Raw genomic sequence first — 66799 nt, forward strand, 5'->3', positions numbered from 1 at the left:
ATCCCCCTCCCGGATGCGAATGAGATTGTAGGCACTCCGCAGGTCCAGTTTGGTGAAGAACTGGGCCCCGCAGAGCTGCTTGAGGGCACCAGCGGGAGAGGGTACCGATACTTCGTGGGGATATATATGAGTCCACGGCAATCATAACAAGGGCGTAATCCTTCCTCCTTGGCAATGAATAAGAAGCCAGCCGGCACAGGGGACGTGGACCTGCAGATGAAACCCTGTTGGAGCACCTCTTGAATGTAGTCCTCCATAGCCTGGGTCTCAGCCACTGACAGAGGGTAGATATGTTTGCGCAGCGGTGTAGCACTGGAAAACAGGTCAAATGGCACAGTCCCAGGGGCAATGAGGAGGAAGACAGGTAGCGCGGGTCTTGGAGAACACCTGCCTTTTCCCGGGGGAGTATCAGGATCTGTTGGGCTAGAGGGCAACCACAGGACTCTCAACCAACGTGGAACCACAAGGGACAGGAAAGCAATTCTTCCGACATTCAGGTGACCAGTCGATGATTCTCATCCTCGACCATGAGATGGTAGGGTTATGGCGTTGAAGCCAAGGTAGGCTGAGAATGATCTTGTAAACTGGTGATGAAGGGGATGTTTTCCTGGTGATTGGGCTCCACAGTGAGGGTGAGTGGTTGGGAGATGTGTGTGATGGTTCCGAATCCTAGAGGCCAACAGTCTAGACCTTGAACCGGAAAAGGAGAGCGTGGTTCTTCGCTAGGTTTTGTCCTAGGTTCTGGACTTTCTAGGGAGTTTCTCCTAGCCACCGTGCTTTTACATCTGCATTGCTTGCTGTTTGGGGTTTTAGGCTGGGTTTCTGTTCAGCACTTTGACATCAGCTGATGTAAGAAGGGCTTTATAAATACATTTGATTGAGAGGAGAGCAGGTAGGTAGTAATATTGAAAGAGGCAAGGGTCTGATCCATAAAGTTCTGTGGCGCCAGAATCCACTAAAGCTGTAGACTCAGGGCATGAGGGACAGTCAGCCAGAGTGATGGGTACCTGAACGAGTCGAACAGGAAGAGCAGTAGATGGAATACTCACTCCTGGTCCAGGTGATGTAACATCACATGACCATCCCTCTGCTCTAGTGGATCCCAGATTCTGAAGTAATGGACACCGCTGGCACTTGTGCCCTCCCTGGCCACAGTACAGACAGAGCCCCAGCTGCGTCGTTCCGCAGTGGGAAGACGTGTGACCCCTACTGCCATGAGTTCAGGCTCTGAGCCCAGACACTTGCCAAAGGAGGGAGCGAAGCGATGTAGATGCCAACGCTCCCGGAGAAGGTTAACCAGACGGCCATCGCAATGAACGTGTCCAGAGTGAGCTTATCATCTCGGCAGGCCAGTTCCGTCTGGACCTCCTCTCGCAGACCTCTTCTAAATAAAGTGCTGAGCACCGGCTCATTCCATCCACCGGAAGCTGCTACTGTCCAGAAGGTAAGCGCATACTCAGCAGCCGTCTGATTCCCCTGCTGGAGCTGAAGCAGAAGCTCACCTCCCTCTCCGCCCGCCGCTGGATGATCGAAAATACAATTAAAACAGAGCCATGAACCCCTCATAAGACTCAAGCTCCCCCTCTCCTAGACGGCCGTAGGCCATTCCAATGCCCGCCCAGTCAGCAGAGAAATAACCGTGGCAACCTTAGACCTCTCGGTGGTGGGAGCTCCCATCTGATGTGCGAAATAGAAGGAGCACTGAAGGAAGAAGCCACGGTATTTGGATGGCATCGCTGACCTGAGCGGGTTGCTGAATGGCCTGACTCGTTGGGTAGACTTGCTCTAGAATATCCTCCACTGTTGAGACGTTGTAGACTGCGGAGAATCTCTTCCATGGCCATCCCCAGTTGATCATGGTGTTGACAAAGAAGGTCGCCTTGTTCATTGATCGTCTGGGTCCGGTTGTCCTGCTGCTTCCATATTTTTAGTTGGTATTCTGTAATGATGCGGCAGTGAAGTCAGAAGCAGGTGAAACGTTTTAATAAAACAACAAAACCAAGAACACGCCACTAACATAAGGCAGACCACAGATACACAAGAACAATACCATCTGGTAAGTGAACCTGGTAGAGTCACATATAAAGGTGAGGAAAAGATGAAGGTAATGAAGTAATGATGAGTTCCAGGACCGGTGGTTAGTACTCTGGCGATGTTGTCTGCCGGAGGGGAGGAGCAGGAGCAGATGTGACAGATTGACTGCTCATATTGATGGTATAGATATTTCCACATTTTGTAGACTTTGTGGTTATAGCTTTATTTGTATATATATATATATATATACACACACTTTCGAAACTTTATAACTTAGCATTAATACATTTATATTTAACTTGATGTTATAGTTTATGCCAACTCCATCTAATGACATTGTTACATTGTTCTTTAGAAGATGCTAGTCAACTGTACACTGGGTATAGGCCTACTGCACACAGAAAATACAGACCAACTGGTCTGTGAGCAGCCATGGGCAGTGTAACAGATACTGTGAGCAGAACACACCCTCCTAGACTTTGACATTTGCTTCCCTCTCATGTTCTCATCCAATGGTGCAATACATAACAAGCTGTATTAGAGAGAATGTCAGCGAGGTTTGAGGGCTGAAATTCACGTAAAACATCAAGCAACATCATGAGGAGCCGTAGTAACTCTGGGGTGAAACTCGACAATTATGCACGGATGGTTACGAAAACAATACTACGTCACCAGGTGAGTGCACTGTGGGCCTATTTATGACAATAAGTTACCCTTGATGTGCTGTATGTGTAGTAGCCTACTTATTTACCCATGTTCAGATCATGTAAAGCAAAAAATAATAATCCCATGACTGACACTTATAGGGAAACTCCTCTAAAAAACGATCTTTTGGTCTTGTTTTTCATTAGTCAACTGTTGATTCAGTCCCAAAATGTGTTTGCATGACAGCAGTCAAGTTTTCAAGATATTGGCCTCATGAGGATGTGATCGATGACACTTTGCTTCTGGAAAGTCCAATGTCTTGAAAACTTGACTGCTGACATGCAAAACATTTTGGGACTGTATCAACAATGGACTAATGAAAAAAAAAAAGAAGATAGTATTTGAGTAGAGCTGTCTTTAAGTCAATCTCAGATCGATTGTCTGGGGTCAAGTTAACCTCCCCTTTCATATAAAAAAGTAATGACCATCATGCTTTTAGGGAAAGAAGATTTTGTAAGTATATTAAATTGCGAGTTTGACCAATTTCAGTCCACTTGCTTAGTGGGTCTGGGGTATTCCCTGGGATCATTTTTATGTAGATGGAATGAGAGGCTCAGTTCTAGGGACTTTTTAAAAGGACTCCAACTCCAAAATGAATTTTTATTGAGGTTCTACACTGATCTAAAAAACGACCTCTCCAGAATCCATATGACGGAAATCTGAGGCCCCGCTAGGCCTAATTACTAACTATCAAACAGAAACTGAAATAACAATTTACAAATATAATTTGTATTTTAAACTGCACTGCTTGCCTGTTGGAACAATTCATAATTTGTCACATCAGTCAACATAAACGGTGGTTACAATTCATTCACTGTGACTGGCTGATTGTGTGTAAATGATAGTGGATTTTGATTTACAATCAATTGAAATCATAGGAAGAAATAAAATGTCAATGATTACTATTAGTTTGATTATTATTATGATTATAATTGCATGTGAATGCTTGCACATGGGTGATATTGTGTGTAAACATTCATGTTAAGTATGCATATGTACACACCATGTATGTATGTATGTATGTATGTATGTATGTATGTATGTATGTATGTATGTATGTATGTATGTATGTATGTATGTATGTATGTATGTATGTATGTATGTATGTATGTATGTATGTATGTATGTATGTATGTATGTATGTATGTATGTATGTATGTATATGTATGTATGTATGTATGTATATGTATGTATGTATGTATGTATGCATGTAATCACCATGTATCTGTGTATGTCCAGTGTTACTGAATGTGATGCTATGTTCCTCTTATGACCAGGATCCGGTGACGGGGCTTCTCCCAGGGGACCCGGAGAACCACCATGCCTGGGTCCGGGACAATGTTTACGGCATCCTGTCTGTGTGGGCCCTCAGCCTGGCCTACCGCAAGAATGCTGACCGAGATGAGGACAAGGCGAAGGCCTACGAGCTGGAACAGGTGGGAGTGCCCTTCCAGTTACCTGTCTGTCTCAAACCAGTATTGTTTTTTAAAAGTTTGAATGGGAGTAACACAAGTATATATTTTCTAATACCTGGCTGACAGTAACCCCTATAATTATCTTCACGTCTGTCCTTGGCATAGGGATTTAGCAGCTGTAAATAGACCTAAATTGGTCCGGCCCATGGTAGGTCAGTGTGTGTGTGTGTTCCCACATGGAAATGCCAGGGGGCAGGCCATTACGCTGGGGACGGGTTTCAGGTTACTCTGATTCTGCTGGCTGATGGGGGAGGTTGAAGGTCATGGTTGAGACTGGGTGCTGACTATCTCTCCCTCTATCTCTCCACAGAATGTCGTTAAACTCATGAGGAGCCTGCTGCAGTGTATGATGAGGCAGGTATGCAGGCAAGGATTGTGCCATTCACAGTTGTAATGTGGGCCATGGAAAAAGTTTAATCACACTTCAGTTTGCATGCTTGCGTGGTTAATTTCTAATCGAGCAAAGGAAATCAAAGGAAAGGTCATTGTTTGAAATAAACATGTCAATAGATCAACATACTGTACACAGATGACAGAACATGACCTGTGGCTTCTCTTTTAGGATTAGCCTACAAACTGCATTTTTTTTTTCTATTGACCTCAAATGAACTGGTCTTAAATCCTGGTGTTTGTGGTTGTTCCATTTTTCTCAGATTGACAAAGTGGAGAAGTTTAAATACAGCATGAACAAATCTGACTGCCTGCACGCCAAGTATGATTCCCAGACAACTGCCATGGTGGTGGGAGACGATGAGTGGGGTCACCTGCAGGTGGATGCCACCTCCATATTCCTGCTCTTCCTGGCCCAGATGACTGCATCAGGTAAACTCATACTCCACTGTGTGGCATCGGCATGATTTTAGCAATGGCGTGGACGCATTTCAGCACAGGGTCTGGGGGTCTTCCCCCCCTCCGGCATTTTCTGCATTTAAAGGCCCAGTGCAGCAACAAACAAAAAAATATCAAATTGTTTCTGGGTAACGATTAAGTACCTTGCTGTCATAGTTTCGCATTAAAATTGTCAAAAAGTTCCAAAAACAGATTTTAGCCCCAAAAACGAATTCAAGCAGTAATTTTGCAAGACTGTCTGGGACTGATCTGAGTGGGGAGGGGTGGGCGCCAAAGCAGTGCATTAACCACAATGTGGATCAATCCACCAACATAGAGGGGCCTAATGGGAGGGATATGTAACCTGGAAATTAGCTGTTATTGGCAGAGAGGTTTCGAACTCTCTTTGTTATTGGTGTATTAACTTATACCACCTGGTGAAGTCACCTGGCAAGCCAAAATTTCACTCATGGAAAACCTGTTGATGCGAAAGTCCTGTGTAGATTGAATTTTCAACCAGCAACCATTACATATCACATAACATTTTCACACTTTTAAAGTGTTAGTTTCTTCAGCTGTTGTATAAATATGATACAAAACACATGAAAAACAGAATTGACTGCACAAAGATCGCCATTTTTCCATTCACTATAATTGTGTATCCTGTTTTCGGCTAACAATGCCTGCAGTATTGCCCGCGGTCGGCCTTGAACTTCTGTTGGTTTCAATACAGGGGGCAGTCATTCTCCCCTGATTTGCATGCAAAGATATTGAAAATGTGTCAGGTTCCTGTCATGCCAAATAGTGTAAGCTGGCAAATAGTGTTCACCCCCTGCGTCACAATGGGCTAAAACAGGGTCACACAGGGTGTTTTTTGGTAGTCTTACAAATCTTCATGGTATCAAAAGTATACACCACACACACACATGGTTTTGGTTCAAATTGAAGAAGGCACCTGTCCCGTGTCAGATATTGAGTTAAATGTGTTTAAGTTTGGGTTTACATCCCAATATTACACTTTATATACAGAAGATTAAGACATTTTTAAAAAACACTTGTTTGTTGTTATTAGGTGTACATGAAGAGGGCTATTCAAAGATGCTCTGTTGGTCAATGTTCCAGTGTTCATTTTGTAGATTTAGTTTAGTCTTAGTCACATTTTTGGCAGTTGAATAATGATTTAGTGTAGTTATTGTCAACATTTCGAAAACAGTGGGCCATTTTAGTCAACGAAATGCCCTTTCGTTTTAGTCACGTTACATTTGTATTGCCTCATTAACCTATAGTAAACATACATCACTGACTTTCATGTGCACAAACATACATAGCCTTGTCCTACCAGCATATTTTTCTACATAACATATCGCATAAAGAAAGGGGGGGTGAGAGAGGGGGGGTAACTCAAAACACATTAGCTAGATCTCTAACACTAAATATATTACCCACTGCTAGTAGTCATGTATTAATCTAACAGTAAATGCAATGTCCTAAAAACAAACAGTTGCAGTTGTAGCCTGCAACTCTATATGCACTTGCAATGGCTGATGCGCAATTGCGCATTTCCTGTCTAAAAGCCATATAACAAATCCCAGTTGTAAAATAGTTGCCATTAAGCTCAATATTAAATCAAACATGTTCCTTTCCTCTCAACAACTAATTAGCTCACATTTGTTTCTCTTTAAATAAATATGAGCTTGCACGTGTTGTAGTATTCTCTCCTCGAGCTGTCCTGTGCTGTGGAGCTTTTGTAAGGACTGTAGCCACTGTCAATTATCATTACAAATGATTCAAGTAGTTTCTTCAAAAGCTATGGATTTCTCCCAATTGCTTTTGAAATGTTCGAGAATCAGAAGCCTTTTTTCTCTCCCGGAGCGCACATCATAAGCCTGCTCATCACAGCAGCAGGGAAACAGGCCCAGGGCCAGGGCAGGACTCATGATGATAATGTAGTTTAATGTTTGACCAAATCATGGTTTTAGCAGCCCCCAAAAATTAGGACGTTTTGAGCGAGGTCACCATGTAATGAATGTTCAGCTCGCACTAATGCGACCAATGGGAAATTTGACTCACACCCAAGTCAAAAGCTAGCAAAATGGGACTAAATGATCGCAGACTGGAGCCCTGCCCCTTGACATACTATAGCTATTGTAATCAAAGTTCTGTCGTAAGTAGTGGTCTGATAGGTTGCAGCAAGCTAACTAAGTAGTCTTATCAATCTGTTATTACCTGAGTGTATATGTTGGAATGATGCGCTTTCAGATGTCTCTTGAGGTTGATAGTATTTTTTTCCCTGTCAACCTTTCTCCCGTAGAAACGTGGCATTTGGTCTTGTTTGAATCAACACAATAAGCAAAGTGGCTCCAAACGTAGCCCATTTTTCTACCGGGAGATTGTGCCACCAGATTGCTGCCAGATTGGAAAACAATTGGAGGACAGAGAGGTGACTGGTGAATGACCTGTGCTGGGTTTCTCAAAAGCGTTATGAGCACTATGATCATCTTAATTCCATTAAAACTAAATGGACGAAAGATGATTTTAGTGCTCCTGCTCTGAGACCAGGTTGCAATGCTACAATGGTTTTGGGAAACCTAGCCCTGGGCATAGTATTGATTTTCTACCCCATTGCAACATTGCAATGAGAAAGCCTTACAACTCTGTTAAGTCAAGCATGCTTTTGATTGGACCCAACAAATAACACTGAAAAGCTCTCAATCTCTAAAAACTATTGTTAGCAGATACGCTAGTTAGCATTAGCTTGCGAAACTACCTCTTAGCTTCCTTCATACTGGACACATAGACATAAAAATGGTTTCCACTAGTTCATCTCTCTGGGAAAATCCCAAAGTATCCCTTTAACAAATCACATAATAAGTTCCATGGACTCATTCTATGTACAATAATAGTGGTTGACATTTTTATAACCACCCCATCTCTACCACACGCATACAATTATCTGTAAGGTGCCTGAATCGAGTAGTGAATTTCAAGCACAGCTTCAAGCACAAAGATCAGGGATGTTTTTCAATGCCTTGGAAAGGAAGGCAATGATTGGTGGTTCTGTAAATAAATGTAAAAAAGCAGATGCTGAATGTTCCTTTGAGCATGATGAAGTTATTAATTTGGATGGTCTATCAATACACCTAGTCACTAGAAAGATACAGGCGTCCTTCCGAGAGGGGTCCAGCTGCAACATCATCTCTCAGAGCCCTTCGGGTCTCTACGCTGCCACCCACTGATATGTAATCTCTCAGGAAAAGTGGGGGTTTCGAGAAGAACCATATAAGGAGAAGTAGGGGTTTCAAAAGGTGCCACTCAAGATGTTGTTTGTTTTAATTGTTGCTAGTTAACGTTAGCTACATTAACTTATTAAAAATTAATTAATTTTACAATGCATTATTTATTATTGAAAATTTGAAATAATAATAATAGAAATATCTAGTCATGGCGGTTCTAGTAGTTATGGAATTTCAGAGCTTCTAGTGTTAAAAGACTACTTTTAAAATGCCCACTTCTCCTTATATGGTTCCTTTTGAAAGCCAACTCATTTAAAAAAAAAAAACTTTTCCTGAGATGCACTGAGATGACATATCAATAGGTGGCAGCATAGAGGCCCTGAGGGATGACTGCTCTGAGAGATGAAGCTATTGGTCCTTCCTAACTCAGTTGCCAGAGAGGAAGGAATCTGCTCAGGGAGTTCACCAAGGCCAATGGAGATTTTAAAACAGTTACAGAGTTTAATGTTGTGATATGAGAAAACTGAGGATCAACAACATTCTAGCTACTCCACAATAAATGACAGAGTGAAAAGAAGGAAGTCTGTATAGAATACAAATATTCCAAAACTTGCATCCTGTCTGCAACAAGGCACTTAAGTAACGCTGCACAAACTTTGGCAAAGCAATTAGCTTTTTGTCCTGAATACGAAGCATTCTGTTCCAACACAAGATATCACTGAGTAACATTGACAGGGCTTAAAGAATTTTCAAAAGAATAATGGACAAATATTGTACCATCCAGGTGTGCAAAGCTCTTAGACTTACCCCCAAAACACTCACAGCTTTAAGGTGTTTCTAACATGTAGGGGAGTAATAAGGGGGGTGATGTCACGTCCTGACCTTAGTTCCTTTTTTATGTCTCTGTTTTAGTTTGGTCAGGGCGTGAGTTGGGGTGGGCATTCTATGTTGTGTATTCTAGGTTTTGTATTTATGTGTTTGGCCTGGTATGGTTCTCAATCAGAGGCAGCTGTCACTCGTAGTCTCTGATTGAGAACCATACTTAGGCAGCCTGTTTCCCACTATGGGTTGTGGGTAGGTATTTTCTGTTTTGTGTTTTTGTTGCACCTTGAAGAACTGTTCGTTTGTCGGTTTGTTGTTTTTGTTCGAGTGTTCATCTTTATTAAAAGTATTATGAATACGTACCACGCTGCACTTTGGTCCTCTTCTCCTTCTCCCAACGACAATCACTACAGGTGAATACTTATCTATAATCAAGATATAAATGCTTTATTTATTTATAAATGTTATAGTTTCATAAACAGTGTCACGCCCTGACCATAGAGAGCCCTCAGGGTTCTCTATGGTGTTTTAGGTCAGGGTGTGACTAGGGGGGGTTTCTAGCTATTATATTTCTATGTTGGTGTGTATGTGTGTGTGTGTGTGTGTGTGTGTGTGTGTGTGTGTGTGTGTGTGTGTGTGTGTGTGTGTATATGGTTCCCAATTGGAGGCAGCTGATGATCGTTACCTCTAATTGGGGATCATACTTAATGTGTCCTTTTTCCCACCTGCCATGTGAGATATTGTTTTGTTTAAGTGCCTATGTGTGCAACGTATTTCACGATCGTTATTGCGTTATTGTTTTTGGAAGTTCCACTACCATTAAAATGTGGAACTCTTCTCAAGCTGCGCCTTGGTCCAATTTTTCATACGAAAAAATATTGAGGGAGGATGTGTCCCCCCCTCTTATATGTCAACTGCTCCTATGGTGTGCCCTCTCCTCTCCTCCAGCATTGCTGCAACCTTAATAGATGCAGTCTGGCATAAGCACGTAACATATGGATGTAACCTATGAAATTATTTTGGAATCTATAGAAATGCATTTATTAATCTCTACATTTTGTTTTTGACAAGTATATTACATTACAAAGACCTGAATGCATATTTTGAAATGATATTATGTGAACTGAAGATAAACATTCAAAAGTTGTTTTTCAATCCTGTCTGCTGTCATTGGCAGGCCTTCACATCGTCTACACTCGGGATGAGGTGGACATCATCCAGAATCTTATGTTCTACATCGAGGCTGCGTATAAAGTGGCAGTATGTAAAAAAAAATTAAAAAAAATTGGACATGATGTTGACGTTCAGTGTATTTGCTGAGTGCCACGGTAGCCACATGTCTTTGATCTAGAAGTATGAACCAGTTGTTAATCAGTTTGATTTGTGTTGATTTTCCCAGGATTTTGGCATGTGGGAACGTGGGGACAAGACAAACCAGGGGATTCCGGAGATCAACGTCAGCTCAATCGGCATGGCAAAAGTAAGTTGTCTTTTACGCAACATGTACTGTATATCAATGTTTGTTGACTTCTTGGAATTATACTTATGGAACGCGGTTGATAGCACAAATCACGGACGCCAATTACACTCAGCCAATTATGTTTGACCTTCCGTCTTTTCATCAACTAGCAACTTATAATAAATGCGACCTTTTACTGTGGGTGATACCAATGGGTATTATTTCAGTGTCATAGTAATGTGTGCACACTGACAAAGGGATTGTCATATTGACAACAGCCATCTATTTTCCCATGTGTGTCTGTAGGCTGCACTTGAGGCCCTGGATGGCCTCAATCTGTTTGGCGCCAAGGGGGGTCATGAATCGGTAGTCCATGCGTTAGCTGACGATATTCAGCGCTGCACGGTAAGCCATAGGATGGCCATAGAGAGAGGACAGGAGCCCAAGCTCCCAGCGACATGTTCACACTCACTTTCTCAAGTCTTTGAAGAAGACATTACCTCCCCCCTTTCTCTCTCCCTTTTTTATATGGTCAGTCTATCCTTAGTTCCATGTTGCCAAGAGCTTCCACATCCAAAGAGGTGGATGCTGGGGTTCTGTCCATTATCTCGTACCCAGCGTTCGCTGTGGAAGACATTAACATCGTTAATATGACCAAGGAGGAAATCATTTCCAAGTTGCAGGTGAGGTTGTCCTCTACCGTTACATGCTGTCCTTGTTTGGAGTTTATCTATTAACCATTTTGTGTTATATATTAGGCTTTTAATAGTCTGGTATTAACTGCCGAGGAGAGTGTGGTGAAACGTGTGGTGTATTGGAATAGGAAGGTGATGACAGGGCTGGTCAGTGCGGTGTGCCGACATTCTCTGTCTGTTAGAGCAGAACACTGTAACGATGACTGTAGCATGAGAGCACAGCCCATATGGTCGATGTGTCACTAGCTGTCTCTCTATCTTTCCTCTTAGGGGAGATATGGATGCTGCAGGTTCCTCAGAGATGGACACAAAACCCCCAAAGAGGTGAAAATGATATTTCACATTTATGTTTTGCCTCTTTTTTGACTGGCCAAGATATCTACCCCCACAGCCTTCTTCCACCATCAACTGATGAACGGATTCCTTTGTGTAATTTTGATATATTCTGTACATGTTCATGTAAACTCCAGGACCCCAGTCGCATATATTATGAGTCATCTGAGCTGAAGCTCTTTGAGAATATTGAATGTGAGTGGCCACTTTTCTGGACTTACCTCATTCTGGATGGGATCTTCATCAACAGCCCTGAGCAGGTCAGTCAGGTGGGATGCGGACATACAATGGCCAGCGGGTAATGGCTCCATTCGGAGACCGCGTCCATTCGGTCTCGTGTGTGGGTTCTATTGTGATCAAGAGTTTGCCCTGTGTCATCAGGTGCAAGAATACAAAGATGCCCTGGAGGCTATTATGATCAAACAGAAGGATGGCCTTAGCCTGGTGCCTGAGCTCTATAGTGTCCCTGCAGACAAGGTGAGGGCCACCCTCATCTACATTCATTATCATAATAACTGAGTCCACTTAGAATATGCAGCAGGTAAAATTAGTACTGTGTGTTTTATACAGGTAGACGAGGAGTATGAGAATCCCCATTCTGTAGAGAGAGTTCCCATGGGCAAGTTACCTCTGATGTGGGGACAGTCTCTGTACATACTGGGAAACCTGATGGCTGATGTAAGTTAATCTATTCACTGCTTTCGGTAACACTTTATTGGGATAGATGCTCTACAGACTATCTACTAACCCTAGCTCTAACCCTAACCTTAACCCTTATTCTAAGCTTAAACTTAACCCTCACCCAAACCCTAGTCCGAAACTTAACCCTTATTCTAAGCCCAACCCTAACTGTAACCTTAGCAAGCAGTTGCTTATCAAGTTGGTTGGAAGTATGTCCATCTGTAGAGCATCTATAGACTAGACTAGACTATCCAAATAAAGTGTGACCCGGCTTTCCTTTTAATTACACTACACAGGGTTAGTCAAGAATGTTAATTATTGTTGAAAATGTATCATTATCTCCTTGAATGGATGAGGTGTTTACAAGTACCCAAACAAAATGTAGAGTGCATTGAAATCTTAATGCCATGAACTACTATGATCAACATTATTATTGTTGCATTATATTGTACGTAATGCCCTTGTGACTCTCAGCGGTTATTTCCTTTCTTTGAGACCAAAGTTTTAATTGTTTAGTTATTTTTGTGTTGGAGGGGTTAATGGTCCATTTCAAATTCAAAGTTTAAAAAACCTGTACCCGTAGGCTGCCAAAAAAAAATGAAAAAAGTGTTTTTAAGAAATATATACAGATTTTAATAATAAATACTAAATTCAGTGTCCCATTCCCCGAACCCCACCCAGCCAATATGTCTCTATCCAACCGCCACCTCCCACTCCCGGAAACCATATTTCGCACCCTTTCCCACCTCCCTAGGGTTGCTTTTTGTCAGATGATGAATGGTACACATTCTCAATTGTCTCAAGGCTTAAAAATCTTTCTTTAACCCGTCTCCTCCCTTTCATCTACACTGATTTGAAGTAGATTTAACAAGTGACATCAATAAGGGGTCACAGCTTTCACCTGGATTCACCTGGTCAGTCTATGTGATGGAAAGAGCAGGTATTTTTAATGTTTTGTACACTCAGTGTCTATACAGTATGTTGTTTGTATGTATGTGTTGGCCTTTGTGGATTGTTTCTTTGTATGGGTTGGGATTTAGCTGAGATTATTATTTACAGTGTCAAGTATATTTGTCCAGGCCTCAGTTGTTCCTTGACGAGCACCATTCATTCGCTCTGTTGATAATTCTGATGTTAGAGCTTCTAATAGTAACTGTATCCACTGGTGAATTGGGAGAGAGTGAGGTGATTACCATCTAAGAGCCAAAGTTTTTCACAGCTGTGCTGCCTACCAGCAGTAATCGTCTCTGATTGACTGAGAGATTCAAGAAGCTATCATTGTTAAGTAACATAATAGATGCAAAGCATTGAATATTTATATTCATACACTTCAAAAGTAATTTAGTAACTTTGCCCCAGAAGCATTCAACTGCAGGTCACTCCCACGTCATATGGAGGAATGTGCCTTATTTAGGGGACAAAGTGAACAGTTGGGGCCAATCTCATCGTAAAATGTTTCCTTGCTGTTAAATACAGTCTGTGAACAAATGTTAATGTATTTTTTGATAATGTATTTATAAAGCCTATTCGGTAGTTGGGTTTCCCAAGGGACTCCATAGCCCAGCATAGCTGATCTATGTTGTAAATACAGGAAAAAGAATTTGCCTGGTAATGTGTTTGTGTCTTTCAAATCTTGGAATTTTCTCAGGCCATTACTGTCCATGATATCGGTAAGGGTACATATTCCACATTTGGACCACTGGGGGGGGTGCAAATCAAACAATAAATGTATTTATTAAGCCCTTTTGACATCAGCCGATGTCACAAAGTGCTATACAGAAACCCAGCCTAAAATCTCAAACAGCAAGCAATGCAGATGTAGAAGCACGGTGGCTAGGAAAAACTCCCTAGAAAGGCAGGAACCTAGGAAGAAACCTAGAGAGGAACCAGGCTCTGAGGATTGATCAGTTCTCTTTTGGCTGTGACGGGTGGAGATTATAACAGTACATGGCCAAGATGTTCTAACCTTCATAGATGACCAGCATGGTCAAATAAAAGTAATCGCAGTGGTTGTAGAGGGTGCAACAGGGCAGCACCTCAGCAGTAAATGTCAGTTGGCTTTTTATAGCCGATCATTCAGAGTTAGAGACAGCAGGTGCGGTGTAGAGAGAGGGAGTCGAAAACAGCAAGTCTGGGACAAGGCAGCACGTCCAGTGAACAGGTCAGGGCTCCATAGCCGCAGGCAGAACAGTTGTAAATGGAGCAGCAGCACGACCAGGTGGACTGGGGACCTCAAAGAGTCGGGCCAGGTAGTCCCGAGGCATGGTCCAAGGGCTCAGGTCCTCCGAGAGAAAGAGAGAGAATTAGAGGGAGTCTACTTAAATTCACACAGGACACCGGATAAGACAGGAGAAATACTCCAGATATAACAGACTGACCCTAGCCCCCTGACACAAACTATTGCAGCATAATTATTGGCGTCTGAGACATGAGGGGTCGGGAGACACTGTGACGCCGTCCGACTATACCCAGACAGGGCCAACCAGGCAAGATATAAGCCCACCCACTTTGCCAAAGCACAGCCCCCACACCACTAGAGAGATATCTTCAACCACCAACTTACCATCCTGAGACAAGGCGGAGTATAGCCCACGAAGATCTTCCCCACAGCACAAACCCAAGGGGGGCGCCAACCAGGTCTTATTGTGGAATATTGGAGTATGAGCATGCCATTTTGATTGGGGTGAAATGCTAGTGCCTGGAAATACACGTTCAAGTTTGGTACGGATAGTCCTATTATGTCTTTCCTTGTTTGTTAATTTTATTCAGGCTCGCTTACCTTGCTACATACATTTTGAAATAGCACTATGGATTTTTTCCCAAAAGCCAGAAGGGAGAGTATTTGGTTATTTCGGATAAATGTATACAATGGAAACTGACAAATTCTCAGTTGATTTCCATGTCCTTTTTTTTAGGGTTTTTTAGCCCCAGGAGAGATTGATCCTCTGAACAGACGGTTGTCCACTGTATCCAAGCCTGATGTTGTGGTTCAAGGTAAGATGATTACATCAGGCAGTCTGGAAGAAGAGAAGATATTGACCTCAGCAGGAGAATACACATATTTGTATTCATGTGTACAGTAGGTGACTGTGATAAATTGCAGTACAAAAGATGCCATTTGGAAGAGATTGTGCCTAACTGAGTCTCATAAATCTGCTACAGTGATTGAAATAATACATTCTCTTGGTGTTAATTGTTTTAAATGACTTATATCATACACTAGAGACTCCTTTAGCTCTTGAGGTTCCTTCAAACTAGACAAAATTGAAGTGTTCTTGTCTGATTTGCTTTCAGTGTCCATCTTAGCTGGGACGGACCACATCAAACATCTGTTGATGAAACAAGGGATAGATGCTGATACCTTGGAGGACATCCATCCTATCAGAGTCCAACCCTCCAGGGTGTTGAGCCACATCTATGCAAGGCTAGGTGAACTGAACACTACACCTAGAGATGAATTAAAAGGATAAAGATACAGCCTAATACTTGTGCTAATAGCTTTTGTTGTTTATGATGTTAATTTGACTCCTTGGCTTTAAGAGCCCATTTATGTGATGTGTAAGCCAGGTTTAGAAATATAATGTATGCCATGATTGTCCCAAAAACTATTCATCGTGTTGGCCATGCAGGTCGCAACCAGAGACTGGGCCTCACTGGGAGACCATACAGACGCATTGGCACTCTGGGGACATCAAAATTCTACATCATCCGTGACACTGTCTTCTCCTTCACCCCTCAGGTGAGATGAAGCCCTGTCAGGACATGTTGTGTGTTAGCTACCAGCTGTTGATTACACTCAACACGGACATCTCCCTGTCTCTCTTGTTATGTCCAGTTCATTGATCATCAGGAATTCTACTTGGCGTTGGACAACCACATGATATTGGAGATGCTGCGCAATGACCTTTCCTACCTGGCTTCCCGCTGGAGAATTACCGGCTGTCCCACGGTCTCCTTCCCCATCTCATCCAATATGCTCAGTAAGTCATTTGACCTGACCACCGTCCCATCATGACTCTGCAGCCTAATCAAATAGTATACCGTACGTAACGTCCTCCTGACAATCCACTCTCTGGAACTCTATTTCAGCTGATGACCACAAAGAGCTGGACCCTGCAGTACTAGCCGTTCTGAGAAAACTGCAGGATGGTTACTACGGCGGAGCAAGGTGAGGTGTTCCTGATAGAAGAATGGCTAATTAGATCGTGGGATTGAGTTCCACCGACTGGCCTATTAGAATGATCAACGTCAGTGTCAAAACCAGAAAAGGACATTTCCTAAAGGGAAATGTGTGGTCTGGAGGTATTTAATGGTTGTGAAACAGTATTAGTGACGGCAGAAAATAGTGGTGTAGGGATTAGTAGTAATAGGGCTTTCGTAGGCTATGTGTATGTTATAGTGAGTTATTTTAGGGTGGTTGGTAAGTGTGGAGTTATTATAGTGAGCTAGTATAGTCGGCTAGAGTGAGTACTCTGAACAATGTTTTAGTTTGAATTATTCTGATAGTTCTGTGGACATGATTTCAGTTTAGAATGTTGAAGCCTTTATTCCGCCATTGAAATAAATGGCGACGCAACAAGCTTTACAGGTTATGAAGTGTGTGTTAAAGCAAAAAGCTGTAGTGGAGCAATCTAAGTTGAGTCGGTCTGCACATTTCAACATTGGGTTGGTGTTTGTCGTTGAAACGGATCAAGAGCAGTGGGGAATCTAACATTTACCTTTGAAGTCTACGGAGCTTTTACGCAAGTGTTGAATGGATATAGTTTAAAAAGCACAAATAATATCAACAATACTTTGATAAGCAATATAAATTGGGTCAATATGTTGGTTTGGAGTATGCAGCATAAATGGTTCAAGAGCAGGGGAAAATCACAATCCATCCATTTGTTAGCCTATGGAGAGTTTATACTAATATAAAATGGTTGTAGTTGAAAAAGTATAATCAGTATAAAAATTATTTTGACAAACAATCAATTGGGATTAATTCAGCACAGTTTAACATTGTTCTTGAACTGTTTATGGTTAAAAACACTAAACTAATTCTAAAATATGCAGACTTAAACAACTTACATTGCTTGTCAAAAGTGTGTTGATACTACTGTATGTATACTTTTTGAACTATAACCATTTTACATTTGCATAAAAGCTCCATAGACTTCAATGGTAAATGTGGACACGACGCCGGCAAATCAAAATATTTTCCATTGAAGCCTATGAAGCTTTTATGCTAATTTAAAATGGTTATAGTTCAAAAAGTATACATACAAAGCTGAATACAAGCACCCTATTCCAGTTTTCAAGTTTGAATGGCGTTTGTAGCTTAAACGGTTAAAGACCAGTTACGACCGGAATTTTTACGATTCGAACCAATGAACATTGAAATCCATTGAGAGTTATGCAAATATGGTTGTCGTGTGAAAACTGTAAGTAGCATCAAAAAGTTGTTTTCAAGCACACTGAAGCCAGTCAGCCTGCACACTGAAGCCAGTCAGCCTGCAGACTTTAATGTTGTTTTGGTGTTGGTAGCTTTTACAGTTTTGGCACTACACGTGGCAGCGGAAAGCAAATAATAATAAGAGTAATTGTCGAATTTTCAAAGTTGTTCTTGCTTTCAGCAAGCACACCTAATGACGTTGGTTGCTCTTCCTCTCCTCATGCAGGGTTCAGACAGGGAAACTGTCCAAGTTCATGAATACTTCCTGTTGCTCTCAACTGTCCTTCATGGACGATGGTGAGCAGGGTGGTGACTACAGTGGTCACCATGACAACAGTGTCTGTGTGGTTACAATGCTGTTGAAGCTGTGCATGGCCTGATAGTGTAATGATGTTAGGGAGATGGGCTAGAGTGGGTAAAAGCCTAGGAAAATGACTTTTGTCTCAGGCAAAACATCGCAGGATCCTAAAGTTCATCTCTAGCAAAAAAAATGTCAGAAAAAAATAGGTTTACCTATTTTCACATTGCCGTAAACCCTTGTCAATACAACAACAACGCCTGTTTTGATTGTTACTTCCTTACCCTGTTGTCAATTCCCACACAACTAACCATCTTAAAATCTCCCTACCATCTCGTAAAGGAAACTGAATTCCTGGTTGTCTGTGACCTTTTTTTCTTACATTTGACATTTCTTCTGTATATTACTGGAGTCTTCGTAGCTGACTGATAACAAGTCAGCTAACTGACAGTGTACTGGCTGGCTGCACGTGTCGCTCATTTTGTAAGCATGCTTATAGATTCCTTGAAAGATCATTTACCTGTGCGTGTGTCCCACTCTTTTCAGAGGTGGATGACCTGGCTCAGTATCTGGACCAGTTGCTGTCTATACCGAAACACAGCGAAAAGATCAGCTCCCATAAAGGCGGTCTGAACCGCTTCCGGGCGTTGGCCAGAAAGACCTGTGAGATGGTCTCACTGGTGCACAAAGCACGGGAGCTTGACATCCACAGTGAGCCGCGTGCCTTCTACTCTATACTATCTGTCGTTTTGTGGAGGACTTTTTGTTGCTATTTTCTTGAAATGTATTTCAGATAAACCACACACACACACACACACACACACACACACACACACACACACACACACACACACACACACACACACACACACACACACACACACACACACACACACACACACACACACACACACACACACACACGGTCACCATCTGGGTATCATGACAATGTTCCTCTGACCTCTCCCTCCACAGACGTGCACATGTACCTCCCAACCAAACTGTTTCGCTCCCGTCAGCCAAACCTCCACCTGGTGGATGTGGATGGCAGGGTATGGCATTGTACCTTGTGAATGTCATGTCTGCGGATTGTTAACCAGTATGATGTTGTATCCACACAACACTGAGTTGTGCACCGTGTCTCTGTCTCCAGGGCTCCAATGCCACACCTCCAGCCCAGATGAATCTGCCCAGGGACACGACTGGAGCTATAGACTACCAGGCCCTGGTGCAGGTGCTGAAGCAGACCCAGAACCTTCAGGATCAGGCCGACATCCTCTACATTTTCTTCAAAGACAAGTAAGGACCCATTCTAAACCACAAATTCCCTATACCCAATGAGTGGTTGGTTTTGCTGGTTCATACTAGCTAGGTAGATTTTGTAGAGATGGGCTGATTTGTGTTTGTCTGTGTGTGCGTGTGTGTCAGGGGTATGGACTGGGACACTAAGCTGCACGGTAAAGGCTCCACTGTTAGACGGCTGCTGAGCAGTCTGTACGACAAGGCTGGGAACCTGAAACACTGGGGCCTCGTCCGCATGATCTCTGGCATGCTCCGGAAGAAAGTGGAGGAGCTGGATGAGGTATCTATCCACTCACTGCCCATCTCACTGTCACACCACACCATTGATAGGACTGGTTTACACTTGAACTTGGTGTCGGAAATTAGCCGCAGAACCAAATCAAATCAAATTTATTTATATAGCCCTTCGTACATCAGCTGATATCTCAAAGTGCTGTACAAAAACCCAGCCTAAAACCCCAAACAGCAAGCAATGCAGGTGTAGAAGCACGGTGGCTAGGAAAAACTCCCTAGAAAGGCCAAAACCTAGGAAGAAACCTAGAGAGGAACCAGGCTATGTGGGGTGGCCGTCCTCTTCTGGCTGTGCCGGGTGGAGATTATAACAGAACATGGCCAAGATGTTCAAATGTTCATAAATGACCAGCATGGTCGTATAATAATAAGGCAGAACAGTTGAAACTGGAGCAGCAGCACGGTCATATGGACTGGGGACAGCAGGAGTCATCATGTCAGGTAGTCCTGGGGCATGGTCCTAGGGCTCAGGTCAGTTGAAACTGGAGCAGCAGCACGGCCAGGTGGACTGGGGACAGCAAGGAGTCATCATGTCAGGTAGTCCTGGGGCATGGTCCTAGGGCTCAGGTCCTCCGAGAGAGAGAAAGAAAGAGAGAAGGAGAGAATTAGAGAACGCACACTTAGATTCACACAGGACACCGAATAGGACAGGAGAAGTACTCCAGATATAACAAATTGACCCTAGACCCCCGACACACAAACTACTGCAGCATAAATACTGGAGGCTGAGACAGGAGGGGTCAGGAGACACTGTGGCCCCATCCGAGGACACCCCCAGACAGGGCCAGACAGGAAGGATATAACCCCACCCACTTTGCCAAAGCACAGCCCCCACACCACTAGAGGGATATCTTCAACCACCAACTTACCATCCTGAGACAAGGCTGAGTATAGCCCACAAAGATCTCTGCCATGGCACAACCCAAGGGGGGGCGCCAACCCAGACAGGATGACCACATCAGTGAATCAACCCACTCAGGTGACGCACCCCTTCCAGGGACGGCATGAGAGAGCCCCAGTAAGCCAGTGACTCAGCCCCTGTAATAGGGTTAGAGGCAGAGAATCCCAGTGGAAAGAGGGGAACCGGCCAGGCAGAGACAGCAAGGGCGGTTCGTTGCTCCAGAGCCTTTCCGTTCACCTTTCCACTCCTGGGCCAGACTACACTCAATAATATGACCCACTGAAGAGATGAGTCTTCAGTAAAGACTTAAAGGTTGAGACCGAGTTTGCGTCTCTGACATGGGTAGGCAGACCGTTCCATAAAAATGGAACTCTATAGGAGAAAGCCCTGCCTCCAGCTGTTTGCTTAGAAATTCTAGGGACAATTAGGAGGCCTGCGTCTTGTGACCGTAGCGTACGTGTAGGTATGTACGGCAGGACCAAATCAGAGAGATAGGTAGGAGCAAGCCCATGTAATGCTTTGTAGGTTAGCAGTAAAACCTTGAAATCAGCCCTTGCTTTGACAGGAAGCCAGTGTAGAGAGGCTAGCACTGGAGTAAAATGATCAAATTTTTTGGTTCTAGTCAGGATTCTAGCAGCCGTATTTAGCACCAACTGAAGTTTATTTAGTGCTTTATCCGGGTAGCCGGAAAGTAGAGCATTGCAGTAGTCTAACCTAGAAGTGACAAAAGCATGGATTAATTTTTCTGCATCATTTTTGGACAGAAAGTTTCTGATTTTTGCAATGTTACGTAGATGGAAAAAAGCTGTCCTTGAAATGGTCTTGATATGTTCTTCAAAAGAGAGATCAGGGTCCAGAGTAACGCCGAGGTCCTTTACAGTTTTATTTGAGACGACTGTACAACCATTAAGATTAATTGTCAGATTCAACAGAAGATCTCTTTGTTTCTTGGGACCTAGAACAAGCATCTCTGTTTTGTCTGAGTTTAAAAGCAGAAAGTTTGCAGCCATCCACTTCCTTATGTCTGAAACACATGCTTCTAGCAAGGGCAATTTGCCAAGAGGTAAAATATATAGTGAAAACAATAGTGGTCCTAAAACGGAACCTTGAGGAACACCGAAATTTACAGTTGATTTGTCAGAGGACAAACCATTCACAGAGACAAACTGATATCTTTCCGACAGATAAGATCTAAACCAGGCCAGAACTTGTCCGTGTAGACCAATTTGGGTTTCCAATCTCTCCAAAAGAATGTGGTGATCGATGGTATCAAAAGCAGCACTAAGATCTAGGAGCACGAGGACAGATGCAGAGCCTCGGTCCGATGCCATTAAAATGTCATTTACCACCTTCACAAGTGCCGTCTCAGTGCTATGATGGGGTCTAAAACCAGACTGAAGCATTTTGTATACATTGTTTGTTTTCAGGGAGGCAGTAAGTTGCTGTGCAACAGCCTTTTCTAAAAATTTTGAGAGGAATGGAAGATTCGATATAGGCCGATAGTTTTTTATATTTTCTGGGTCAAGGTTTGGTTTTTTCAAGAGAGGCTTTATTACTGCCACTTTTAGTGAGTTTGATACACATCCGGTGGATAGAGAGCCGTTTATTATGTTCAACATAGGAGGGCCAAGCACAGGAAGCGGCTCTTTCAGTAGTTTAGTTGGAATAGGGTCCAGTATGCAGCTTGAAGGTTTAGAGGCCATGATTATTTTCATCATTGTGTCAAGAGATATAGTACTAAAACACTTGAGCGTCTCTCTTGATCCTAGGTCCTGGGAGAGTTGTGCAGACTCAGGACAACTGAGCTTTGAAGGAATATGCAGATTTAAAGAGGAGTCCGTAATTTGCTTTCTAATAATCATAATCTTTTCCTCAAAGAAGTTCATGAATTTATCACTGCTAAAGTGAAAGTCATCCTCTCTTGGGGAATGCTGCTTTTTAGTTAGCTTTGCGACAGTATCAAAAAGGAATTTCGGATTGTTCTTATTTTCCTCAATTAAGTTAGAAAAATAGAATGATCGAGCAGCAGTAAGGGCTCTTCGGTACTGCACGGTACTGTCTTTCCAAGCTAGTCGGAAGACTTCCAGTTTGGTGTGGCGCCATATCCGTTCCAATTTTCTGGAAGCTTGCTTCAGAGCTCGGGTATTTTCTGTGTACCAGGGAGCTAGTTTCTTATGAGAAATGTTTTTAGTTTTTAGGGGTGCAACTGCATCTAGGGTATTGCGCAAGATTAAATTGAGTTCCTCAGTTAGGTGGTTAACTGATTTTTGTCCTCTGGTGTCCTTGGGTAGACAGAGGGAATCTGGAAGGACATCAAGGAATCTCTGTCTGTGAATTTATAGCACGACTTTTGATGTTTCTTGGTTGGGGTCTGAGCAGATTATTTGTTGCAATTGCAAACGTAATAAAATGGTGGTCCGATAGTCCAGGATTATGAGGAAAAACATTAAGATCCACAACATTTAGTCTTTGGGACAAAACTAGGTCCAGCGTATGACTGTGACAGTGAGTGGGTCCAGAGACATGTTGGACAAAACCCACTGAGTCGATGATGGCTCCGAAAGCCTTTTGGAGTGGGTCTGTGGACTTTTCCATGTGAATATTAAAGTCACCAAAGATTTGAATATTATCTGCTATGACTACAAGGTCCGATAGGAATTCAGGGAACTCAGTGAGGAACGCTGTATATGGCCCAGGAGGCCTGTAAACAGTAGCTATAAAAAGTGATTGAGTAGGCTGCATAGATTTCATGACTAGAAGCTCAAAAGACGAAAACGTCATTTTTTTGTTTTGTAAATATGAAATTTGCTATCGTAAATGTTAGCAACACCTCCGCCTTTGCGGGATGCATGGGGATATGGTCTCTAGTGTAGCCAGGAGGTGAGGCCTCATTTAACACAGTAAATTCATCAGGCTTAAGCCATGTTTCAGTCAGGCCAATCACATCAAGATTATGATCAGTGATTAGTTCATTGACTATAATTGCCTTTGAAGTAAGGGATCTAACATTAAGTAGCCCTATTTTGAGATGTGAGGTATCATGATCTCTTTCAATAATGACAGGAATGGAGGTGGTCTTTATCCTAGTGAGATTGCTAAGGCGAACACCGCCATGTTTAGTTTTGCCCAACCTAGGTCGAGGCACAGACACGGTCTCAATGGTGATAGCTGAGCTGACTACACTGACTGTGCTAGTAGCAGACTCCACTATGCTGGCAGGCTGGCTAACAGCCTGCTGCCTGGCCTGCACCCTATTTCATTGTGGAGCTAGAGGAGTTAGAGCCCTGTCTATGTTGGTAGATAAGATGAGAGCACCCCTCCAGCTAGGATGGAGTCCGTCACTCCTCAGCAGGTCAGGCTTGGTCCTGTTTGTGGGTGAGTCCCAGAAAGAGGGCCAATTATCTACAAATTCTATCTTTTGGGAGGGGCAGAAAACAGTTTTCAACCAGCGATTGAGTTGTGAGACTCTGCTGTAGAGCTCATCACTCCCCCTAACTGTGAGGGGGCCAGAGACAATTACTCGATGCCGACACATCTTTCTAGCTGATTTACACGCAGAAGCTATGTTGCGCTTGGTGATCTCTGACTGTTTCATCCTAACATCGTTGGTGCCGACATGGATAACAATATCTCTATACTCGCCAGTTTTAGCTTTAGCCAGCACCATCTTCAGATTAGCCTTAACGTCGGTAGCCCTGCCCCCTGGTAAACAGTGTATGATCGCTGGATGATTCGTTTTAAGTCTAATACTGCGGGTAATGGAGTCGCCAATGACTGGAGTTTTCAATTTGTCAGAGCTAATGGTGGGAAGCTTCGGCGTCTCAGACCCCGTAACGAGAGGAGTAGAGACCAGAGAAGACTCGGCCTCTGACTCCGACTCGCTGCTTAATGGGGAAAACCGGTTGAAAGTTTCTGTCGGCTGAAAGAGCGACACCGGTTGAGTGTTCCTACAGCATTTCCTTCCATACTACTATCTGTACTTAGTGGTGGCACAGACGCTGTTTCATCCTTTCCTACACTGAAATTACCCTTGCTTAACGATTGCGTCTGAAGCTGGGCTTGTAGCACAGCTATCCTCGCCGTAAGGCGAGTACAGCGACTGTAATTAGAAGGCATCATGTTAATGTTACTACTTAGCTTCGGCCGTTGGAGGTCCTGACGAATCGTGTCCAGATAAAGCGTCCGGAGTGAAAAGGTTGAGGAAAAAAATATATATATATATATATAAACGGTAATTAAAAAGTAAAAACCGTAAAGTTGTCAGGTAGCAAAATAGGTTGGCAACAAAATGCACAGCAACTCGAAAACAAGTCTGCAAGTTGTGACCGGAAAACCACAGACACATTTCAAATCCATTCATAACGGTTTATCATCCTTACTCATTTTGATTCATGCACTGTTATTTAGGTTAGCCAACATACATGGTTGATCAAATCCAAAGTTCTTAAATGACAGGAAGGTAGTGCCACGTCTCAGGTGATCAGATATACCATTCCAATGTTTTTTTGACCTCTGAACTTTTAGGTGTTTTTTTACTTTGTTGACAGGCCTGTTCAGATCTGCTGGCCCACCAGAAGCACCTGACAGTGGGTCTCCCCCCTGAGCCAAGGGAGAAGACCATTTCAGCGTGAGCTCACCGTCCTCAATCCTTCACACACCTGGCACCCTCATGACAGTATTCAGCATATATTTTTAGAAAGAGACCAAATGGAGACAAGACAGAAACAAGCTCTGCTTTGTGAGTGATGTTGTCATTGTATCCACATAGCCCCATGCCCCCTGACAAGCTGGCAAAGCTAATTGATGTGGCCAGTGAAAATAATCTGACCATCGCCATTCTCACTCAGGTAAGGACGATATGACCGTGGCTCAGATATTCAAATTATAATTCTGAATGTAATGGTTACTACTAGTCCCAGCGGTATGTTAAGTATTGATTTGTGCCTCAACGTGCTGTAAGCTGGTGTTTGTGTTCCCGCTGCAGGAGATTATGGTGTTTCTGGCAATGTGTATCCGCACCCAGCCAAAACTCTTCAGTGAGATGTTCCGTCTCAGGATCGGACTGATCATCCAGGTCATGGCTACTGAGCTGGCCCAGTCTCTCAACTGCTCTGGTGCGCTGACATAGCACTAATGCTAGGGTCAGATGTTACAACCTTCAGATTGATCTTAGTGATGGTTCCTTCCATTATGTTATACAGTATACGATGCCATCACTACATTAGACGTTTGCAGACAGTCGGGCACATTTTTAAAGCAACCATTTCTATCATTTATATGTGATGTGTCTCTTTGAGATGTAAGGTCAGTGGAGGGAACATGTAGAAATAAGTGTGAATTCTCTGTGCGTGTTCCAGGCGAGGAGGCCACGGAGTGCCTGATGAACATGAGCCCTTCAGAGCTAAAGAACCTCCTGCACCACATTCTCAGTGGGAAAGAGTTTGGGCTGATGAAGAGTGGTGAGTGACAATGGCTTCGATCATTGTTGATGTTAGTAGCTTACTGGAGAGCTGCTCAAAAACAGCACGTCCGTTTTCTCCGTTTCATCTTACTTGTATTTTGTCAAGTAGCCATTTTGTCTGTGGTGTTCTTTATTTTAAGTGGATAATTGTTCCCACTGTATATTTGCAGTGCGTTCGGGTGCAACCGGTACAGACTCCATTGCCATCCAGGATATTTCGCCTAACTCTAAGAGTGTGGGCGGGAGCAAACATCAGAGTAAAGTGAGGAAGCTGGTAAGGACACTATACTGTGTTATGTATGACTGCATACAGAAACAGTATACATGACAGAGACCCAACAGCCTCCAACTGCATGGTGATCTATGTAATCAATACAGACATACCATTGAAGACGTACTAATGTGTCCGCTGATCGATTTGCCTTTTTACCTTGTGTTTTTTGCAGTCCTTATCCGTGCATTCCCTTGACATCGAAAACATTGAATCAGGGGTGAGTGGCTTGGGTCAGTGAGTACAGAAAGTAGAGATTGAGCATGCACATGTACACGTGTGCATATACACGGAGTGTACAAAACATTAGGAACACCTGCTCTTTCCGTGACAGACTGACCAGGTGAGTCCAGGTGAAAGCTGTCATCCCTTACTGATGTCACCTGTTCAATCCACTTCAAATCAGTGTAGATGCCGTGAGACCATTGCGACATGAATTGTGCACGTGTGCCATTCAGAGGGTGAATGTTTAAGTGCCTTTGAACGGGGTATGGCAGTAGATGCCAGGTCCCAAATGATTGCCACCCTTTAGAAAGATGCTCAAAAAAAGACTAAATTATACAATACAAATACTGAGCTATATTGTATGTAAAAAATAATATATATTATTTTATACTAATACAATTGCTCAGGGAAAGAGATTTTGTTTTCAATACTCCAGCACCCTCCCCTTGCGAGGATGATGGCACGTTGGGAGGATAGAACACGTTTGGAGGGATCTTGGATTATTCCTCCATACATAATCTTTCCAGATCCTTGATATCCTTCGCCTGCACTTATGGACTTGCCCTCTTCGAGTCAAATCACAGGGTTGAATGTTTTACATAAGCAAAAGCAAAAGCCAACTTAACATTTACATACATTGATGACATCACACTTGCTCAGACCCACATCTTCCGACAGTATCCACACCCAATGATCATCAAATCAAATGTATTTATATAGCCCTTCTTACATAGCGCTTCTTACAGCTGATATCTCAAAGTGCTGTACAGAAACCCAGCCTAAAACCCCAAACAGCAAAGCAATGCAGGTGTAGAAACACGGTGGCTAGGAAAAACTCCCTACAAAGGCCGAAACCTAGAGAGGAACCAGGCTATGAGGGGTGGCCAGTCCTCTTCTGGCTGTCCCGGGTGGAGATTATAACAGAACATGGCCAGGATGTTCAAATGTTCATAAATGACCAGCATGGTCAAATAATAATAATCACAGTAGTTGTCGAGGGTGCAGCAAGTCAGCACCTCAGGAGTAAATGTCAGTTGGCTTTTCATAGCCAATCATTAAGAGTATCTCTACCGCTCCTGCTGTCTCTAGAGAGTTGAAAACAGCAGGACTGGGACAGGAAGCACGTCCGGTGAACAGATCAGTGTTCCATAGCCGCAGACAGAACAGTTGAAACTGGAGCAGCAGCACGGCCAGGTGGACTGGGGACAGCAAGGAGTCATCATGCCAGGTAGTCCTAAGGCATGGTCCTAGGACTCAGGTCCTCCGAGAGAGAGAATTAGAGAGAGCATACTTAAATTCACACAGGACACTGGATAAGACAGGAGAAGTACTCCAGATATAACAAACTGACCCTAGCCCCTCGACACAAACTACTGCAGCATAAATGCTGGAGGCTGAGACAGAAGGGGCCAGGAGACACTGTGGCCCCATCCGATGATACCCCCGAACAGGGCCAAACAGGAAGGATTATAACCCCACCCACTTTGCCAAAGCACAGCCCCCACACCACTAGAGGGATATCTTCAACCACCAACTTACCATCCTAAGACAAGGCCGAGTATAGCCCACAAAGATCTCCGCCACGGCACAACCCAAGGGTGGGGGCGCCAACCCAGACAGGAAGATCACGTTAGTGACTCAACCCACTCAAGTGACACACCCCTGCTAGGGACGGCATGAAAGAGCACCAGTAAAGGCAGTGACTCAGCCCCTGTAATAGGGTTAGAGGCAGAGAATCCCAGTGGAGAGAGGGGAACCGGCCAGGCAGAGACAGCAAAGGCGGTTCGTTGCTCCAGAGCCTTTCCGTTCACCTTCACACTCCTGGGCCAGACTACACTCAATCATATGACCCACTGAAGAGATGAGTCTTCAGTAAAGATTTAAAGGTTGAGACCGAGTCTGCGTCTCTCACATGGGTAGGCAGACCATTCCATAAAATGGAGCTCTATAGGAGAAAGCCCTGCCTCCAGCTGTTTTCTTAGAAATTCTAGGGACAATTAGGAGGCCTGCATCTTGTGACCGTAGCGTGTAGGTATCATTTATATGATACATGTACGTGTAGGTATGTACGGCAGGACCAAATCAGAAAGATAGGTAGGAGCAAGCCCATGTAAAATGCTTTGTAGGTTAGCAGTAAAACCTTGAAATCAGCCCTTGCCTTAACAGGAAGCCTGATGTTTCTAATGCTTGTAAGACTCTGCCCCATCTAACTTCAGATCATGTTGTTTGTCTTTTTCTGTCTGAATTTTTTCTATATTTTAATAATAAATAAAATAATTTGACCCTTCCATTCTCTTAACGTAAACCAGAGGTTTTCAATGGGCTTCAAGTCCGGAGACAGATGGCAATTGCAAAATGTTGATTTTTGTGGTCGAAGGATGTCAAGGATCTGGAAAGATTCTAAATGGAGGAATGGTCTGAGATCCCTCCCAATGTGTTCTCCAATCTCAAAACATTTTAGAAAAATACTTTATCTTTATCCTCACGAAGCGGGTTCATTCTATAATACTCAAAACAGGGGTGACAATAATTTGGACCCATTTTTTTTAACCTGTTGAACAGAATCTCTTTCTCTGAGGTATTATGTTAGTATAAAATAATATAATTTCCCTTTTTCTAACAAGCAATATAGCTCAGTATTTGTATTATTTATTGTATACAGTTTTTGCTCATCTTTATCAAGGGTGCCAATATTTTGTACCTTACTGTATATATGTACAGTACTTCAAATCATGCCGTTTGTCTTTTTCTGTCTATATTTTTTCAATATTTCAATAATAAAGCATTTGATCCTTCCATTCTCAGTCAAAGGTTTGGACACACCTTCTCATTCATGTCAATGGCGTGCGTACTGGGAGCAGATTCGGGTGCAGGAGAGCAGAGAGTTGTGAACAGGCGCACACTTTTTTGAGGCAGGAGAAACCAACAGACGGACGTCACTGCGTCAACCTCCAGCCAATGCAAAAGTGAAAACACGCAAACAGTCACAGTAATACTGTATAAACACAATGACATACCTCGTGAAATAGAACACGGAATAAACGCATACCAGTAAAAGCGCGTCAACAAAGACACGTAACACAAAACAATCGCGCACAAAGACATGAGGGGGAACAGAGGAATAAATACATGTAGTGTGATTGGGGAATGAAAACCAGGTGTGCAGGGAACAAGACAAAACAAATGGATAAATGAAAAATGGAGTGAATATGGCTAGAAAGCCGGTGACGTCGCCCACCCGTACAAAGAGAGGGGCCGACTTCGGCGGGAGTCGTGACAATTCAAGGGTTTTTCTTTATCTTTACATTGCAGAATAATAGTGAGGACATCAAACCTATGAAATAACACATATGGAATCATGTAATAACCCATGAAACAAATCAAAATATATTTGAGATTCTTCAAAGTAGCCACCCTTTGCCTTGACAGCTTTGCACACTCTTGGCATTCTCTCAACCAGCTTCATGAGGTAGTCACCTGGAATGCATTTCAATTAACAGGTGTGCCTTGTTAAAAGTTCATTTGTGGAATTTCTTTCCTTAATGTGTTTGAGACAATCAGATGTGTTGTGACATGGTAAGGGTGGCTATTTGGTAACCGACCAAGTCCATATTATGGCAAGAACAGCTCAAATAAGCAAAGAGTAATGACAGTCCATCATTACCTTAAGACATGAAGTTCAGTCAATCAGGAAAATTTCAAGAACTTTGACAGTTTCTTCAACTGCAGTCGCAAAAACCGTCAAGCGCTATGATGAAACTGGCTCTCATGAGGACTGCCACAGGAAAGGAAGACCCAGAGTTACCTCTGCTGCAGAGGATAAGTTCATCCGTTAAAAGCCTCAGCATTTGCAGCCCAAAAAAATGCTTCACAGACTTCAAGTAACAGACACATCTCAACATCAACTGTTCAGAGGAGACTGCGTGAATCAGGCCTTCATGGTTGCTTGCCTTGCTGAAAAGAAACCACTACTAAAGGACACCAATAATAATAAGAGACTTGATTTGGCCAAGAAACACACACAATGGACATTAGACCAGTGGAAATCTGTCCTTTGGTCTGACGAGTCCAAATGTGCAATTTTTGGTTCCAACCGCCATGAGACACAGAGTAGGTGAATGGATGATCTCCGCATGTGTGGTTCCCACCGTGAAGCATGGAGGAGGGGGTGTGGGGGTGCTTTGCTGGCAACACTGTCTGTGATTTATTTAGAATTCAAGGCACACTTAACCAGCATGGCTACCACAGCATTCTGCAGCGATACACCATCCCATCTGGTTTGCACTTTGTGGGACTATCATTTATTTTTCAACAGAACAATGACCCAACACACCTCCAGGCTGTGAAAGGGCTATTTGACCAAGAAGGAGAGTGATGGAGTGCTGCATCAGATGACCTGGCCTCCACAATCACCTCACATTTCATAGCTTTGATGTCTTCACTATTATTCTACAATGTAGAAAATAGTAAAGAAAAAAAAATATATATATATATAATTAAAAACTTGATTGAGTAGGTGTGTCCAAACTTTTGACTGGTACTGTACATAACTTCTGGGAATACAATACCACATATGTATTATGTGATAAACTCAAGTGGTTTTATACGATCTAACAATGAAGAGAAAGCTTAACTATAAGTGTTTGTTTTCCCCTGGTGTGCTCCAGCGGTACAGACTCCCATCCATCGAGTCGTTGCAGAGCGCAACAGAAAAGATGGCGGTGAGAGACAGCCGCCATGGCCAGTGGTTACGTAGGAGACGTCTAGATGGAGCCCTCAACAGAGTCCCTGTTGGCTTCTACCAGAAGGTCTGGTCCATCCTCCAGAAGGTGAGATGCTGTGGGCGACGGGTGCTGGTACTCTTTGCACAGTAGTCCAAACACTTTGTTCTAGCTGGTACATGTATAATTAGCATCCGTGAAACTTGTTTCTACCTGGTTCATAGATGTAATTGCCCTACTTTATTTTTCAGTGTGACGGTCTATCTATTGTGGGGTGCATTCTCCCAGCGTCAACCACAAGAGAGGTACGCCCTAAAAGATCTCCAGGCTGAGCCACATCAACTTCACGTTACTCCTTCATCTAAATGATTTCACCTTCCTGTACTCATTCAAGCACATGCTCACCTCTGAACCAGATTTGTTCAATATCACACTACATGATGCACTATCTATTTCCTATCCACCTCCCCTGGGGGGGGTTGTGGATCACAGATGACCCCCGGTGAGATCAAGTTTGCGGTGCACGTGGAGACGGTGCTGAATCGCGTGCCCCGGCCAGAGTACCGCCAGCTGCTGGTGGAGGCCATACTGGTGCTCACCCTGTTGGCCGAGGTGGAGCTGGAGAGCATCGGCAGTGTCGTCCATGTAGATAAGATAGTCCACATGGCCAGTGAAATGTTCTACCACGACCAGGTCAGTCAGTACGGTAGTCTCACCTCTGCTGGCGAAACAGACCGCTGTTCTTTCAGCATTGATTTTCACAGTGGAACATGTTTATTTTACATTGTTTATTGTGCTTGTTATTCAGTTATTTACTATTCATGTATTTACTACTATTCAGTTACATTTCCTGTAAACCCCCACATGTTAAAGGACATTAAATAGCACATTGTCTTTGCAATGTCATTCTTACATTGTGTCCATATTCCCCTCTTCTGCAGAAAGTGCTGGGGGCTGACGACACCCTTCTGGAGAAAGATCACTCCAATGGGATCTGCAGGCTGCTGTATGACAGCGCCCCTAGTGGCCGCTACGGCACTATGACCTACCTCTGCAAAGCTGTGTGCACCTACGCCCAGGACTTCTTGCCAAGCGGTGCATGTGCCATCCAATGAGCTTCTATTAGTCTGTGCCCTCCAATTAGCTAACAGCAACACATACTGTAGTAGGGCTCAGAACCTGAGAAAGGCTGATTTTTATCTAGTCACCCAACCTTTTCATCATGGAGCTTAATTTGTTTTGATATATCCCAGCAAGCCTGTGCCTGACATGAACAATCGCTATGAGGGGTCCCAGTATTTAAAATACTAACTTCCTCTGATATGGCAGATTATTCTCAGAAAAATGAATGAAGCTAGGTTTCCATTCACAGCAGGTAGATATTTCTTACCATAAAGATGGTGCACTGTGATTCTATGTCAGAGTGAGTGGTTGTCGCAACACTAGTGGTAGTGCTGCTTTTGAAAATTATAATTTTCCTATTGTGATGTGACAGGTGTACTGTATGGATCTTTGATTAATACAGTATAGTGGCAATCTTCATCTTGCACACTTTGTGAGTGACAGTGCTTCAAGGCCCTCTCATAGCCAACTCGTATGATGCAATCTGACAATTATTCATGAGTATGAATGATGCTTTAACCTGCCGATATTCGCTGTCAAGGTGATTACCTGTATATCCAGTAGAAACATGCATTGCACATCTACCAACAAGCGGTCACTGATGAAAGGTACAATGAGCAGGAAGATGAGGACCGCTGCAAAATAACGACATAACCTGAGCAACATTTGACATTTTATTCAATTGTCTTCCAAAAACAACAACCTCTGCATTTAAAAGAAAACCAATTGTTTATAACAATGTAATTTAGCATTGACAATACAGTGTATTGTGTTATCAATCCATTTGATGTACTCAAAAAAAAAAAAAAAAAAGGTATGGAGCCTCAGTTCCAAAAACAGGACATCCTGGACAATGCTTCGTTTCATCACAAGAAAAAAAGATTTCAGATGGGCAATATGGAGTAGAACACAGTAACCAACAGATAGGTATACTGTGCTCATATTGTTAAATATGCATAAATGTACATTATACATCGCCAGAGTACATTGGGCAAAAAGTGACAATGCACGTTGACATCTTTCAGTGGCTAAAAGATCAGGGAGCGAGATTTTCCACTGCAAGCGCAAAGGAAGATGACCAATATTGGCAGAGAATGACATGATCCAATGGAAGAGGGACAAGACTGAACATACTTGGAAGAAAAGAAAAAGAGCAAGCGCTCAAATGTATTGAAAATAGCAACGTTTCAACAAGGAGGGGTTTACAAGACTTGAATGTCTAGCTAGCTAGGTGATGCATAGCATTTATATTCATGTTTCACAAAATGTGTGGTCTCGTAACTGAATAGGTATTTAAATTGCATTTCAAATGCAAAAAAAAAAAAAGACAGTTATATCTGGTGGGACACACACATTTATGAACGCTAATGTAAAAGAGGCAAGTCAAAATCTCATGGAGAAATTCCTAAACATTTGCAAACACACCGGTAAGTGAAATTTCACATATGATCATGCTCTTTACCGGGCACACAAGTCAATAGAAAAAGACAACACTAATCATGCAAGAAGAGACTTGTCGCTGAAATCAAATTCCTCCAAATTGGATATCAGCAATGTGACCGCGGAGAAAAAGCTGCGCTTGATGACTTTGGTGCAAAATGTTCCTGTTACGGAGAGGACAGTGTCCACTGCCACAATGAAGACACTCTTGGTAGACCAGTTGTGATACTGTTGAACCTAACACCCCCCCAATCAAGATATACACAAACATCACAGACGTACACCCCATGACACCGCCAAGCACAATGACCCGCAACCACAGACACGGCAATAAACAACCCCCGTCTCCCAATGGGGCTATCACTTACAGAGAGAGCACATGTCAAAAAACATACAAGGTTACATACAGAGGACAGCGTAACAGTCAGAATTGGTCTATGGGACAGCGTGAACTTGCATAAAAGCATTCAATTGACACAGGTGACATTGAGACAGAATTACGTTTCAAAGAACATCTACAAAATGTAAGCCGGTCACAGGGCATCGGAATGCGGTAGTCTTGACAGAGCCCATGATTAGCAGAATGAGAGGCTCTATAGCAAATCTAACAGACGACCGACTTGTATTGAGACACGTTACGACACTCGACTACTCATGGCTAAATAGACACTACCAGATGGCCTGGATGGCTTCAGTGACCCCCACTGACCTCGGAGGACCAGAAGCTGGGAGGCCTCGTTGAGGAACACTACCCTGTTTATCTCACTGGGAAGGGCATGGACATATAGAAACACAATAAATAGAAAAACAAGGATTTCCCCCAGCCCCTTTGACTGTACATCCCAGCAATGGTTTCAGTTTTGTGCAGTAAAACGCTCGCCCCCCTCCAGGGTTTGTGCTATATATGTCGTCTGTCTGTCACGGTTTACACACACCGGGGAGTTTCTGGACAGACATGACCCTCGATCACATTTACAGATCTCTCTACTTTCCTCCTCGCTTGTCCTCTGCCCTCCGGCAAACAAAAAAAATGTCCAGGACAGCAAGCTAGGGCTCTCTCTGGGGCTGGAGTTGGAGCGTGGCAGATAGTTGCTGACTTACTGGAGCGATTGTCAGTTTCACTGTCTCGCGAAGCAGTCTCTCAGAAACGAGCTCCTCAACAACATTCTCCAAGGGTTGGTGGGGAGCTACACCGCAACACACTGCCACTCAGAAACACAACAATGACACATGCGACAACTCATTGGGCATCGACCTGGAGCGATACGAGAAGAAACACAAAGAACACTCTCCCAACGTTTACTCACTGACATGGGGGGGCAGGACCGTTACAAGGACAGTGTATCGGTTTCAAAGAGCAGAAGCAAAATCCGATGGCGGGAAGTTCCATGCTCCGTTGTGGTAGCTAAAGGAACATGGATCACGTATTTTTTAAAAACAACCTCAAATAGCACCGAGCAGAATGAACAACGGGTGGCACGGCAGAGGCAGAACGTGTCATGACCTACGACGGTTCCGTATGAAATGAGTGGGCCGCCTTCATTTCTTTCATAGGAATACACCGTAGGTCTATGTTGGCATGGAGCACACCATTTAAAAACAGAGTACAGTGGGCAGCCCTCGCCACGCAGATCATGGCTTTCACAGGAACCGAAGAAAACATGACACAATAGTGGTTGTACATTTAGATCAGAGTGCACCGCAGATGAACACAGACAGATATACTGTACATGCACACGCGTACACAAACCATGTGTCTCCAAGCCATTTATCCAATACTATAACTGGTTGTGAAACAACAACAAAAAATGGAATGAATACGGAGTCGACTCCAAAATGTTTGGTGAACATCGATTGAAACGCATGAAAACGGTAGCTTCCGCAACTCTGACATGAACATTGGGGAGAAAAGGAGGAGTAGGAGTGTTATAGTGGTTTGTATGAGATCCTAATTGGACAATGAGTATGTACACCCGTGGCAAAGTTCACATTTGATTAAAGTGCGTGCAAACTATCAGAGAAAGAGATGTCCATTGACACTGACGGATTGTTGTCTAGAATTCACTGCAAAGGGGCCAAGCTCCAAACTGGAATGCAGCTGTCGTCATAGCATGGGTTCAAACAGGTGGGAATGATACCCATTCAAATGAGCAAATCAAATACAGAATGAATGTGAGCTGTGACTTGTCAAAGGATTTGGATGGGACTCTTATATCAGCCATGATGCAGAATGTAACAGAGGTTCCATCCCACAGGGAGGCCACTGAAAGAGCACCGACACCAGCACATCACCGGTCTGTCTCCACCACTGTCTTCTGCTCCTTTCTCTCTTCCACCTCGCATTGCATTTGGTTCTGGATTGGTTCGTCTCTCTGCTTTTACTGTCATGGTAAGATGCTCCCAGTCCTACATGAAGTGCATCTGCATAGGAAAATAAGCCTGTTACGGTTTAATAATATCCGTCTAGTTTTAAAAAGGCTCGAGACTGGATTATAAATATCTCAGTAAAATAAAAAATAAAAACAGGTACTGTAATACCAAAGGTTTCATAGTAACAAGATCTTAAATAATTCCAGAACCTAGTGGTAAACAAACAGTAGTTAGCATTGACAAATTAAGTATTAAACAGTTAACATTATAAAGCAGCAAAGACCGCATTACAATTATGATTAACATACTTAGGAACTGATGCCTTGAATCATGATTCACATGCCAGAAGTGGTTGGGGAGTGGACAGTGGGATTACCTGGGCTCCTGGCATGGGAGCGAATGGATTGGTGTGCCGAAGGACAGGTTGGTTGTACATCATATGCTGTGGTGCCATCATAGGGACTCCACCCATCTGCCCCATTTGATGAGAAGGCATCTCCAACAGGGAGAGAGAGAGATTAAATGTAAACTGGGTATCAATGGTCTTGGTGTACAGATCCCCCCTCCCCCCCTTAGATCCGACCTTATATTGGAATTGTGATTTTATATTGTGTGACGTTTTATTCGATTTCTTCCTTGAGTTTATTCAGTAAATGTTTTCTTAACTCTATTTCTTGGTTAAGGGCTTCAGGGCGTGTAAGTAAGCATTTCAGGGTTTGACGCGTGACGACAAATACAATTTGATTTCACTGTTAGACCTGGGTACTGTACCACAGGTGCAGATCATTCCTTACCATTCCATAAACAGGCACTTGAGGTGTCGTCATAGGAAAAGCCACTGGAGCTGGAGCCTTACGGAGAGAAAGGGCGGAACGTAAAAATGAAAGACTAGTAGAGCACACTGAGAAATGGACTTGTGGAAGAATGCAGCGACTCCCTCTACAGAGTCACGTACTTACATAGCCAGTATAGATCATTCCATTCTGCAGCAGGGTTGAGGAAACGAGGAGGCGGGAACGAGGCAAATGGAGATAGGAATGGATGGTGGATAATTCAGTGGGAATTTTTCAAGAGAAGACAGATGAAACACGAAATGAGAAGAGGAGAGACAAATAATTAGAGTGCAAACAAATTCAAATAGACAAGAGGGCAAATGTGAATCACCAGCGCCTCTGTGGAAGAGCCGCAATAACCCCTTCCAATTTTCGAAGATGTGATTTTCAGACAATCATATAGTTTTCTAAAGAAAAAGTACACTACCTTCTGCATTGCTGGCTTGTTCTCTGTATTATATTTGGTGAGCGTGACCAGGCGTGTATGTCTCACCATTTGTGGTATGGGCATAGGTTGAGGAGCCATGGGGGCATGATGGTTCCAGTTGGGGCTGGTGCACAAGGTTTTGGACTGCCAGTGAGTCCCTCCTGTGGGCTTCTTCTCTACCAGCTGGGCCCACTGGGGCTCTGGCCTGATGGACAAACACAGGGTTCAAATACACCCACAGCATTAGAGCAAGACAGATTAGATCAGGATTCATAAATGCTCAGATGAATAGCTACATCCAAATATATTACTCTAGGTGCTCTCAGATCCTTTTAAAATATCATATACTCACTTTTTGGCTGGTGTTCCTCCGAACTGCAAGTCTGGCAAATGAGCGATTAAGATATGTTACATGTTCAGATGCGGTTACAGAGCATTACTGTGTATGACCATTTTATGACTACTGAAAAATGTATAATATGCAAAGCTACATGTAAAATAGGGGGGGGAAAAAAAAGACTCACTGCCAACAAGGTTGGCTAAGGAGGAGTCCAGGTCAGTGGGCATCATCTTCCCCCCAGATTGCAGTTGTATTCCAGGGCTGTGGATGTGTGTGGGCTGAGCTGGCTTCAACAGGTCCCCTGGGAGCCCAAAACCTGAGGACAGAGACATACAGGGAGCGAGAGTCAGGCTCCGGGTCTCACAGGGAGAGAGAGTCAGGCTCCGGGTAATGCGGAGTGATTAGTGCTTTTTGAGGTCGGTTCGGTTTCGGTTTGATTATTTAAAAAAGGAATCAAGGAAATGAAATAATGACAAAAATTATTTTAGAGCTTTTGACTGGAAATTCCAAACCCCAAAATAGTGAACATTCAATTGCCAAAACATTGAAAATATCCCATAGTCTCTGGCATGTCCACATTGGGTAGGCATCAATAGAAAAATTGCTATGAAATAATACAATATTTCGGTTCTGTATATTACTTCATTTTCATGACTAATATTTTTTTATTCTGAACATCATCTCAGCTTAGGAAGTAGCAGCCAGCCCATCTAACACAGTGGTATTCAAAGTAGGGGTCACGACCCCAGCTGCAGTGGGGTAGCCAAAATTAGGAACAAAAAAATTAAGAGTACAGATTATTGTATGGGACGATATACAAATGTTTTTGAGGAAGATCATTTGAAAGATATAATTGTATTGAGTAAATGTCTTGATTGGTTTTATTTTCTTTTGACGAGAAAATTAAATTGATTGAAGGTCATTTGTTGATTTCAAAATCTAAATGTATCGATTTTAAGGTTGCATCATCGGATGTGGGGTGACTTCGAGTTGCAAGAAATTATTGGGGTGGGGGGGAAAATAGGATCTCCGCTGAAAAGGCTTGAATACCACTGATCTAACGCCATCTCTGTGCTCCCCATACTGTACTGTCTTTAGTCATCCTATTTAGCTAGGCTAGCCTGCCTAAGTATGCTGCAGAGCTGTCTGACTAAATCACTTGACTAGTTATTCAAGGTAGATAACGCATACTTTCACGAACTGTCTCTATTCCTCTCTGTCGTTGTGTTGTGTACGTTCCTCTCTCATGCGGTTTGTGTGAATCTTAATTTACCAGGCGGAAAAGTGTATCAGTCTCTGTCTGAGCCGGAAACGACAGGCGCAATGGATTATGGCAATTGTCGTTAATTACCACACTTTGGCGCTGAAATAAATGGAATATTTGCTTCGTGAAAACTACAACTCCCTTCATCGCACGTAGTTCTTGACATTATTTCTCTCGGGAATGATTTGATTTCTCTCTAGAGAAACTGCGCACTGGGCTCACAAATAAAACACAACTCAATGGAATTCAAGTAATAGTACTGACATCGGTCAATTAGTTGTTTAACAGACCTGCCAACCCTGTCCAACTTTTTAGAGTACCAGACGCGTGCGGCAAATTGGAGATTCAACTTGTAATTCTAGTGCAAGTGCATTTTTAAAAGCATTGCCTCTATAGCTAATAGCGGCACTCATTGGGTAGGCATCATCTCGCAGTCTTCTAAACTGCCGACTCCATTAAATTTATTTTTGATTATACTTTTATAATGCATTTTGTGACGTGGATCATAATTACAGTCTACCCGATTGCGTGATCCTCGTAATGTTGTGGAAAATACAACTAACGGGGACGCAGAATTAAAATGTATATCACACTCGCACAAAATGCGACCATGTATTTTGTCGTATTTGTATTGATTTTCTTTCACTAGCAAATGCGAGTGAACTGCTAGCACTTTAGAGCCCACTAAATGTCCATCTTATGTTCGCTAACTTTAGCTTGAAACAATTAGTGTTTACCTTTCCACAACACATGGAATCAAAAAGGGATTTGGTCATGTGTTTACCTACAGCTGACAGTCGGCAAACTCAGCATCACAACAAACAGGAGAGGCAGACACGGGGTAGCTATGACGAATAAGGATGTATTAATCTCCATGTCCGTTGACACAAACTCTGTACATGTACAGTGCCTTGCTAAAGTATTCGGCCCCCTTGAACTTTGCGACCTTCTGCCACATTTCAGGCTTCAAACAAAGATATAAAACTGTGTGCCCCAGGCGTTGTGTGGTCAGGGTGATGAGCTGTGTTGCTTTTACGCCAAACATAACGTTTTGCATTGTTGCCAAAAAGATCAATTTTGGTTTCATCTGACCAGAGCACCTTCTTCCACATGTTTGGTGTGTCTCCCAGGTGGCTTGTGGCAAACTTTAAACGACACTTTTTATGGATATCTTTAAGAAATGGCTTTCTTCTTGCCACTCTTCCATAAAGGCCAGATTTGTGCAATATACGACTGATTGTTGTCCTATGGACAGTGTCTCCCACCTCAGCTGTAGATCTCTGCAGTTCATCCAGAGTGATCATGGGCCTCTTGGCTGCATCTCTGATCAGTCTTCTCCTTGTATGAGCTGAAAGTTTAGAGGGATGGCCAGGTCTTGGTAGATTTGCAGTGGTCTGATACTCCTTCCATTTCAATATTATCGCTTGCACAGTGCTCCTTGGGATGTTTAAAGGGACTTGGGAAATCTTTTTGTATCCAAATCCAGCTTTAAACTTCTTCTGCAACAGATCTCGGACCTGCCTGGTGTTTCCTTGTTCTTCATGATGCTCTCTGCGCTTTTAACGGACCTCTGAGACTATCAAAGTGCAGGTGCATTTATACAGAGACTTGATTACACAGGTGGATTGTATTTATCATCATTAGTCATTTAGGTCAAAAAATTGGATCATTCAGAGATCCTCACTGAACTTCTGCTGAGAGCAAAAGTTTGCTGCACTGAAAGTAAAGGGGCTGAATAATTTTGCACGCCCAATTTTTCAGTTTTTGATTTGTAAAAAAGTTTGAAATATCCAATAAATGTCGTTCCACTTCATGATTGTGTCCCACTTGTTGTTGATTCTTCACAAAAAAATACAGTTTTATATCTTTATGTTTGAAGCCTGAAATGTGGCAAAAGGTCGCAAAGTTCAAGAGGGCCGAATACTTTCGCAAGGCACTGTATGTGTGTTGCAGCTCGAGAATCGGGATGTTAGATTTACGTTTTTATTCAAATATAAATATATATTTTTTAAAATCAAGCCCTATTCATTTCTGCATACTTTTCACTCGGATCTCATGGACAGAGAATTGCTTAGTTGGTACGCTAAATGCTTGCAGGTCTGGTTAATAACCCCAACGAACAAACATAAATGGTTAATCGCTCAGCACTCCCTGGGTCACACAGGGAGAGAGAGTCAAAGTCAGTCTCAGGTCACAGAGAGACAGGCTGCAGGTTACACAGGGAGAGAGCGAATCAGGCTACAGGCAATAACCCTAGCCCCAGGCATATTGTAATGCTATTTCAGTCCTGTCAGCTGTCCAGTAGAGTGATTACAAGCCATATTGACACATATTGAGAGAGAGAGAGAGAATCCAGCAGGGATAGGTATCGTAGCAGGGAAGAGGAGAGGAAAAAATTGCATTGGGGACACAACTGGACATTTAATTTCTTCTAATAAAGGTTGGGGTTGACATCAATTAATATCTTATTTATGTCCTGCAGTGACTGATTTCTGTCCATCACAATATGCTCAATGTATCTGCCTTCATTTTAAATACAATACTAGTCTTCAAGTGTATACAGTGTGTGTGTGCGCATGTGTCAGTATGTGTTTTTTGTGTCCCTCACCTCCCCAGGCGTTGTTGTTAGACGGCACAGTGTGTGTGGTCTGGATATTCGGGTTGAAGGTGGGCTGGAGGTTGAACAAGTCACTGGTGAGATTTGGCACGCTGGGGAAACAAGAGCAGAGAGAGACAGATAAAAATCATAGCAGAGCAGACCCCTTCAGGCCACAGGGCAGAGAGGAAGAGAGTTACAGCGGCCAGGACCAACCACTTGGAACACTGCCATTCAGCCATCCATTTTAACGTGGCTCACAGATCCTTTCCACTAATAACCCAACTAATATACCGTGAAGTGATTTAACCACCTGCCATTTTAAAATAAGATACATACAGGTTATAATATACAAACTGAACAACCTGTGTGAAATATACCCATATGTATTAACTCAAGCACAAGGATTATCAGACCGTAGGGTCTGCCTTACTTATTTGTAACGGATACAACAGATGAGTTGGAGAAGAGGTCTGTGACCCCACTGCTGCCGTTGGCACTGCCCATTGACTGGGAGCTGGGAGAGACGGTCGGCGTCTGCACGTCAATCACCTTGGCTCCCTCGTCCTGCCCGGGACAAACACATCAAGTCAAGCCGCAAAAAAGTGACAGTACAACAGGGTTGAGAAAATAATATATATTCAGACTCATTCATACAGTAGCGCATCGACATTGTAATGAGAAGTTGCTGAACAGTGACCCTGTCTGACCTTCAGCCTGTTCTCGTCCTCCTTCTCGTCCATGCGGCTGAGGGAGATTCCAGTGCTGGACAGTGACGACACAGCACTGGACAAGGTGTTAGCTCTGGAGAGACCACACAGCGCTTATCAGTGACCACCACGTACACTTCACTGTCACACAAGGCCATTCTGGGACAGACCACTGATGATTTTTTTTTTTTTTTTTTTTTTTTTTTTTTTTTGGAGAACGTTTCTGACTCTTGCGTGCCGTAATTGTCATATAGTAGACAGGTCTGACACACAAACACATTAAAACACTCCCAAATCCAGGATAAATGAGGCCGCATTGCCGTTGTAGTCCAGATGACATACTAGCTAAGGGTGGAACACTGGCACAGCATAATTTGCACATTCGTCCTCATACCTATCACAGCTTTAGTGAGTGACAAATGTTCTGAAATGCCTGCTTCATTCTAAATGCCTCTTTCAGACACAAAGCCTGAAACATTAGCATCTGTGTGTGTGCGCGTGTGTCTGTTTGGTTACCTGGTGGCTGTGGAGAGCTCCTTGATTTTCCTCCCCTCCAGAGAGGCCAAATGCTGCTCCAAAGCTTCCAGGAGGCTGCTAGGGGCCTGAGGGGGGGGGGGGCATGGGGAAACATTAATGCACCAAGTGAGGATAGCACTGTGTAGAACAATTGGGAAAACAATCACGCGTGCGCACACACACTGCATTTGCATACACTCGCGTACAGGCACACAGACATTTGGCACCGGCGCAAGCGCACAGACACAAGCGAGCACACACACACACAGCGGCACATTGTCCTAAGCTTTATTCATGTTCAGTCTAGTCTCCATATTTGCAGGTATTTTACGTAAGACAATACATCTGGTATAATTAGGTTTGGCTCCAAGCCAGACATGCACAGATCAGTCCTCTCTCATGCAAGCAAGTACACAGGCCTGGGAGGTCATTTGTACAGTGTGTCGGCTCCTGTGGGGTTCAGAACACATCACATCGTCTGTTGGCATATGGAAAGGAGCTTAGAAGCCCATTCACAGGTGTGTATAAATGCTCTCACACACATCCCAGTGCATAAATTGTGAGTTAACCAATGGATTCCGTTTCCTATAATCATTTGGGTAACTATTCATTCATGAATATCAAATTTCATAAATGTATTTTACAGGTTAGAGTAGAAATTCTACTAGCAGACGGTCAAATTTGGTCATTAGCTTTAGTGTCTAGTTCAAAAAGGTTTGGAAGCCGAACGAGTGAACTCACAGAAAGGCAAAACGTCTGATGAAAATGAGATACACGCACTTGGGAAATGAACTTTGTATTTTATAAAGACATACAAAATGGTTAAATAAACCAAGGATCAGTGAATTCAATTCCCCACACGTGATACCCATGTTTCAACCCAACATTTGCATTTCATTACAGAATGCAATCTTAACACGTGCAGTAACTTGCAAAAATAAGAATTTCCATATACTTATTTTGGGGGAATAAGAGAGAATAATGAGAATTCTGGATATCCTTCTTCTGAGAAATCTAGAATATACTAAAAGTTTCAAATAAGCAGAAAAAAAAAATCTACAGCTCAGTAAAGACATGGGTTACTATTTAGTTGAACAGGGATACAGAAGATCTTCATAAGCACTGCAAACATGACATAATTGACAGAAACCTTTGTTCATGTTTATTGTGGAGGGAAACACCATTAGTGTCATTGAAGAAAGCTTCAACCAGTGTTTGTAGCATCACGTCAGATGTTACGCAAGTGCTTAGGATTGCATTATGTATACCATTCAAGTAATATTTGCAGAAACCTATTTGGTAGAAACCATTCACTGCTCTCCCCACAGCTATTTTGATGGGACATCTATCCCGGGAAAAAAGATATACAAATAGTGTTCATTTTGAAGCAACGCAAAGTTAAACTGCGAGAGAAATCAAGAGCTTGAACTCTATCAAGAGATGTCATCCCTTAACGTACAAAAGGCTTATATGGGCCTGACACAAGCACCATACGCCCATATTCGTTAGGACAGAGGCTGAAGAGGTGCCTGACTTTTCAGCGCCATTTCAAAATCAAACAAACAAAAAAAATATGTTTTTTGTGGGTTAACTTTCAAAAACTGCGACTCAACTATACAAAAAACTCAAGTCTAAGTAAAGACATAAAGGATCGGTCTACCTAAAAATCTGCCGAAAGACATAAGATGGTGTTTTGCACAATCTCCAAAATGAGGAAACGAAATATGGGGCAGCAGAATCCAAGGTTCACATATTAGGAACCCATTTTTTGGAAGTAGGCCCTCTCTACCCTAGAGCTCAGAGAGAGGGAGGTAAAATCAGGTAGAAAAGGAGGGGGCGGTTGGAAGCCTGTAGGGTGAGTAGGGAATGGGAGCGTTCAGAATGGAGCTACATGGGAGATATTGAGATGAAATGCACCACTGACCTGTGTGAGATCGGGGATGTCACCCTGATCAATTCCAACTTGCTGTGTCACAAAAAAGGGGGGCAAACAAAAACCAAACATAATAAACAAACGAACACAACCACAGAATAAAAAAAAAGGGGGGAGGGGTAGGTGTGTGGAGGAGGGAGAAAGAAGAATCAAACCAAAGAATCCATTACTCCATGCAGTGACTAGAAACAAAACAACAAAAAGACAACAGGCAGGGGAATTGGCATGCCCACACACGCACTGACACACATACATACGCACAGGATCTGAAGACTTGGGTTTGAAATGAATGTTTACACACTGAAATGCCACTGACAGGTGTGCCGGGTACATTGGGCTGTAATACTCATGTGACTGCAAGGTGAGAAACATCCAAAACAACAGCAACACACAACTAATGTTGACTTTGAACAACAACAAAAAAAGGCTGGGGAACAAATGACAAACACATTGTTAGACGAGTAAATGAAATGGGCCCTTAAAGTCAACGTTAGTCCGTTTTTGGATAGAAACACACCCCCATCACCCCAAACCTTCCTCCAAATAGTTACCAAATCAGTAAAGACAGCAAGAACGCCTTTCAATAAAAGAATGCACGAGAAATGAGAAAACTACAGAGAGATACGTATTATCTTTGCAATAGGGCCTTGTGAATTGCGAGTAGTACTTTACGTGGATAACAGCAGACATTCATCATTGAAAAAGAGAGAAAGGGAAGGGAAGAGTAAGGGGGGCCTCTTGCTAAGACATGCAACGCAGGCATCAGAACAGGCAGCACATGGAGGGGCCTTCACCTTGAGCTTTTCAGGCTCACTAATAGGCTAACCTCTGCATTCATGACCAGCATTAGCTTCCACCACACGGCAACAGAGAGAGCGAGAGAGAGAAAGGGGGAGAGGAGCAGAGGTCCGGGAGAAGAGCCCCACCTTCTTGCTGGATCTATCTGACACCTTCCTTTCCTCAAAACAATTGGAAAAGGGAAAACATTACCTCTGCAACTTTGAGAAACTCTGACAGCTTGGTCATTCTGTTCAGAAACGTCTTGTAAATCTCCAGGGCGTCTTTGCATTGGTTCTTCTTCATATCAAAATATTTCTCTTTAGGGTACAAAAAAAAGAAGATAGGTTAACTGAAAAAAAGAAAAGAAAAAAGGACTTGGGCTATTTATTTTATATAGCGTACACTTACAAACAGCATAGTGGCATCATAGCAGCACCATAGTTACCTAACAGATATAGAGTGTACTTACCCAGCATGTTGATGACTCCTTCATTGTACGCAGCAAAGAGGCGGATGGAGTCTTTGAAGAGCAGCATGAAGGCGCTGTTGATGACGCCATTGGTCAGTTCGTTAGAGTTAGCCTGGGAAAACAACAGATCGAGAGACCACACATTGAAAGTTCATGCAGACAGCTCACGGTCATCACGTTGCCCGTGTTCATTTAAGGACCACCAACGCCAAGACCATGAACCCCTGCAGCCTACCTGAAAGTCCAGCAGTGCATCCAGCTGATTCTGAATGATCGGTAGAGTCTTGATCAGCTTCTCAACCGTCATGGTGCGCATCACACCGTCAACCCTGTCGACAAGAGGCACGGAGGACCGCTTTAACAGGGCAAGCGACGGACAAAACACGAACAGATAAAGCATCTCTGTGTCAATCATGCTGAAACTCAATATAAAAGGCACACCATTTCCAAAGTGGCTGCTGAAATGAGTTGGCCAGTTGAGCGGAGTTACCGTGACACTATTTAAGACCCGCCTCCACTGATGTAGCTTACTGATGCATCTTAGTGTGACACAGGGGAGGTGTTCCACGCTAGCCACAAACAGGACATCCTTACCCTCTCTTCATCTTGGTGAAGTCCACAGCCACCAGTCTGTAGGACATGGCCTTCTCATTCAGATACCTGCTGTAGCGTCTGATGAACGTTGACATGTCATAACCTGGCAGAGAGGGAGCACTTGTATTACAATGAGTGTAAGTTCTAGCTGGTGGCTTACAGAGCCAAACCTCTGCAACGCGTTCAGAATGACGGTTTGAGCTTTTGAACTGGGGCATTTTTTGTTCATGCATTGCACGTTTCTATATGTTGTTTTGTACCTGTGACTTATGTACAGTGTGGCGTGGAATTGCTTCCACGGACAAATTCCCAACAGTACCTTGTAATGCTCCCTTATCCAAGAAGTTGTTCAGGTTAAAAAGTGTGTTTCTGGACGCCAGATACTGGATTAATCGCTGGTGAAACAAAGAGAGAGAGAGCGGCAGCGTGGTCATAACCAGTAAGAAGAAAGATTAAAATCAGTGAATAACATCTAATAATACACTGCAACCCATTTAACAAATTATGTTATCCAAAGTGACTTAGTCGTGCGTGCATACATTTTCTTTGTACGGGTGGTCCCGTGAATTGAACCCACTGTTCTGGCGCTACGAGCGCCATGCTCTGCTAGCTGAGCGACAAGAGGAAGCCAGTGAAGCCAGTCTGTCAGTGGGCGACTCACCTCGTTGCCGTACATCATGAGGTGGTGCGTGGTGACGAGGGCCTTGAACACCACCACCCAGCTGTTGTTAGCCGTCCTCTCAAACAACGTGTCAGCCAGGTGGGGGACACTCACATTCAGCTCGTTGGTGCAGTGGATCAGGTCTGCCGACGACACAGAATGGGTGACATTGGAAAATGTGATAGTGCTTAAGAAGTGCTGTACTCTACTATACACTGAGGCTGATCAACTCGCACACAGTGCCCGCTTCACTGAAGACGACGTGGGCGATGAAACTACGGGAAACCATTCATTCCCAATGGAAGCGAAGTGGGCGGAGGCCCATTTTGACAACGCGAGCATGGGCGACAGACGTGAACAGGGTGGGACCAGAGTCGGGGAAGCTGAACTTCATGCAAACACTCTGCGACGTCGATGATCTAGACCAATCGAGGCTCACTATGGCTTGCCTGCCTGCCTGCCTGCCTGCCCCCCCCCGGATAGGCTGCTGATACCTAGCACTACCCAGCTTGCTTGCACCCACACAAGGGCAAAGCTGGCGTGGCGAGGCTGAATACAAGTGTTAGTGAAAACATATTGTCATGCTGAAAATTCCTAGCAGCAGTTGGAATCTCTGCTCGGCCCCCTCACACCCTTCAAAAAGAGACATTCTTTTACTAGTGAATTAACTCTCATTTATTATGCCTTAAATTACAGCGACTAAGCCTGCAATTAACATTTCAAATTGGAAATCTGATTGTAAATAAAACAGTCATAAACAAAATAAACCTCACATGATTTGTCTTCAGTGCTTCAAGACATGTCACTGTAGGAGAAGTCTAAGCTTATGCTAAACCTTAAAAGGGAACATAAAGGAAACATAAACGGAATATCAAGGCATCCGGGATAATCCAGAGGAATTACACTCTTTAAATAACTAAATTGCAGTCGGGTACCACATTTTTAAATCACATTTGAAAGTCTTCCCAAATGCCACTCAGAGAAATGGCAGTTTTATATGGACTACAAGATTTTAGCTTATGTAATTCCACTCTGCGTGACTCTAAAGTGACTAAAATGTTCACAATTGGATTACTTTGGATAAAGGTTGGGCAAAGAATTGTACAATTAAAACATTCCTTCCCCAGAAAATAATCAAACTGGCAGCCCATGATGAGACCTGGGACCCAACAAGCCTACCTTGTTTCACTGAACCAATAACCCTCTGGGTCTATGGCATTTGTTGCAGCCCAGAACCAGACTGATTGATCTTAATTGATTGACTGGACACAATGTTGACTGTGTCATGTCATCATTTGGGTATAAAGCCAAAGCAGTGTCATAAACCATCAGTAGTTAAACGTGGAGAAAACACTTTCGACCCAATAATTGCTCCAGTTCCACATTCCCACACACAGATCAACACACATGTTGAGATCAAGATGGTCTATGACACTGCTGCCACTGAACAAATATGAATGACCTATGGACACCAGCTCATCACAAACTGAAGTAGCTGAGCAAACTCAAAGGCTACATACACCACAATATACTAAGGTATTAATCCTAAATTAAACACATTTTCATCTAGAACTCAGTAGGAAATTAAGAAATGGTTTGCAATAAGGTAGACTGACTCCAATTGTGCTTCTTTAAACCTACGCTGCCATGAACATTTTCATAGCCTATAAAAAGGGAAATTTACAAAATTATTACTGCATACAATGATGAACAAAGTGTAGTAGGCTATGTGGGTATTTGTATCTGATTTGCTTGCTGTTTGGGGTTTTAGGATGGGTCTCTCTCTGTACAGCACTTTCTGACATCTGCTGATATAAAAAAGGGCTTTATAAATACATTTGATTGATTGATTTTCTTGTATGACACTCAGTAATAACAATATTTGTCTCGTCGTGTTCAGGCTACAACACGATCGACTACCGTAGGATAATGACACTGTATGATAATGATTGACTACTGAGCTGCTGAAGCCTATGATGCGCAATTATTCATAGCCCAATATAATCATTTCGATAAACCCTTGGCCATACCAAACATGAAGTACATATCGACAAATAAAAGGTCGTCTTGAATATTCAATGTAAACCAATGTTTTTGTCGCTAACATGTAGCAACGGCGGTGCACTGGTGGTGTACTTAACCTACAGTCAAGGTGTTTCTTCTTGGGTCCGCTGACTTCATGCGTCGTGGCCTTGCAGACGGCTTTGCTTATAGCGGATCCGGTCATGCTGTGCTGAGCCGCAGCGATCCGGTCCGTGATAGACTGTCCAGACATATTCCAGAAGCAGTGATTGGGGAATCAGAAATCAAATTGTCTTCAGCTGTGATAGAGAGGGTGCCCTCTAAACAAACTGCCCGTCTGAAAACAAAAACGTACACTGACGCGAATCCGATGGGAGAATTCATACGGCGGCCAAATAAAATTGACGGCTACATTCAGTCAACGAAATGGCAATCCAATTGTCCTCACAAATACACATACAAAAACCTAAAACCAACGACCCACACCAATATCAGCTCAGAATGTTTCGTTCGGAGGTCGCGATGCTACAATATATCCGCGTAATAGCTTTCCAATGGTGATTCCGGTTAGAGTGTACAGCCGCAACAGTAGCCTGCATGAATACAATTGAGCATCAGGAGAGAGACAATCATTGATTAGTTAGCCTACCAATCCTCGGCCGGTGATCACGCGACGTTCTCTCTGGTTATGATTGGGGCTAGACTAATTTTGAAGACGTTACAAAATAGCATATGAATGTATTTTCTCTCAAGCTCCCCTCTGTTCGTATCGAGGTCTTGTAGCAGTGACTCCTCCTAGTTTTTCCATGTCCTTTAATTGACGTGCTCCATATGGTTTATTCTGAATGCATTTAATCTTTTTACAAACATTTTTTTGTTAGGTAGTCGATTATTCATTTTTTTTCTCACTTAAACTTCATGTGTAAAATGGCAGTGTAGCCTATGAATCAGGTGACTTAGAAAGGGGTTGATTGGGCAACACAGAAAGGGTCCGGGGAGGGCATCTTAAAGCGGAACACCGCAACTGAATATTAGGCAGCTGCTTCTTGATTTGAAGTGGATGGAATCTGTCCGAATCTGCAGTACTGTCCAATCAGATCCAGACACATCTGAAGACAACCCCCTGGGTTAGTATGCTGTTGATGTTAATACCATTGTCATTGGACTATAACAACAAACTTTCACAAAGCACCAGCTTCTCAGTTTCCTGCAGCTCTCTATAGGAATGTAGGACATACAGTACATGTAATGTCTAGGCATATTGTCCCAAATGTGACTCTACTCGGCCTGCAAGTGAGGTAAAATATGAGTCAGACTTGGCATTGAGATGTCTTCCTCTATTTTACAAATGCCTTACAGGATGTATATGCCTTTTTATAGGCTACCAACTGTATGAAAAGGTTTGAAATTCACTGGTTCTCCTCCCTTTCTGGTCCTGGGATCAACTCATGGTGGAGGATGCAGATTAGGATGAGAGGAGAACTGACATCAATGCTATCCTTTTATACCTGTGTAGGAATAATATAATGACATAGTAACAATGTTGCATTAACATGCTATGTTGGACAACTGACATGGTCAAAATAGGCTACAAAAATGGACAACTCTGCTGAACCCCACATCAAAGCCATTTTAATGAAGTTAAAGCTATAGGCCTACACTGCATGTACATTATAGGTACACCAAGGCACTGTGGCAGTGTTGTCCCTCTCCTATAAACAGAAACACCCCTTTTGTATCAGTCTGATGTCAATCAAACGACATCTTTATATCACACGGTCATACATCCTTGGTTATACAACTATAGACGTCATAATGTGTGTCATCTCGTTGCTGATATTCTCTGCTTTTGTCATTTAGTTGTCTGAGGGACTGAAATGAGGGGGAGCCCTGCTTTCACAATGTAGAGAGGTGGTTCACACCAAGAAGTTACAATAATGTATTTCTTGTGAAAAGAAAAATGTTCCACTCATTATATTACTATTTTACAATTACTCACACAAACATGATCATAAATCCACATAGAGAAATACACCACATCTCTCTCATAACATATTTTTTCCCATGGCCCCTCTCAGCTTCTCTTGAAGATGTTCTTTAATTGGACTGGTCCGACAGACTACAGAGAGACACGTACAGACCCTTGAAGATCTTCCTCTTTCTCCATTCTCTTTGATGGGTCAGAATTTGCTACATGATCCACAGCGAACTCTTTCTTTAACACTGCTGTTGAACCCAGGCAGAACCTGCACATCTGGGTCTGAATCCAAGACTGTACTCTCTTCATTGGCCAGGATATGTTCAACCAGACATCTCGCTGCCGCTTCAATGTTAGTGCTCTCCTACAAGATGAAACAGAAGACACAATAACGTACAGCTAAATGGCAAATATAGACCTTAGAATGATCTCAGATGGGAAGTATTCCCTGGCCAGATCTGCTCAGGATTCAAAATCCTCTTACCTCAGGCAGAAGGATGTTGCTAATCTTCCATCATTATTATAGGGCGGCAGGGTAGCCTAGTGGTCAGAGCGTTGGAATAGTAACCGGAAGGTTGCAAGTACAAACCCCTGAGCTGACAAGGTACAAATCTGTCGTTCTGCCCCTGAACAGGCAGTTAACCCACTGTTCCTAGGTTGTCATTGAAAATGAGCATTTGTTCTTACCTGACTTGCCTAAATAAATAAAGGTAAAATAATAAAAATAAATTAATGTAAGCTACCAGTTGGGTAGGCCCCAGTGACATATTCACCCAATCAGCCTTCACACCCAACTGAGTAACTCATTAGAGAGTGGCTGTGAGTGTCCCCTTCCTCTCAGGTTCAGTCTGTGAGAAGGGAACACACCTTTCACAGCCTTCTGGACCATTTCACACGTTCCTGTTCACATTCCCCTCGGCTAATTAGCCTGTAGTCCTTATACCCCAGGGTATGCTAACATTTCATTCCAACTGATCTCATGTATTTATCAGCCGAGTGTGATTGCATTTCATTGAACACTTTAAAGTAACCCAAGCTGACAATCAAAGGCTGTTGTCAAACGTATGCTCTTTATAATTTCATTTGTTTTATTATTATTTAACCTTTATTTAACTAGGCAAGTCAGTTAGTAACAAATTCTTATTTACAATGATGGCCTACCCCGGCCAAACCCGGGCGATGCTGGGCAAATTTTGCACCGCCCAATCACGGCCGGATATGATGCAACCTGGATTCAAACCAGGGACCTCTTGCACTGAGATGCAGTGCCCTAGACTGCTGCGCCACTCGGGAGCCCCAAAAATTAGAGATACCATACTACATAGTGATCTTCCATAGGGGCAAGACTGACAAATGTTAGCAGCCAAAAAATTACCCAGCAGGAGTCGGTGGAATGTATTTAGAATCATTGAGATTGTGAGGCTTGTCGGTCACATGCACACACACACTCCAAGTGATCAGACATGATGTCTTTTAGGGCAACCCTAGACTTTCTAGCCAGCCATGAAGCAGCCCACATGCGTCAGTTGGGAAAAGCTATGACTACAGTACACAAGCTTCAGTATCTTTCTTCCTCACCTTGGCTGAGGTCTCAAACCATCCCACAAATCCATTTTCCCGACAGAATGTGTCCAGTCTGGGCTGCTGGGAGCAGACTTGATCGGACTTGTTGGCCAGCAGCACAGCTGGGACAGGTTTGCCATGACTCAGGGTGACCTTAGAGTCTAGATCGTCCTTCCACTTGAGCACGGCATCAAATGTGGAGGCGCGGGTCACGTCGAACACCACCAGAGCTCCCACGGCCTCCCGATAATACACACGAGTCATATTTCCATAGCGTTCTTGTCCTGGGACAAACAAATACAAGAACAGCACACATCAGAGGCACACAGCACTGGTCTATCTATACTTGAATTATCTCTATTTAACTATCTAATTATATTGCATTATGACTTGGCATGATCCAAAAACTGGTCAGGTTTTTCATATTACACAGAGAGAGAGAAAGAGAGAGAGATTCCTGGCAATAACTGCAGTGCTCATGTGACTCTCTAATATGAGCATGACACCAGCTGAGCCCAACACAAGACAACATTCCTCCACAGTGCACATGAAATACCATAGGGATAAATACTATACACTATTCATTAGGATGATTAATGTAACATTGGCTATCTATGGATAAAACTAAATATAAGTCTCATAAAAGTGTGTTAATTCATTGATAAGCCTGTTGAGTTGTTGAAAACATCAATATGATTTTACGCAAAATGCTAAACATGATCAAGTCTGACGAATCGTCCAAACCACTGGTATTACAATGAATGGATATATAACGTCAAATATCAAAGTCAAATGGACTGGTTAAGACATACCGGCAATATCCCAAAGCTGTAGTCGTATAACGGTGTCACTGTCCCAGTGCAGAACTTTGAGCGCAAAATCGACACCAATAGTTGCGCGATAATGTTGAGAAAAGATCTGATGGACATAACGCTTGATGATTGACGTTTTCCCGACCCCAAGGTCGCCTATAACGAGAACTTTGAACAAATGCTCCTGCGGCATGGTCTGACTTTGTACAACAGCCCATTCAAAACGCACCACCACAGGATTCACTATTTGCCAGTGATTGATGGCTTTCTAAAAGACAGATTATGATTTAATACTAATTCCGTTCCAACTACAGCCTACATTATTTCAAGTGTTTCCATATAGAACATTGAATGTTGACTGTAGGTTTATGTCACCGTGCACCCATACGAAATTATGCCTTCATATCCAAAGGATGAAGTCAAGCAAATTATGTAATCCAATTTGATTCCATCCACCGTAGCCAACACGAAATGTTAACTTTTAATCTTATAATATTTTCAGCATAGGCCAACTTTCTCCTCAAAAGAAAGTCTACTCCATAGCTCTAACACCCCCGCAATGAGTTTCTCTCCCTTCAGTCGCTTCGAGGCCAGTTTGCTATACGATGTCATGATACCAAAACATTTGAAAGCTGCCAAGACTCAGCCACACCCATTATCTTCTACCCTGCAATAGCCTACTGTAGGTCTACTTCAGAGCAGGATTCGCGCACAAGCTATTTAATCATTCGGGGACATTAGGCTACACAGTAGTCCACAAAGATAACCCGAATCTAATCTATGAAAAAAAAACTACATTTAAATGTCCCTTTATAGCACCCGGTGTAGCACCCTCTATGGAGAGCAGCGCGTAATTGCAGAGACATATTTTTCTGCGTTGCTGTCTGGGTTCTTACGGTAATGGTGCTGATGAGGGATGAGTCGCGCTATGTGATGCTGTTGTTACTGCCATTTCATCAGCGGATTTTCAAAAAAGATCTCTCCATCTTTAAACATGGAATTACCATAAAATGAAACCATCGACAAGTTTTAAGGACGGCCATTAGCCTATTTCACATGAAACTCGCCAGTATAGTAACCAATCTCAGTGTAGAATAAAATAAAATGATAGCCTAGGACAAGGCCTATTTGCGGATTACTCCTTGGTGTTTGACTAGGCCTCCTGGGATCACTGTTTCAGAGAGCATCTTCGAGAGAAAATATTTCTCAAGATCATGGGGTTTGCTATTGCCAGGCGTTGATCGCCCATCCAACAAGGTAATTTAACATAAGGTTGTAGACCTACATGCCGATGATGTGTTTATTATGGATTAATATGGCATTGCCATAGAGAAGACCGTTGTAACTCGATCTATGAAGGGCGGAAAGAAGATCAGTTGAATGTGTTTTAAATTAAGATGGCTTATTGTAAAATGTCAGACTTATGTAGCCCAGACCTAACACGTTTCCAAATTTTGACACGGGTGAAATGAGTATTCAATATGTAGCCTATTGTTTGTCTATAAAAATGTGCATAACTGCCCTTTTAATTTAGTTTGTAATTAAAAAATCTATGTTATTGCACTTGATTGGCTTTGCACCAACGGTGTTTCTATGAGAGCTGAATATACGAGTTAAGAACCAACGGTGTTTCTATGGGAGCTGAATACACAAGTGTTATTTTGCAAGAGCTGTCTGTGCATTTACACTGGAAAGAGGAGCGGCCTTTCCCTCATTGTAATGTAGGCTAGGGCAGGCAGACTACTGTTTTTCAAGAATACGCAATTAGTCTACATTTAATAGTTCTTAGCACCACTCATGTCGATTTTGGATGTTGCGCACACATCATCACGAATAGGCCGCGAAAAAATTGTCAGGCCCATCACAGAACTACATTAAAAAATAGGCAATGTTTACAAAAATTGGAGTCAAACAAAACATTGGAGTAAAACAACCCACTGGACACACACTGGTGAATCAACGTTGTTTCCACGTCATTTCAACGAATATACGTTGAATTGACGTCTGTGATCAGTGGAAGCTTACACCAGTTGAACTAAGCTCATGATAAATATACTGTTTAAGTGATATTCTTCAAGAATCAGTGGGTATATAGGCGATCATTAATGAATGTACTGTAGATACGAAGGAGTCTAGATTTAAGCTAGTCTACTTGATTATAGGTTGATTATAGGCCATTTTACTATTCGTTTTTTTTTGTGCCATAGATTCTGTGAGATATGGAAGCGATATGGCTGTACCAGTTTCGACTCATCGTCATTGGGGACTCGACAGTAGGAAAGTCGTGCCTGATCCGGCGATTCACCGAGGGACGCTTTGCGCAGGTGTCCGACCCCACAGTCGGTGTAGACTTCTTCTCAAGGCTAGTGGAGATAGAGCCAGGGAAACGTATTAAACTTCAAATCTGGGACACTGCTGGACAAGAGCGATTCAGGTTACGTTTTTAGATTGTATTTTCCTTTTTTAAATCTTCCATTGTAAAGACGAAATCATTTGTCTTTCAATAAATCACGTTTTTTGTTGTTGTTGATAGTCATCTGTCAATATTATTGTTATAACAATATAGTATTTAGATCTCTGTATTATTCATCTCAGAACCTCACCACTTCCCTTTCACATCCTTTGTTTTTCCATTTCCCCACATCTCAATAAGTATATTTACAATTTCTTTCAATTCTCTCTCTCTTCTTTGCTTAACCCCCTCAACCCTCTCTAGGTCTATTACCAGGGCGTACTACCGCAACTCTGTTGGTGGGCTACTGCTGTTTGACATCACCAACCGTCGCTCCTTCCAGAATGTGCATGAGTGGCTGGAGGAGGCCCGCAGTCATGTCCAACCTCACAGTATCGTCTTCCTGTTGGTGGGTCACAAGTGTGACCTGGAGTCCCAGAGGCAGGTGAGCCAGCAGGAGGCTGAGAAGCTGGCAGGTGCCTATGGCATGCGCTATGTGGAGACATCGGCTCGCGACGCCATCAACGTGGAAAAGGCCTTCACTGAGCTAACGCAGGACATCTTTGAGCTTGTGAAGAGCGGTGACATCAACATCCAGGAGGGTTGGGAGGGGGTGAAGAGTGGCTTTGTGCCCAATGTGGTGCACTCCTCAGAAGAGGTCACCAAGAGTGACCGCCGGTGCCTCTGCTGAATGTCCTGTCTGTCTAGTTGGCTTTACCCACCCCTCGCTCAGCCCATGTATTCCTGTAAAATTATGACCCATTAGCTCCCTTACTTATCACCTGGCATTTATTTGGCTCTCTCACTCCTATCCTGAATACTGGAAGGCCATATCAGCTCTAGTCTACCACTGGAGCAAAAATGGACAAAGCGATTTGGGTCGTTCCATGAAAAGAGTGCCTTTTGTGTCCCTTGGATATTTTAAGTAGAAATTGTGGACCAATATTGAATTTGAATAGCTTGTTGCATTTTGACATGTCCTTCTCTCAACCCCGTGTCTCTTCTAGGAGGATCCCACTTAATCCCAACATTTCTCAAAGTAACATTTTTTTGTTGCTTTGCCAAAGTTATTTCTGAAGATTATTATTCATTTCATGTGATTAGTGTTTATGTCTGTCTCTCATTTTAAGGTCAACTGAACTCCCGTTTTAATATGGTGAAGCTATTCCTTTTAAAATATATATATATTTCTTTTAAAGAAACATTGAACATCCTAATAGCGAAATCATAGAGTAAAAGCAGGTGAGCTGGTTCTACAATTTTGGGCCATTTTCTGGTGTTTTGTGGTGGAAAACTGAGCGGGTCGAGCACAACACATCAACCTTGTCACCCATAGATAGACAGGCTAGAAATAAATAAAAAATTGGGGGGGGTGAAGCTTCAATTGCCAATCCCTGTGCACACAACAAGTTTCCATTGCCCCTTCACAAGGGGATTGATGGCTGATTTCAGATGAAATCGTCAACCCTGTTATGGTCAACCCTATTTGGCACTTAATAGGCCATTGCTATAGTAATGGGAAAACTCTTTTTTTAATGAAGTTGAACATGTGCTGTCACATTATGACAGAATGTTAAAATTAGGTGAACCCCCCCCTCCCCCAAAAATGTACCAAGTTACACTTCTAAAAGGGCACCGAATTGGTGGAACGACCCAATTGCCAAAGTAACCTTCCTCGCCTCTGTCTTACCTGTTAAATGCACTTGAAAGAAAAGAAATGCCCTGCTTTATGGTGAGATTTTCCTCTCTGTAGTTATGCCTTATCTTGTGCCCTTTACGGAAGGAACACACCTCAAACTTTACAAGTCTGTCCTGTAGTCTGGAGCGCTCACACAACTTTCGGGAGGACACCTAACCTCCCTAGTCTGTTGCTGGCTGGTGTGTGCAATACAAGGGGACACCAAATCTAGCTCTGCTCTTTAAACCCTCTCTATGGAAAGATCCAATTCACACAGGGAAGCATGTGTTGTATTAGCACTGCGTGAGCATGCGGGGAATGGCACACTGCTGTGTGCAATGCCTCCTCTGCTTTAGTTCGTGAGACTGATGGCACCACCAGACAAATAAACAACCTGAGAACACATCATTGCCATCATCCCTTTGATCATAGATAAGATGGAACCAAAGTTTGTGTGTACCGATTCAGTTGCCAACTGTGTTTCTATATGAGTATCCACAGGGAATTTGTACCGTTGAGTGTGGGTATGCACTGTGAAATGCCTAACATCAATGTTTTTATTGCGGTTTGCGTCCTCGTTGCTCATATTAAATGCACAGTTGGTGACAGAAGGTAGATGTACAACATATCACCCCTTTTAGCTTCCCTGTCCATCGATCATAATCATTACAGAGAATGTGTCTCATGAGAAAGCCGTTTTATGGACTCCGTTGGCTTAAACTGTACGCCCACCTCTTAAACATTGACATCTACCCATATGCCTCCTGATGAACACTGAAGCTTTAAATAGGGTCTGCTGCACTAGGGTTGTTTGCCTTCAGTGTCTTAAGACCTCCATACTGTATGGTCGTATGCTTGTAGTTTTAACACGATTATAAGCAACATTCTGCATAACGCAACATGTCTGATATTTCTTCCCGCCCTACACTGTAAAAAAAATATATATATATTTAAAAAGGACTTTTTTGGATCAACCTAAAAAAAATTACTCCAACTGGTTACAAGTAACTAAGTTAGTGTTTCTCAATTGAAAAACAACACATTTGTTGAAACCAAATACAGTCATATGAAAAAGTTTGGGCACCCCTGACAATTTCCATTTATAAATCATTTGGGTGTTTGGATCAGCAATTTCATTTTGATCTATCAAATAACTGAAGGACACAGTAATATTTCAGTAGTGAAATGAGGTTTATTGGATTAACAGAAAATGTGCAATATGCATCAAAACAAAATTAGACAGGTGCATAAATTTGGGCACCCCAATAGAAAAATCACATTCATATTTAGTAGAGCCTCCTTTTGCTAAAATAACAGCCTCTAGACGCTTCCCATAGCCTCTAATGAGTGTATGGATTCTGGATGAAGGTATTATGGACCATTCCTCTTTACAAAACATCTCCAGTTCAGTTAGGTTTGATGGTTGCCGAGCATGGACAGCCCGCTTCAAATCATCCCACAGATTCTCAATGATATTCGGGTCTGGGGACTGGGATGGCCTTTCCAGAACATTGTACTTGTTCCTCTGCATAAATGCCCTGGTAGATTGTGAGCAGTGTTTTGGGTCGTTGTCTTGTTGAAATATCTAGTCCCGGCGTAACTTCAACTTTGTGACTGATTCTTCAATATTATTCCCAAGAATCTGCTGATATTGAGTGGAATCCATGCGACCCTCAACTTTAACAAGATTCCCAGTACCGACACTGGCCACAGCCCCACAGCATGATGGAACCACCACCAAATTTTTACTGTGGGTGGCAAGTGTTTTTCTTGGAACGCTGTGTTCGTTTGCCGCCATGCATAACGTCCCTTGTTATGACCAAATAAATCAATCTTTGTTTCATCAGTCCACAGCACCAAAATGAAGCTGGCTTGTCCAAATGTGCGTTTGCATACCTCATGAGACTCTGTTTGTGGCGTGTGCAGAAAAGGCTTCTTCCGCATCACTCTCCCATACAGCTTCTCCTTGTGCAAAGTGCACTGAATTGTTGAACGATGCACAGTGACACCATCTGCAGCAAGATGATGTTGTAGGTCTTTGGAGGTGGTCTGTGGGTTGTTTTTGACCGTTCTCACCATCCTTCGCCTTTGCCTCTCCGATATTTTACTTGGCCTGCCACTTCTGGCCTTAACAAGAACTGTGCCTGTGGTCTTCCATTTCCTCACTATGTTCCTCACAGTGGACACTGACAGCTTAAATCTCTGCGATAGCTTTTTTTTAGCCTTCCTCTAAACCATAATGTTGAACAATCTTTGTTTTCAGGTCATTTGAGAGTTGTTTTGAGGCCCCCATGTTGCCACTCTTCAGAGGAGAGTCAAAGAGAACAACAACTTGCAATTGGCCACCTTAAATACCTTTTCTCATGATTGGATGCACTTGTCTATGAAATTCAAGGCTTAATCAGCTCACCAAACCAATTGTGTGTTCCAATTAATCAGTGCTAAGTAGTTACAGGTATTCAAATCAACAGAATGAGAAGGGTGCCCACATTTTTGCTTAGCCTATTTTTCACATCTGATTTAATTTCATACAACTTAATATTGCTACACTAAAAATCTTTGTCTGGACAATACCCCAGTACTCAGCTTTTATTAGAAAATGAATGGCATGCCACTGTGATCATTTTCTGTGACGACAGAGTAAATTATTATGCAGCCTCAGAGGGGTGCCCAAACTTTTTCATACAACTGTATATGATTCAATGACGACAGTTTTATTTAATTATTACCAAACCTATATTTGAAGTTGCAATGTATTTTTTTTTAAACTCAACTTACTTTCCCTCTTTCGGTTAAACCTAATAAATAACAAATACAAACTCATATTTCATGTAAATGTAACCAATTTTTTTCATATTGTTCCAAGTTCACTTTTTAATTTGGAATTACCTATCCAAATCCAATTAAATCAATTCCCTGTAAATCAAGAAATTAAGTTGGTTCGATAACTTGAAATAATGTTTCCAAACATATTCTTTATACATTTAGTAGCCACAATATCATAACCAAGAATTAGCTACCTTAACATAGAAACCTTAACAGGCTCTTTAGTACCATATGCACTCATGCAAGTATCATTACAGATGCTGTCAGTGTACGAGTTTGAGTTTGAATAACAGATACAATAGACCACATTAACAGGAACAACATTTACTCTCACAGGTGGGCAAAAATAACTAACTGAAAGCCACGCCCCCCAATAAGCTATACCTCCAGCGCTTTTGATAGGCTGCAGCCGCTACATTGCCCCACCGCTATTCAATGCACATGCGCATGAGGTGTTGAAAGCAATTTAGAACTTTCATTCAAAAAAAAAATTGATTTGTCAAATTTGTTATTTGATTTCAGGGAAATTTTATAGAATAGGTTGAATGAACCAAAGTGTAATTTGTTATCATTCCAATCAGTAAATGCACTGCAGAACAACAGCATCTTCCCATTTATTTATTTTTTTTACAGTGTATTAGACTCAGCCATGTGCTTTATCTAACCATTAAGACTTCCAACCTCAATCCTTAGTACCTCCTAAGAAGTTTTCTTCCTCAATGCCAGTTTCCACCCACCTTATTAAAACTTTTCGGTAAGCTATGAACCTCTTTGCTTCAAGGGCCCCCATGTCCATATTTCTGCAAGCAGACCATGTCTGAGAGCAATAATCAGGAGCCTCCTGGGTTCAAAGTATCTATGCACCGAGAAACTAACCATTTGCTCTAAAAGAAAGCTACAACATGCATTCATTCATTTTTACCGTCCTCCAAACCCTCACAATGTGTTGAACAAGAGGGTTGTCCATTGCCGCACGTGTATAGTTGCATTTCACCCATTTTACATTTGATTTTCCAAAGAATTACAAGTGTCTTAATGGATTTCTGATATAACATATTGTAAATAGCCAGGGTGTACTGGGTGTATTTATTTCTAGAACATGAAGGGTAATATTGGCGTGATAGAATTCCAGTTTTACTTTCTCACGATATGGGGAGAAAATGCCATATGTTTCAATATTTGTAGGATGTATCATACAGTAACTGGAGTGGAAAGGGAGAATCCTTTGAATGGGTGTTGCTCTGTTCAGGGTATTAAGAGAGTTTTGGTTTCCCCCACTTTCACTGAAGTCGTACCCATTTATCATATGAAAGGAGATATATGAGAAATGAACGTCCGCAACCTTCATATTGTCATCCGGAACCTAAATACCCTACATGCTTATTGAGCCTACATGTGCCAGACCCATTGTAGTCCGTTGTTGAATGGACTCCTGTCTCCATTCTCTGCTTAAGCCAGGTACCAGATCAGCTGCTCATTTTACAATCACAGCACTGGCGCCAAACAACCGTTGTCTTTCTTTCTAAACCACTGACTGACTGTAATATAAGTATGTCGAGAGAACATTCACACAGACGGCTCTCCGTAGTTCATGATCTCTGCTAGACACCGGAGGCTCTGGATGACACAGCTTACCTGCACAACGTCACGTGGCCGTTTGAAATGGCGACATATAACCTCTAGTCAAAGCAAAGATGGATTTCCAATTAATTTATGTGACTTGTAAATGTTATTTGAAACAAACATAAAGCCATGTTCCTTTAGCGTTGTATAGGTTTGGGGTGCATAGAAGGGGCAGGTTTGATGTCTCATGCTTGTAAGGAATAAACATTTAATCTCAGCAAAGGCACGGTCAATATTACCAATGCTCTATGATGCCCATACAAAATACATGTGTCCAGTGTTAGTTACCTCTGCATGCACACTTATAACCCCAATGACTTAGATATTCCCCCAGCGTGGAAAAAACATACTGTTTCTTCAACAAGCAGTTGAAAGAATTTGATATTCCGTAAGTGAAACTGGATATACAAGCAGGTCAAACACATGGAGACTAAATTAATGTAATGTCGGTGATGTATCTATTTGTACCACAAAGATACTATGAACTAACTCCCTATTAAATTGTGAACACTTGATACGAAAACATCAGTTTTTAGTATCCATTAGTGTAATGCTGCAATGCCATGTACAAACACAAGAGGGCAGCACACACTAAAGAGTTGGCCTTGTAAATGGTTAGACGGTAACAATCACAAGGCGCAACATTAAAAGTTAAAGACACATATGGTTCAAATACAGGGTGACAAAAACATGGGATTCTACTGTGGATCTAGAAAGAATTCCAATTGAATGTGTATATAATGTAATCTTAATCATCATCGCCCATACACACAGCGAAGCAGCACCATGTAGCCATGTCCAGCTGCATCCAGCGGTGGATAAAGTACCCAATTGTAAAATTAAAGATGGAGTACCCAATTGTAAAATTAAAGATGGAAAATTACTCAAGTAAAAGTGAGTTACCCAGTAAAATACTACTTGAGTGTGTTCGGGAAAAGTATACAGACCCCTTGACTTTTTCCATATCTTATCACAGCCTTATTCTGAAATTGATTTAAAAAAAAATAATAGATCACTCTACACAATACCCCATAATGAAAAAGCAAAAAGTTTTTTAAATACATTTTTGCAAATGTATTAAGAATAAAAAAAGGGAAATATTAAATGTACACAAGTATTCAGACCCTTTACACAGCACTTTGTTGAAGCACCTTTGGCAGCGATTACAGCCTCGAGTCTTCTTGGGTATGACGCTACAAGCTTGGTACACCTATTTGGGGAGTTTCTCCAATTGTTCTCTGCAGATCCTCTCAAGCTTTGTAAGGTTGGATGGGGAGCATCGCTGCACAGGTATTTTCAGATCTCTCCAGGGATGTTAGATCGGGTTCAAGTCCGGGCTCTGGCTGGGCTACTCAAGGACATTGACTTTCCCGAAGCCACTGCTGCGTTGTCAAGGCTGCGTGCTTAGGGTCGTTGTCATGTTGGAAGGTAAAACCTTCGCCCCAGTCTGAGGTCCTCAGTGCTCTGGAGAAGGTTTTCATCAAGGATCTCTCTGCATATTGCTCTGTTCATCTTTCCCTCAATCCTGACTAGTCTCCCAGTCCCTGCCACTGAAAAACATCCCCACAGCATGATTCTGCCACCACCATGCTTCACCGTAGGGATGGTGCCAGGTTTCCTCCAGTCATGACACTTGGCATTCATGATAAAGAGTTCAATCTTGGTTTCATCAGACCAGAGAATCTTGTTTCTCATGGTCTGAGTCTAGGTTTCTTTTGGCAAACTCCAAGCAAGCCGTCATTTGCCTTTTACTGAGGAGTGGCATCTGTCTGGCCACTCTACCATAAATGCCTGTTTGGTGCAGAGTGCTACAGAGATGGTTGTCCTTCTGGTACCCTTCCCCATATCTGTGCCTTGACACAATCCTGTCTCGGAGCTCTACGGACAATTCCGTAGACCTCATAGCTTGCTTTTTGCTCTGACAACTGTGGGACCTTAAATAGACAGGTGTATGCCTTTCCAAATAATGTCCAATCATTTGAATTTACCACCAGTGGACTCCAATCAAGTTGTAGAAACAAGGATAATCCATGGAAACAGGATGCACCTGAGCTCAATTTCGAGTCTCATAGCAAAGGGTCTGAATACTTAAATACGTTTATTTTGTATTTTTAAGTTGAATAAATTTGCAAAATGTGTAAAACCCTTTTTTCTCTCACTTTGTCATTATGGGGTAGTGTGTGTAGATTTCTGAGGAAAAAAGATTTAATACATTTTAGAATACAGCTATAACATATCAAAATGTGGGGGGGGGGAAATCAAGAGGTCTGAATTACTTTCCAAAGGTACTGTAAAAGTATAAGGAATTTGAAGTTATTTATACTTTTACAGTACCTTTGGAAAGTATTCAGATCTCTTGATTTAAGCAAACCAGACAGCACCATTTTCTAGTTATTAAATTTACGGATAGCCAGGGGCACGCTCCAAAACTCAAGACATTTTCAAATGAAGAATGTGTTTGGTGTGTCCGCCAGATCAGAGGCAGTTGGGATAACCAGGGATGTTTTTCTGTCCTGCTAAGCATTCAGAATGTAACAAGTATTTTTGGGTGTCAGGGAAACTGTATGGAGTAAAAAGTACATTATTAGCCGAGAACAGTCTGATTAGGGTGGCTGGAGTCTGACAATTTGTAGGGCCTTCCTCTGACACCGTCTAGTTCTGGATGGCAGGAAGCTTGGCCCCAGTGATGCACTGGGCTGTAAACACTACCCTCTGTAGTGCCTTGTGGTCAGAGGCCAAGTAGCTGCTGTTTTCACTTTAAAGTATTTTAACTTAAGTACTTTACACCACTGGCTGCGTCATAAGGTAGATTTTGACAAAGACACTAAACAGAGGAAGCCAAGGCAGCAGGGGCACCTAGAAAGGGGAGAGAAAACAAGTCATCATTTTACTGCATATCTAGCTGTATTATAAAAAACTGTGACGACAAGGTTGACAACCAATGAATAAACACTGCACCTGTTGTTTACACCTTCAATAAGTATTCAGAAACTAACCCTGAAGGTGAGGGCTTCCTTGCTCTCAGGTTGCCTCCAGATGACATAAAAAGGGCACAGACCAAGGCCAGGAGAATCTGAACACATATTCATCACATGAACCAAATTTAAGAATGACTGGGGGAAAAAATTGTTTGAAAATGGCCTGTGGCATCTATAGGAGTTTATTCGGGTTATTCTAGGGTCCAAATTGACTACGAAGTGTAAATAGGATAACTTGAGTCAAAGTCAGTCTCTTTCAAAACGTAATTTGCAAGATTATTACAAAATAAGGGTATGTAACAGAAGGAAGGGTACGTACATTTTCCTTGGGTTATTTTAATCCTGCCCACATCTGGCAGCACCCAAGTAATCATTAATTTGAAGCACTGACCATGGTACATTTGGTTTCACTTTTGATCTCAATGGGGCTATTTAGGGACCATCAATAAATGTAAAAAAAAAAAAAATGTACATGGTTTCCCATCCCTTCAAGGCACATTGAAACTCTTTTGGCAGTTACCTGTACATGCAACATTCGAAAGTTGTGGATCTGTAGATGAGGGCAATTTGTTTTATGGATGTATTCCCTCCCCCGCTTGATAGGATTATGAATTCTCTAAAACAATTCCATTTATTCTTGAGAATCAAAAAGGAATAGAATTGATAATTAACCATTTTATTTAGAAAATAACAATGAAAATACAGCTCATTTATACAGGCAATTACACAAAAGTATGAGGACACCCCTTCAAAAATAGTGGCTTTGTCTATTATAGCCACTCCCGCTGCTGACAGGCATATAACATCAAGCACACAGCCATGCAATCTCTATAGACAAAAGATTGGCAGTAGAATGACCTTACAGAAGAGCTCAGTCACTTTCAACGTGGCACCTTCATAGGATGCCACCTGTCCAACAAGTCAGTTTGTCAAATTTCTGCCATTAGAGCTGCCCCGGTCAACTGTAAGTGTTGTTATTGTGAAGTGGAAACATCTACAGGAACGCCTCAGCCGTGAAGTGGTAGGCAACAAAAGCTTACAGAACGGGACCGGTGAGTGCTGAAGCCCGTAAAAATAGTCTGTTCTCGATTGCACTCACTACAGGGTTACAAACTGCCTCTGAAAGCAACGTCAGCACAATAACTGTCAGGAGCATCATGAAATAGATTTCCATTGCCGAGCAGCCGGACACAAGCCTAAGATCACCACGCGCAATGCCAAGCGTCGGCTGGAGCGGTGTAAAGCTCGCCACCATTGGACCCTAGAGCAGTAGAAAAGCGTTCTCTGGAGTGATGAATCACCCGTCACCATCTGGCAGTCCGACAAACAAATCTGGATGCCAGGAGAAGGCTACCTGTCTGAATGCATAGCGCCAACTGTAAAGTTTGGTGGAGGAGGAATAATGGCCGGGGGCATTTTTTCTGGTTTGGGCTAGGCCCCTTAGTTCCAGTGAAGGGAAATCTTAATGCTACAGAATACAATGACACTCTAGACGGTTCTGTGCTTCCAACTGTGGCAACAGTTTGGGGAAGGCCCTTTCCTGTTTCAGCATGACAATGCACCCGTGCACAAAGCGAGTTCCATACAGAAATGGTTTGTCGAGATCGGTGTGGAAGAACTTGACTGGCCTGCAAAGAGGCCTG

The 66799-nt window shown here is 42.7% G+C and overlaps 4 protein-coding genes across 11 annotated transcripts; 2 read left to right on the forward strand and 2 right to left on the reverse strand.

The window, feature by feature from the left end:
- The first annotated feature begins 2543 nt into the window (after positions 1-2543).
- On the forward strand, positions 2544-32716 carry LOC112228966 (phosphorylase b kinase regulatory subunit alpha, skeletal muscle isoform). Its single transcript, XM_042309810.1, has 32 exons — positions 2544-2709; positions 4017-4175; positions 4525-4572; positions 4868-5036; positions 10275-10357; positions 10497-10577; positions 10863-10961; positions 11093-11239; positions 11522-11575; positions 11722-11844; positions 11966-12061; positions 12155-12262; positions 15181-15259; positions 15560-15694; positions 15895-16004; positions 16101-16245; positions 16355-16433; positions 17926-17996; positions 18544-18708; positions 18973-19049; positions 19151-19296; positions 19426-19579; positions 25039-25118; positions 25260-25338; positions 25476-25605; positions 25849-25950; positions 26123-26226; positions 26399-26443; positions 31116-31277; positions 31421-31474; positions 31662-31862; positions 32111-32716. The coding sequence occupies exons 1-32, from the start codon at positions 2632-2634 to the stop codon at positions 32282-32284; spliced, it is 3537 nt and encodes a 1178-aa protein (XP_042165744.1). The 5' UTR covers positions 2544-2631; the 3' UTR covers positions 32285-32716.
- Positions 32717-32952: 236 nt separating this feature from the next.
- Positions 32953-50209, reverse strand: LOC112228947 (phosphatidylinositol-binding clathrin assembly protein). 8 transcript variants are annotated; one of them, XM_024394758.2, is made up of 20 exons: positions 49896-50209; positions 49370-49583; positions 47225-47367; positions 46883-46958; positions 46564-46666; positions 46205-46298; positions 45970-46081; positions 45711-45817; positions 44712-44753; positions 42788-42873; positions 42272-42365; positions 41995-42128; positions 41574-41674; positions 37886-38017; positions 37714-37744; positions 37428-37566; positions 37061-37084; positions 36896-36952; positions 36478-36597; positions 32953-36170 (listed from the first exon to the last, which is right to left on the reverse strand). In XM_024394758.2, exons 2-20 carry the CDS (start codon positions 49497-49499, stop codon positions 36138-36140), a joined length of 1758 nt encoding a protein of 585 aa, XP_024250526.1. In that variant the 5' UTR covers positions 49500-49583; positions 49896-50209; the 3' UTR covers positions 32953-36137. The 8 variants fall into 8 exon arrangements, with proteins under 8 accessions (XP_024250526.1, XP_024250531.1, XP_024250528.1 ...); XM_024394763.2 differs by lacking the exon at positions 49370-49583; XM_024394760.2 differs by having other exon boundaries at positions 42272-42347; positions 49370-50209.
- A 655-nt stretch (positions 50210-50864) lies between these two features.
- LOC112228960 (ras-related protein Rab-38-like) lies at positions 50865-54370 on the reverse strand. Its single transcript, XM_024394781.2, has 3 exons — positions 53600-54370; positions 52803-53071; positions 50865-51588 (listed from the first exon to the last, which is right to left on the reverse strand). The coding sequence occupies exons 1-3, from the start codon at positions 53790-53792 to the stop codon at positions 51427-51429; spliced, it is 624 nt and encodes a 207-aa protein (XP_024250549.1). The 5' UTR covers positions 53793-54370; the 3' UTR covers positions 50865-51426.
- A 149-nt stretch (positions 54371-54519) lies between these two features.
- On the forward strand, positions 54520-57195 carry LOC112228959 (ras-related protein Rab-39B). The gene is made up of 3 exons (XM_024394780.2): positions 54520-54856; positions 55807-56033; positions 56316-57195. The coding sequence occupies exons 2-3, from the start codon at positions 55819-55821 to the stop codon at positions 56740-56742; spliced, it is 642 nt and encodes a 213-aa protein (XP_024250548.1). The 5' UTR covers positions 54520-54856; positions 55807-55818; the 3' UTR covers positions 56743-57195.
- The last annotated feature ends 9604 nt before the right edge of the window (positions 57196-66799 follow it).

This window comes from Oncorhynchus tshawytscha, linkage group LG30 (genome assembly GCF_018296145.1).
Source record: "Oncorhynchus tshawytscha isolate Ot180627B linkage group LG30, Otsh_v2.0, whole genome shotgun sequence".
NCBI lineage: Eukaryota > Metazoa > Chordata > Actinopteri > Salmoniformes > Salmonidae > Oncorhynchus > Oncorhynchus tshawytscha.

What these genes read in the sequence shown, in the direction of transcription:
- LOC112228966 (XM_042309810.1), top strand. Translation starts at nt 2,632, where the DNA reads ATGAGGAGCCGTAGTAACTCTGGGGTGAAACTCGACAATTATGCACGG. An exon ending in TCTTCTCCTTCACCCCTCAG is followed by an intron (nt 16,005 to 16,100) that starts GTGAGATGAAGC and finishes TGTTATGTCCAG; the next exon opens with TTCATTGATCATCAGGAATT. An exon ending in AGGGAGAAGACCATTTCAGC is followed by an intron (nt 25,119 to 25,259) that starts GTGAGCTCACCG and finishes GTATCCACATAG; the next exon opens with CCCCATGCCCCCTGACAAGC.
- LOC112228947 (XM_024394758.2), bottom strand. Translation starts at nt 49,499, where the DNA reads ATGTCTGGACAGTCTATCACGGACCGGATCGCTGCGGCTCAGCACAGC. An exon ending in AGTTTCTCAAAGTTGCAGAG is followed by an intron (nt 44,754 to 45,710) that starts GTAATGTTTTCC and finishes TTTGTGACACAG; the next exon opens with CAAGTTGGAATTGATCAGGG. An exon ending in AGGACGAGAACAGGCTGAAG is followed by an intron (nt 42,129 to 42,271) that starts GTCAGACAGGGT and finishes TGTCCCGGGCAG; the next exon opens with GACGAGGGAGCCAAGGTGAT.
- LOC112228960 (XM_024394781.2), bottom strand. Translation starts at nt 53,792, where the DNA reads ATGCCGCAGGAGCATTTGTTCAAAGTTCTCGTTATAGGCGACCTTGGG. An exon ending in ACAGCTTTGGGATATTGCCG is followed by an intron (nt 53,072 to 53,599) that starts GTATGTCTTAAC and finishes TGTTTGTCCCAG; the next exon opens with GACAAGAACGCTATGGAAAT. An exon ending in GGTTTGAGACCTCAGCCAAG is followed by an intron (nt 51,589 to 52,802) that starts GTGAGGAAGAAA and finishes TTCATCTTGTAG; the next exon opens with GAGAGCACTAACATTGAAGC.
- LOC112228959 (XM_024394780.2), top strand. Translation starts at nt 55,819, where the DNA reads ATGGAAGCGATATGGCTGTACCAGTTTCGACTCATCGTCATTGGGGAC. An exon ending in GCTGGACAAGAGCGATTCAG is followed by an intron (nt 56,034 to 56,315) that starts GTTACGTTTTTA and finishes AACCCTCTCTAG; the next exon opens with GTCTATTACCAGGGCGTACT.